Consider the following 72,089-nt stretch of genomic DNA (forward strand, 5'->3'; position numbering starts at 1 on the left):
TAGTTGATTCTAAAGCATCTGAAATGTTTGTTTTTCTTTAATATTGGATATAACCCATCTTATAAGTATGTTTTCTTGAAAAGGGTTTTGAGCTGTACTGATTTTCATGGTCTATGCTTTCACTGAGTGTTCTGTGATTTCAAAATTTGAGTAACAAATGCAAATACCTGAGTTAGCATTATTCTCTAGCACACTGTATATTGACTATGTAATATATAATCAATATTAATTGTTACTAATGTAAAGAATAAAATTGTTCATCCCTATGTGCATGACAATAGCCTAAAGAGAATGACAATTTAAATTACATAATCTAATTTGCAAAAGGAACTCACATATATAGCTCCCAAAATCAATTTTCTAAGAAAAGGAGCTCAAGATTGGTTTTTTTTTTTTTTTTTTTTTTTTACTTTTATTGAATGTCTATGATTTGTACTTCACGCACCAAAATTTCTCTCCTCCCCCCAGTAAAATAAAACAAAAAAATCTTGTCACAGAAGTTGTAGTGTATCACACATTATAACCTTTTGTCCACATATGTTTACTTTCAAATGTTCATTGTTACAAGTCATGGGTCTGGTTTGAAGACTACACTATCATTAATGGATCTTCACCGGGACTGCTGTCAGATACCCCATTGTTGCAGCATGTCTAGGAGATTCTTCATCTTTGAATCTACTGGTTCTGCCCCTTCATGTGTCCCAGAAGGTCATACATGGGATAGATGTTGGGGTGAGGTCGACTCAGAGGCCTGGATCAGGGCCCGCTCCCTTGTCCTTAGGGCAGGGCCCACTCTCCCACTCCCGTGTCCTTGGGACAGGGGCAGCTGTCCTGCTCCCATGTCCTCAGGGCAGGGCCTGCTCTCTTGCTCCCATGTCATGTCATCATGGCAGGGCCACCTGTTATCATGGCAGGCCCACTCTCCTGCTCCCATGTCCTCAGGGTAGGGCTCACTCTCCGACTCTCATGTCATCAGGGCAGGGCCAGCTCACCTGCTCCAGAGTTCAAGATTTTTGATGCATGAGTACAGATCAGTAAAGAAATGCTCTAAGAAAATGTGTTGGTTCTTATATAAGAAGCCAAGGTTTTCTTGAAAGGGTTCATGGAATCAGATTAAGAAAATATGGAAAACAAATTATACAGCTTGTGCTGTGTTGATATGTGTTTCTATTGCTGTGATGAAACACTATGACCAAAAGGCAAGTTGGAAAAAAAATAGGGCTTACTTGGCTTACACTTCCATATTGCTATTCATCACCAAAGAAAGTCAGGACTGGGACTCAAACAGGGCAAGAATCTGGAAGCACAAGCTGATGCGGGAGCCATGGAGGGGTGCTACTTGTTTCAACATGGTTTTCTCAACCTGTTTTCTTATAGAACCCAGAACTACCAGCCTAGGGATGGCAACACACAATGGGATTGGCCCTCTGCCACCGATCACTAATTGAGAAAATGCCTTACAGCTGGATCTCATGGAGGAATTTCCTCAACTGAGGCTTTCTCTCTGATGAGTCAAGTTGATACATGAAATCAGCTGATACAATGGGCATCACACATGCCATGGTGTTTGTGAGTAACACAAAGATACTGAGTTTATTGTGGTTCTGAGTCTAAGGTGTGAAAAAAGATACATACTCACATTGTAGAACTCAACAGAATGACTCCATCACTGTGACATCTATCTAGATGAAATGTATAATACAGTTACAATTAGCTATCATTTTTTAAACTTTTACAAATATGATCTATTGTATGCTTCTGAGTCTTTAACATTCAGAAGAGATCATACATTTTTAGCAGTGTTGATTAGTAATGTGCTAAACAGAAACTTAATTTGCATAAAGTGTTTAGAGACAAAGAAGACATGAGTGGGACAGCCCACTGTAGAAATTATGAAAAAGAATTACAAGAAATGAGGCTTAAAGTGTTTCTTCAGTCTGGCACGAAGCCGACCCCAATAGCTCCTGGGACTGGGAGCAAGCCAGAGACTAGAAGGACCTCTCCTGGGACTGGGGGCACTGGGTGGGAGTGAGCCCAAGACAGACAGCCCTGCATGAAGGCACTTATGTGAGCCAAGCAAGGAGTGAAGGTGCCACACAAGCCTTGGGGGTCAGACCATGCTCAAAATGACCCCTGCCCAGTGCCATAATGCACATGTGGGGTGTAGCACTCCTGAGAGCACTCCTGAGATGACTCCAGACACTCAGAGACCCCAGGCACTACTAAGAAGAGCAACTAAGTGGTGGAGAAGTAGGAGAAATACAGAAACAGAAAGATGTGGATGTTGCAGTTAATTTGCCAGTATGGCCTAATAATGTTTATTATCAGGCCTATAACTATTATTACAGCAGTATTTTCTAACCCTCTAGCAATCAATCAAGACACAGACACCTGTTATATTTTAAAATATCCTTAATTAACCTGGGGCAGGGCAGATATTAATCCCCTAAACTACTTACCATAGTGGGGAAGGTATGGAATACCTGTCCCAATCCCATGCCATCTGATTCTAATAATTTCTGTCAAGCTACTTCCCATCCATAATCCATGTACTTGCTAATGTTCTTCATCTGCGCCAAATCTTCCATCCATGCTGGCCATGTGCTTCTCCTCCACCTAACCCATGGTGGCCTTCTTTCTTCCTCCTCCACGCCCCTCCCCATCTCCTTTCTCCCAAGATTCTGTCTCCCCTCCTGGGAACCTTAGCCATTCTTATCCCGTTTTCCCTGGCCAGGTGGAGCAGAGACAGCAATCAGTAGCTAGCATCAAAATACATCAGACCAACCTCAAACATGTGGGCACAGTGAAGAGGCAGAACTGGAGATTCAAGGGTACTAAGGAACAGCCTGATGTCAGTAGCCAGTGATGCCACCTGGGACCATAGTGAGGTATAGAAGGAATCTCTTATGTATTGTATGGATGCAACACCTGTCAATTAAACAACCTATGGCCTATAACTTAGGCAGGAAGTAGGAGTAGAACATCTGGTAGGCAGGATTCTGGGATAGAGCCAGGCATGGGGTATTCAGCCAGCAGAATGTGAGAAAGATGGACACATGGTTCCTGAGCTCAGGTAGCTAGCCACTCAGTAAAATGGGTTATTTTAAGTTATGAGCTAGCCTAGCTACTATGACCTTAGGTAGTTATATATTTAATGAGTCTCATGAGTAATTATTCCAGGAGTTTAAGGGATGGGAGGAAAAATTATCTACTATAGAGATGCCCTGCACCTCACCTGGGCATCACAGTAGAGCTGGATGTGGTAGTTTGGCGTGAGCTGGCCCCAGGACAAGAGGGTGAGGGAGCTGGCCCTGCCTCTTGTCTGCCAGGTGGTGGCATGAATGAGGGAGAAGCACCCTTCTCCCCTCCGTTGTCCCTTGCCATGTGTGGCAGATTGGAGATTGACCTTGGGGTCATGAAAATGGGAGAACTGGTCATGTCCTCACCAGCTATAACAGCATGAGAGTGGGAGAGCAGACAGGCTAAACATTTCAGATACCTCTCATGCCCAGATCCAGGGCTTTGAATTGGTCCATCCCATTATCTACCCTATCGATCAACTGCTGGAGTACATAAAGTGGCTGGTCCTACAGATTCAAAACTACAGGATCTCCATGACACAGGCCAACAACAGGATATCTGAAAGAAGTCACAGTGAGGTTTCAGCGTTGATAGAGTAGAAGCCAGAGGCCTTGTACCAGACCAAAGAGTCATTGCAATGAGCATTTGCAAGCAAAGAAGTGTGAACAAAGGGGAATACTGTGGGAAACATTGTGACACACTACAACTTCCACAACGAGATTTGTTTCTCCATTGTTGGGGGAGGTTTGCAAGGGTGGAGGAGGGTGGATATGAGGGGTGGGGAAGATGAGCAGGGTTCTAATGCATGATATAAAATTCACAAAGACCAATAAAAATTTTTTATTACTGAAAAGTACTAATGTTTTAAAATTTTTATATTTGCAAAATGTATAAGAATCTGACCTATTGTAATAGCAGCCTAGACTCTTTTTTGAAACATGCACTCAAAAGCCTCCTTAGATTTCAGTATTAAATATCTAAAAGACTTTTAGTCTGACTGCATTTGTATTTTTAGATCTAAATCCTATTCAGATAGGTCTTGTAACTACATACACCCTTAGAAACAAGAAAAAGCATCAGAACATTGCTGCTAAAGGGAAAAGGCAAAGAGACGTGAAGTAGAACTTGGGCCGCTATTGCTGGCTCAGAAGGGAAGCTGAGAACTACTATCCACTAATGGTGAATGAAGAAGCAATGCCCTCTGTCCTACACCTACAAAGAAGGAACTTCACCGGCAACCAGATAAGCCTGGAATAACATTATTTTGTGGAGACTCCTAGAAAGCTCAGGGTTTCTTATACTCTTGCTTTTGTGGTACCCACTGACCTAAATTATTTCTTTGGCTTTCTTATCTCTAGAACTCGTAAATTACAAATGTATGTGTTAAAGTTCACTAACAAGAAACAAATACACTACCTTAGTACTAAATGTTATTGTTTAAGAACTCCATGCTGGAGGTTCATAACAAACTTTTTTCTTTCTGAAATTCTTCTAATATTCAGCAAGTCAAGACCTCTGTTTAATTAGGTATTTTTAGAGGCGAGGATGTGGAGGAATGCCTTGCATGTGTGCAGCAGTTGTCAATAAAGAGCTTTTTGGCCAATCAGCTGGGCAGAAGGACAGGAAGTGGAAGGGAGGCATTTCCAAGGGAAGAAGCACTAGGAGGATGGCAGAGCAGGTGGCTGAAGGAAAGAGAATCCACCCAGGGAGTCATCAGACTGGCAAGGTATTGGTTTATATGTGGGTTTTAAGGATAGTAGGATTAGAGTAGCTCAGATTCAGCCCATCATAGTGCTTGCAGCTTAAAAATAAACCATAGTTTCTGTGTCTGTCCTTTGGGAAGTAGCTGGGTAAAGAAAACTACTACCTTAATAATTTGCTGTTGACTAATGTAGGAAGAATAAAAGATACATCAACACTAGGACGTTTAAGAGAATCATGTTTCACTCAAGATTTTAGTGGGCAATCTGAAAAGTTCCTCTTTTTTTTTTTTTTCTTTTCTGTATTTTCTATTTGAAGTAAAAATTTCCACACCATTCTTGCACTTTAATTTTTACCCACTCTTCCTCCTGCTTATGCTCCTTTCTGATCATCCTCTTCCTTCTGTAAAACTGTAACTTTTTCATTATCTTGAAATCTGATATGTATATCCTATCTCCTGTGCCCTCTTCTAATCAAAATAACAAAATATACATGGGGTCAGAATGGGGGGATGTCTTGCATCCAAAATCCAATCATTACTCTGAATTTATTTCATTGCCATACTATGTCATACTTTCAGTCCAGTACATTCTGCATGGGAATAATTTTTTAATAACTATTTGAATAACAAGGAAGGCAGCATAGGTCAGTCACCCCTCTATATCGCCTGCCTAGTCCATTCTATTCAATATGTAATTCTCATTGGACCATGCACAAAGTTAGCAGCCAATGGAGGGCATAACATGGTGCACAGTTACATATCCACTCATTTATCAGGGCTCAACACAGATATAAAACACTGATTTAAACTTCTCAGGAGTAAGCTGAGTGTGGTGGTGCACGCCTTTAATCCCAGCATTGGGAGGCAGAGGCAGGTGGATCACTGTGAGTTTGAGGCCAGCCTGGTCTACAAAGCGAGTCCAGGACAGCCAAGGCTACACAGAGAAACCCTGTCTCGAAAAACAAAACAATAAATAATAAATAAATAATAAACTTCTCAGAAGTTATTTTAGAAGAAGTTCATAAACACAATGTTTGTAGCATTTTGCAAAATGCCTTCAATAGAATAATCCCTTCGTGTCTTTCTTTGGCAACTTCTCACACATGGATGGTCTGCATTGCAGTGTAACAGTGTTAGCTGCCTCATCAAAAGCTGGTATAGAGGTCTCTTTGGTTGGGGTTCCAGTTGAGAGTTGGAGACTGCAAGCCTCAACCAAGAGAGCCTGAACTTACTTCAACTCCTGATAATTCTGCAAGCAGTAACTCAAAATTGAATTAACTTGCCTTCAATTTTCACATTGCTAAATTAAGCTCAACTGATGGGGAGTCTGAACTGAATTTAACTTATGTCAGTGCTGAAAGGAGCAACTGTATATTTCATAAGCTGAGTATCAGCTTGCACTTTCCTCTAGCTCCTGGAGTTCTTCATCAAACTAAAAAATCTCTTATCTGTAGAGGACTTCAAAATATGTGCTATTCTAAACCACACAGGTAGGCAACCACTACTGCACAAGCATTTTACTTTTATCTAGTTTATCAGCATGGTGGTCTCTGCTTATATTAACTCCCTGAAATTTTCATACAACGTATTTTTATCTTATTCAGTTCATCCTTTCGGGAGCAGAGGAATCCCTGAATGAGTGAAGTCCTGAGGAAATGTGTAATTTGACATGATGACAGCCCTTTGAGGGCTCTAAAACTAATAGGCTCATGGTAGATTCTCAAGGCTCTTACCCAAATGGGTCAGGCTCAAGAGAAATGTCAACACTTTTCTCAGCAGCTATCACTTCCAAATATCTCAACTAGGGGTGGGGCATCATGCTCACTTCTCCAATCCATGTTGGAATTTTCTCTGGAATGTTTGTGGAAGTTTTGTGCATGCTGTCATAATATCTGTGACTTCACAGTGAAACTGTTCTGTAGAGGAATTTTAATCCAGCAATATGGCTGCTCATGTAGTGGATGTAAACATGTTTGTTATTGTCTTAATCCCAAGTGTGGGATGTGAAACAGACTTGTGTGAGGGTGTAGGGTGTTTTTCCACTGGAAACAGACTTACAAGAGAACTGTTGTTTATGCACTAGAAGGGGAGCTGCCTCTTGTGGGGGCATGGTCTTTGCTACCTGATAAACATCCTAGTATGGACTCTGAGAGGAGATAGATATTTGAGCCCAAAACAAGAGGCAGGGTTTTGTTGTTGTTGTTGTTGTTGTTGTTGTTGTTGTTGTTTTTGGCTTTTTTATATTGGCTGTTCATTGTTCCACTTCGAGTTGCTCATAGAACTGTTCCAGTGAATGCTTCAAGGTTCCAGCTGCTGCTCCAGGTTCTGCTTGCCGCAGTTGCAGTCACCTTTGCTGAATTGCTGGTTTGCTGTTTAATGGGTCTGCTGGAATCCTGACAACTATGCCAGTGGAATCGCTCCAAAGAACTGAGTCTAAAAAGGTCTACTTCTCCTGTTCACATTAACCTCTTTTTTCTCCTATCTAGGGTAGGTAGATTGGAAGGGAGGTAAAGCATTAAAGAACCCCAAATAAAGTAGGTTTGAAAAAGTTCAAAGCCTACATGCTCTGGCAAGGAATAACATCCAAAGACCTTCCAGGTCTGTGTGATCTGGCTGGAATGATACACTTTTAATCTCTCTGGAATATAGACATGCCCTTAGTACACACCTTTCATCTCAACAATGCCATCTAATTGAAGGACAAACAAAGTGACAAATCAGAGAAAGTACTTGACAGATATGCCCAACTCTCACAGGAACAGACAAAAATAGAGGCTACTTAAGAGCAGTGCAGAAAGAGTAGAGAGAAGGAGAGGGAAGCTCAGTGAGCTCAGTTCAGTTGAGTTCAGGCAACGCAGTGGAGTTCAGCTGAGTTCATTTTGGTGCAGTTCAGCTAAGTGCAGTTTAACTCAGTTGAGTTCGTGTGGTTCTATTCACTTCATTGCAGTCAGTGCAATCTGTTAAGGTAGTCTTTTACTCTCCTGAAGAAACTGATGTCTCCAAAGCTTATTGCCTCTGTCTGCTAATGTAGGCCTAGTGTTTGAAGCTTCTAGCCTCTGTACAATTTTATCTACATCTAGAATGTTTTCAGCCTGTGAGATTTACCGCTGAATATACTCACCCACTATTGGTCTTTCTGAACTCTTGCTGGCAGGTTCAACTTAGCTGTTGTTGCTCAAATTCCTCTCCAAGATGACTTATTCAACCTGGCTTCTCTCTCAGTCTCTGACTGAATTGCTCTGCTTGGCCTCAAACTAACTCTAGCAATCTGTCCTAATCTTCTGACTCCTCCTCATTCTCTGGCTCATTCTGTCTTAACCTGTGTCTAGCTTGTTCTATCTTCAAGCCCTGTCTGTAAATCTCTCGTAGTAAAACAATTTCTGAATTCCACAAACTGAACTGCCACGAACTCAACTCCACTGCCTCTCAACTCATAACTCAACTGAATTGACTAGAACTCAGAGATCTACATACCTATCTCCTGAGTGCTGGGATTAAAGGGAGTACCACCATGCCAGGACCTAAGCTTTTCTTTACCTTAATATAAGGCTGGCCTTGAACTCAGAGGCTTGCCTCTGTCTCCTCAGATTTAAGGTGTCTGTATGCCAGCCAGAGCAACCTTGTTGCTGGATTAAAATTCTTCTACAGCACTCTATGTAGTTCAGTTTGTGGAATTCAGAGGCAGTTTTTCCAAGCAGAGCAATTCAGTGAGAAGCTGAAAGAAGTCAGTTTGAATCAGTCAACTTCCAGCCAGCCATAGTTCAGAAAGAACTAGAAAGGTTGAGCTTATTAAGCAGTAAGCCTGTGAGAAGACAATTACATCAGGCAAATAAAAGTTACATTTACACTGCCCTGTCTTGTTTGGGAAACACTGTTTCCTTGCAGTTATCCACCACTTTTGGCTCTTGCAATCTTTTCTCCTCCACCTTTGTAATAATTCCCAAGGACTGGAAGAAGTGTGATATAAATCTCCCATTTAGAGATGAGCATTGAATAGTCTTACTCTCTGCACCTTGATCAGTTGTAGATCTCCATGTGTCTTAGTTATTATTACATCACTATGAAGAGACACCAACACCATTAGGTATTAGATACCATGTCTAATGGGGACTTACAATTTCGGAGGGTAAGTCCATTACAATAATGGTGGGGAACATGGCGGCAATAAGTCCTGATGCTAGAGCAGTAGCTAAGAGTTTATATCTGAACCACAAGCATGAGGAAGAGTGCTAACTGGGAATGGTGTTTGCTTTTGAAACCTCAAAGCCTACCCTTAGTGACACGGGTCCTTCAACATGCCATACCTCCTAACCCTTCCCAAACAATCCTACCAGCTAGAGATCAAACTGTCAGACATATGAGCCGATGGTCTTTCCTTAAGAACATCATTTCCATTCTTAAGTGAATTCTCTGTATTTCTTTCTCACATTTGCTTATCTGGGTTTTGTATCAACTTTCTACTTGCCTTGTTAAACGAACTGGTGAATAATGTCTACTGTTCCTATTCTTGGTAAGTTTAAAACGACAATTTGATAGGAATTTTTATGTACCTAATTAATGCATTAAAGGATTTTTAGATAGGTAGTGAGATATTATTCTGAGTGTGCCTGTGAAATTTTTTCTGGAAGAGTTCAATGACTGATTAAGAAACTTAGAAAAGTAGGCAGTCTTCTTCAGTGTGGGTGGGGATCACTCATATCCATCTTGGATAGAACAAGTGATGAGAAGGCAAATCCACACTGAACTGGGACATTCATGTGTTGCTACTGCCTGCTCTGAGCGCCTTTTTTTTTTTTTTTTTTTTTTTTTTTTTTTTTTTTTTTAAGACAGGGTTACTGTGTAGCTTTGGCTCTCCTGGACTCACTCTGTAGACCAGGCTGGCATCAAAATCATGGAAATCCAACTGCCTCTGCCTCCTAAAGTGTTAGGTTCACAGGCATGTCTACCACCATGACCAGCTGCTGCCCTGAGTTCTTAGGCTTCAGAATTTTATCACTGGTTTACACCTTCAGATCATGGGTCTTATTTATCTTGTGAACCACACCCAATAAATCTTTTTCTACTGTTCTTGTTTTGCTGGAAAAGTATTGGTAATAACTGCTTTTTAATAAAAATAGATAGCATATCAGCACATTTTAGAAACTGATTCTACTGCTTTCTTTATGGAATTATTTAAAATCTAAATTAATTTATCTAAAGGCTAATTCTAAAATTGATTTCATTCTTGAATGTGTTTTCTTTATTTTTAATGTTTGAGCTTTAACTTTTTATATATTTACAAAGTTGTTCGTTCTGCTAATTTTTGCTGTATGTACAGCTGTATTGGTTACTTTTCTCATAGCTGTGATAAAATACTTGAAAGAAGTAATTGGATTTTTTTTAAAAAATTGGTTTCAGAGGGTTTAGTGCAACATGACTGGGGAAGGTGCTGAGGCAGAGGTGGGTATAGGGCAACTGGTCACATTGCACTGGCAGTGAAGGAGCAGAGAGCCCAGGTGGTGTGAAACATATAAGTCCTGATCCTAAGGCTCTGTTTCATCCAGCTAGGCACCATGTCCAACCAAATATTAGAACTTCCCTAAAGAGCACTACCAGCTGAGGAATAACTAATACACGAACCTGTGAGGGACTTTTCTCACATATTACTTTTCCCCTTTCTCCTTCCTCTACTCCTCTGCCTTTGTATGCTCTGTTTTCATAACATAAATTCTAAGAACTAATGTAATCCAAATCCTCTGGCACTTCACTCCCATTAAAAAAAAATTTTTTTTTTCATCAAAGTCAGTGACTGCCACAGGGACCGACTTACAAGTGTATTGTTTTCATAAACGTGTTGTAATAAAGTATGAAGGATGCTACAAACATTTTATCCTAAGGATTCCGGTCTACAGATAATCAGGAAACAGTAAAAACATAACCAAGAAGATATTATAATTAACTTTTTTTAAATTTCAGAAGAAGCAATTCTCTTTTTGTTCTTTCACATTTTTAAAAGTATTTATGATGAACTTGGATCAGTGTGTGCGTGCGTGCGTGCGTGTGTGTGTGTGTGTGTGTGTGTGTGTGTAAAATGCACTGAGTTTCACTGCCGCTGCTTGCATAAGCATAACAACCTGCCACTTAAGAAAATGACACATACAACACCGGGGCAACCATTAACTGTTCATTGTTCTCCCATCCATAATGGCATAGTAATTAACCGATTTATAAGATTCTAAATAAGTATTTACACAAAGGGTGTCCAAGCTCAGCAATCAAGTCCTCTATTTTTAAAGCACGATTTCCACCTATCAGTGTACCATCTCGGTGAACAAGTGAGTTCACTGGACTTAGTAGCAAGTTTAAAACATGAGACAAAACTCAAGCTTACAGTGCATGTTGGACCCTACCTCACCTACAGCATTAACTTCACCCGACAATGCCGTATGTACATTCTGAGGAGAGTCTCATGGCACACTCGCACCGTCACAGGAAGAACCCCATGCTGATTCCCATGCTCTACAGAGCTCTGAGGTAGAAAGGGCTCCGTGGGAACTCGAATGCGCCTGCGCAGTGTTCAGGCGCATGCGTCGCATCCTGCGCATGCTCAGCGGCTAAGACCTCCGGACTACCGGGACCCTGAAGGGTACCAGCCCGCCCTGCCCCGCCCCGCCCCGCCCCGCCCCGGCGTTGTCTACCTCCCAGGTCTCCCTTGCATTCTTTTCCGGGCAGGCGGCCTTGGCTCCGGGGTTTTTATGTCTCCGGGCGCGCTCATCGCGGGGTCCACGCCACGCTCCATGGCGAGTGCTGCGGAGCGCAGGAGCTGGGCCGCCCTCTGGCTCTGCGCAGTGGGTGAGGAGCGCGCGGGGCGGTGGGGAACGGGGGGAGGTTGGGCCAGGTCGGGGTCGCGCCGCGGGGTACTCATCCGACCGCCTACGTGGGTCGCGCTTCCTCAGCGGGACTCTGCACTCGCAGACGCCCCGAGAGTACTGCTACCTTCTCTGCGACCAGGAAGTTTCCTTGACTCCATTGATAGACGGACAGGGAATGTCGCGCCCCAATTAACCATAGGTTACAGGGGCTTGTTACAGTAAAAGGCTTTCCTTGCCCAAGCTAAAGAAGAGGATGATGCCTAAGGGCAGATCCTAGTCAGATATCCTAAACTGTGGTATGAAGAGAAACCATGCATCTTTTAAGCTCTCAGCCCTCAGCTGTCACGGATATTTGGGTTTTCTGTGGTTCGCCCCTTGATTCAGCCACCTATTAAAAACCCTCAGTGAGCCAGGCACTGCCCTGTAATAAGTGTTAGAGGTGAGTCTTTTTTCTACCTATTTTGGTGAATTGTATTTGGACTTTATATCGAAGGGATAAATGCTACTAGAGAAAGGGGAAATTATTTTAATGTCTAGGGCAGAAAATTAGCTTAGCGAAAAGGAAAAATAAAACGAGAGTGGAAATATGTAGAACAAACAACTATGTATTATATGTACTTTCATAGTGCTTGTCCCTTGCAATATGATTGCATGCAGAGTAAATTTTTACTGATTGGATGAACTAATTATGCTTTTGTGTCACTTAAATCTTGTAATGGATCATTGGTGAGGTTTTTTTGTTTGTTTGTTTTTTTGTTTTCTTTGATAGTAAAAAAAAAATTCAAACATTGAATAGGCAATTTAGACTTAAGGTGAAAACAAAGTAATGAGTCATTTATCTTCTACATTTTGTCCTTTCCAGTTATTTTACTTGACCTGGCTGTCTGTAAAGGATTTGTAGAAGACCTAAATGAATCGTGAGTACACATATATGTGTAAAATACTATTAAACACTGTTTAACTTTGCCTGACTCAGATGCCAGCTAAATATCCACACATGAATCTAATCTTTTAATAATAGCTGCTGTGGTGACTGATATTAACATTGTCAGTTTTGTTTCAGGAGTTGTATAAAGTGCCTGCCATTTACATGCAAAATGGAAGAGTGCTGCAGAGAGTTCTGCTAATAGTTATAGAGTGAAAACCCAGCAAAAGTCTCTTTATTGTTTCTTTTGGTTTAATCATACAAAGTTAGCGCTGGAATTCCGTACTTAATCTATAGTATAACAGGTTTATTCGCAAGATCTTCCTCACAATAGGTGGGAAAACTAGCTTCATTGCAAAATTCAAGGTCAGTATTTCTGCCTTGACTGCAGCTGACAACAATCTCTTCCTTGGCAGGCCACATGGGTGACTCTCCCAAACCAGATTTGGTGTGCAATCAGTCTCTGGAGGGACTTGTAGCCAAGGACTCAAGCTTCCCATGCCAACCAGGCTCAGAAGTATACCAGCATTCCTAGCCTACTTGTTGGTACATTTTTTGGCTTTTTTTTTTCATATACTTTGCTACTAAAATGTTCTTTTTGAAGTCTTTAACTTAGTTACTTTTCTACTTATAGAGAGGCAGAAATCTTTTCTCCTGTGTTCCTCATCAGTGAGATAGATTTCCCTGTCTGTATTTCATCTGCATGATGCTTGTATGGTACTATTTCATGATGGAAACAAACACCACCTACCAAGGAGCTACTATGCTTTTTATCTTATATCTTTCATTGTTAACAGTAGATGAATCAGTACTTATTATTTCCAGTTTTGCTTTTCTGTGTGAAATGTGGGTGTGGGCGTGTGTTTGTAGTTTGTATATGTGAGCACAGCCTTCGTATGCTTGTGCAGAGGATAGACGAATACTCTGGTAGTCCTGTTCTACTGCTTTATGTCTTTGAGACAGGGTCTTTCCATTAACCTGGTGCTGGCCAGTATCTAGTAGGCCCCAACACTCTTCCTGTCGCTACCCTGTAACACTGAGGATCCAGGCATGGTGTTAGCTTTTTTTGTGGGTGCTAGAATCTAAACCCTGATCCTGCTTGCACAACAAACTTTCTTACTCATGGAACAATTTCTTCAGACAATTTCAGTTTGTTCCTTGTCCCCATTATCCACCTTGGCACCCAACTCTGTAATAGAATGGCTGTAGTGAGTAGTATGGTCATTTGAATACAGGTACTTATGGATTACAAAGAAGTATGAACATCCCATGGGCATTGTGGGCATCCCATGGCCTAGTGATGGGCATTGAAGTTGTGTTTGAAGATTGTTTATAGAAACTATATGTTTAAGGAAAATTCTTTGATAGCAAGAACTCAATGGTATCTTGTGGGGCATTTCACTATCAACCACTTTTTCACACTACTCTTTTTTTTTTTTTTTTTTTTTTTTTTTGCTTTTTGAGACGGGGTTTCTCTGTGTAACAGCGCTGGCTGACCTGGACTCCTTTTGTAGACTAGGCTGGCCTCAAACTCACAGTGATCTGCCTGCCTCTGCCTCCCGAATGTTGGGATTACAGGTGTGTACCACCACACCTGGCTTCACACTGCTCTTATAATGGTAACTGCCTGAGCAGGGGAGGTTTCACTTTTGGTAATCATTTTGCTCCTGAAGTGGATGCTCACCTGAAGGCTCTTTCATTACAAAAGTAGAGTACCTTGCTTGATGCCTGAATGTGAAAACTGAACTGTATCTTGTCATAGTGCCAGCCAGTGTTTTCACTCAGATATACAAGACAGTGCCCCATGAAAGGGGAATCCAACTGTGAAAAGACACCAAAACAGTATGGAGGGGTACTGTCACATCCTGGTGAAAGCTAAATATCCTGTGTAGGGAGACTTCTGAAGCCTAAAGTCATGCCATCCTCACCAGATGAAGCATGTTGAACCCCTTATATTGTCTGTAATATTACTCTAGACCTAAATGTAGTAATGTGTCTGTGGATGTGCATTGACATCCTCATGCTTCCTGCCGCCTTGCTAGGTCCTCTGCTGTATTTGCTTCCTGCTCAGACTTTCTGAGAGCATTGCATCTGATGGTAGCCCTAGAGTTTTGAGTTAACTGATGGAATTTTACAAGTTCATTATAGCCTGGAATGTGAATCTCAGACATGTGATCCCAATGCAGCAATTCTGGATTTGTTGCTTTTCACCAATATTTTATGAGAGCTGCATCCTTTACCAAAAAATGATGGGATTCCTCCTAAAATCCAAGTTCTTAATAAAAATAAGGGGCCAATCTTTTTTTTAAATATATTTTATTAATTTATTCATATTACATCTCAATTGTTATCCCATCCCTTGTATCCTCCCATTCCTCCCTCCCTCCCGCTTTCCCCCTACTCCCCTCCCCTATGACTGTGACTGAGGGGGACCTCCTCCCCCTGTATATGCTCATGGAGTATCAAGTCTCTTCTTGGTAGCCTGCTATCCTTCCTCTGAGTGCCACCAGGCCTCCCCATTCAGGGGACGTGGTCAAATATGAGGCACCAGAATTCGTGTGAAAGTCAGTCCCCACTCTCCACTCAACTGTGGAGAATGTCCTGTGAAGGGGCCAATCTTATTAGCAGTGTTTTCTAAGTATAACCTTAGGCCACTGCATTAAATTTTCTGCACAGGCTCAAAATAGAATAGAAGAGTGAAGAGCTTACACAAACATTGTCATCCCTCAAAACTCCTGGAGATTAGTTTCGGGATTTTAACAAAGTCTGGATGTTCAACTACATTATATAAATTTATGATATGCTATATATGATAACTTATTTACATGTGTCTTTACACATATTATATATATATAACTTATTTGCATGCCTCTTGCACACATCTTCCTTTGTATTTTAATATATTCCTAGAGTTCATGTAAAACCTAGCAAAGTATAATGTAAATAGTTTTGCTGTATTGTTAATGGAATAAAGACAAGAAGTGAAAACTAATACTTGTTCAGTTTAGAGGAGCCCTTGTTCCAAATGGAATACCAGATTAAGGAAACAGACTGCATTTGTGGTTTTCCCAAAAAGTTCTTTCTTCTTTATAGTTTTTCGATTTTTTTTTTTTGTCAGTTTTCAATTTTAATTTTTAAAATCTTTACTGGATAGGATAAGATTTAATAGTCACTGAGTAAAAATTTTATGTGAAACTTTTATTCAAAGATTTTGTTCTGTAATGATTAGTTCAATATTTTTACTTAAGTTGCAGATTTATAAATTATACTAATTGTAGAGAGTCTGGAGAGATGGCTCAGAGGTTAAGGGCACTGACTGCTCTTCCAAAGGTCCTGAGTACAATTCCCAGCAACCACCTGGTGACTCACAACCATCCATAGTGTGATCTGATGCCCTCTTCTGGCCTGTAGGTATACATGCAGGCAGAGCACTGTACATATAATAAATAAATCTTTAAAAAATAAATAAACAAATTATACAATTGCAATAATAAATACTATTGGCAGGGATAGTGTTTGTAAACAGAAATATAAAATCAGATTTATTTTTCCTTTTGTTTTCAGATTTAAAGATAATCGAAAAGATGACATATGGCTTGTTGATGTGAGTATGTAAATTTAAGTATCAATTTTGCTCTCTTCTATGCAAAGAGAACAAATTTGTTTTCTCAGATACTGCTACTTGTATTCCCCCATATGTATGTGGGTGTACATGTATGCATGCATATTTGTGAGTGTGCATTCACTTGTGTGTGTTAGGGTACATGGTGTATGTCTGTGCCTATGAAGGGCCAAGGTTGACGCTGTGACTTCTTCAGTTGCTCAGCATCTTGTATAATGTAAGACAGACTCTTTCACTGATGGAACTCAAGATTTTTTTCTATTTTGGTTAGGTTATCTCCTCATCTTTCTCCTGTGTACTTAGATTTTTGTATTTAAATGACCCTGAGAATTTTCAAGTGCCTGGCACAGAAATTTATTTTTGATAAAATGCTGAGAATAGGGTTATTCTGTGGGAAGCTGTGACCTTTTCTTATAATGAGGTGTTGTAGATTATATTTTAAGGAGATTATGTTATGATTTCAGGGTAGACTTAATTCATCTCTTAATTCTTTTGAGAACTTGAGTCATATTAATATAACAATAATATCGAACGTACTTTCATCCCAATACTGAGCAAAGCTAAATTTGGGGGTTTGCTCTAACAAATATCATGGCAGGGGGTGGGGGAGTACGATCCATGACATAGAACAAGATAGCAGAGTTGGTGACTGTTAAGGGTAGAAGATAGAACCTGAGAATCTACTGCTTAATTCTTTCTTCTTTTATTTCAGTGTGAACATTCCATACTATCAACTCTAAAAATAAGCCTTATTTCATGAAAATAAATAAATGCTGTGTTAATATCATATAACCCAGGGATCTAATTAAATCTGATGGTTCTGTGATATGAAGGGCTATGGTTCTGATCAACCTGACTTGTCCCTGTGCCACATTTCTCAGTGATCACCTCTACTCTGCTAGTGAAAACAATAGAACTAAGGAAATTCACCTACCTCTTAACTTTTTGTACTAAGAACATATTTTTCTATGAACACAGATTGTATGTGGTATGGTGCATACATGGTTACTTAGTGTTTTTCTATAAGCATGGACACATTGGCACAGAATTAGAGACTCTGAGTCAGTCACATTTCTATTCTAAATAGATATTGATAGTCAATTAAAATAAAGTTAAAATACTAGTTTTGAGGTGTCTGTCTATATTTATCTGTTTTGTTATATTGCTTGGATAAATTCTTTGAATATTATGGTTGATCCTCATAGTGATGCAGCTTCTTAGTGTGTTTTCTTTCTTTTTGTATAGTTTTATGCACCCTGGTGTGGCCATTGTAAAAAACTAGAACCGATTTGGAATGAAGTTGGGCTTGAAATGAAAAGCATTGGTTCTCCAGTTAAAGTTGGAAAGATGGATGCTACCTCCTATTCTAGTAAGCTCATAGTTAATTATTTTATGGTTCTAATAATAGAAATATTTTAATTAAAACAGTTTTCAGGGTGAGTAGAAGAGATGTTTGTTTTATCATGTAAAATTATCTTAATAACGTTAATAACTTAATAATTTAAGGTTATATACTTTGAGTTAAATGAATTAGCTATTACAATTTTAATAAATAATGTGAGCTAATCTTATATTTTGGTTGTGAGCCTAGCCTTTAATGGCTGAGCCATCTCTCCAGCCCATGTGAGCTAATCTTAATCATAGTGTAGACATGCAAGCCATTGTTTGTTCCTAATTGAGTCCACATTGATCATAATATAGTATAGGAGACTACTATAGAAAAGTTGATTTTGTAAGTGCAAGCTGAGGAAAAAAGATAGGGAAATAAGTAGAAGTTTAAAAGATGGACTGAGTTAGAAAAAATAAGTGAGGGTTAGGAAGGTATTGAAAGTAGAAAATGAGATTAATAAATGGATGCAGGAACTGAATGAAGCTGAGACAAGTACAAGTACAATAAGCCAAATCTGCCCTGCTGCCTATTTTTGTAAATAGAATTATTCGATGCCACAGTCATTTGTGTATTGTTATGTAGACTATTTTCATGCTCCATTGTCAAAACTGAGTTGTGACAGAAACTACATGCCCCATAACATAATCTTCATTAAGAAGTGTCTTAAGGGAAATAATAAAAGAAGAAATTAAGCTTAGAGAAGTGTGGGGTATCAGAGCAATTTGGAAAGAGCTTCAGAGATAGTAAGGTTGGTACTGCCTGTTGCTTTTGTGTGTGATACTGGGAAGGCTTCTGAAGATCCTAAGCTTTGGCTTTATCAGTAAACATTTAATTGTGATATTTCTTTACTGGCTGTTTTGAAGCTTGAATGATGTGATACATGTAAAATCCTTTGTGTTCAATAAAATTAGTTCCCTTCTCTTTTACTTAGGAAAGAATTGTGTTATGTGGCAATATGTATGCTTGCTCTCTTTAAAATAAAACAAAAATGAGACAGGCTCTTTCCCTGTAGTTCAGACTGGCCTGGAACATTCTATGATGTCCTTGGACTCATATCACTCCTCTTCCTCAGTCTCCCAAGTACTAGCATTGCAAGTATGAAGCAACACACCCAGCTATTTACTGTCCTTTTTTTTTTTTTTTTTTTTTTTTTTTTTTTTAGGACAGTAAGTTTATGTTCTAGACTGTACTTTGGGTCAAGACAGGCCCATGTTTTTAATCTCAACTCTTATATCCTATTTTGTGGCTATGAAAGAGGCACTTAACCTAATTTTTGTTTTGTTTTGTTTTTTTGATCTATCAGGGAGCAGTAATCTTTAGGATGGTGAACATTGCATAATGTTTCATACTTATAACCCGTTGGTGTAGTAGATAGTGCATCTGATGATACAGAAGGAGCCATATTAAGAGCTTCCTACATCAGGCAATGTTTTACAGTTTATCATTTGTCAATAGGGAGAGAACTCATTTGAGGGAAAGCAAATGACTTGATAAAAGAAATGTTTTGGGCAGAAACTTGTAAGATGAAAGAAAAGATCAATACGTACAGAAGGATAATCTATATGAAGTGTTATAAGTACTCTGTGTAGGGTCCTGGAGGCTTAAGCTTGGATGGAAACAGCAGAGCAGTAAAAATAATGTTCATAGCTATTTGCAAGGCTGAGGTTATAGATGGGATAGACTGGCACTGTAATCCTAGGTGTACTGCTGTATTGCAAAGCATGACATTTTGTTTTTTGTGTATGTTCGAGCTGTCAGCTAGTTGGAGTTGGCAGTTTTTAGTTTACTGATATTAGTGAACTAGTGATCTGGGATGTAGGTGAGTTGTCAGAGCTGGAATTACTAAATCAAATAAATGAATTTTTGAATACTAGAAGGAGATAAAATGACTGGCAGACCTTTGTTGTAGAGAGGAAGGATTATATGCTTGGATTGGTATATTTGAATTAGTTTTTGACCATATTAGAAGAGTCTGGAAAGATGGCTCTGTAGTTAAGAGCACTTTACTGTTGGAGAGGACCTACCTAGGTTTGGTTCCTAGCACCCAGTGGGTGACTCATAACCACATTTAATTTCAGCTTCGGAGGAGCTCACACATATTTACTTATGGTGCAATCATTCACTTGTCCACTCAGTCAGATTATACTTCTTAACTATTTATGAGCCTCCATTCCCATCTTTAGAGATTGTTTAAAGGCCAAACAAGTTCCATTAGGCCAAGAAATGCTTATAACCTATTAGAGAATGAGAAATAAACTAGTAAGTGCCAAAAAGTCTGGAAAATGGCAGATTAATTGATCATTTGAATCATTTATTGGAAAATACAATGGACATATAAAGAAAAGTCATTAGAAAAAATACATATAATACATGTAATGCATTTAAGTTGTAAATATCTTAAAGATAAACTGTGTGATGCCTCAGAGATATTACATTAACTCAAAACACTTATATTATCTGATATTTCAAATTTAGTATTCATTAACTGACCCTTTTAAAGTGGCTCTATGATTAGGAAAATTAGCCAAGTGAGAGATAGAATTCCTTGATGGTAGAACACTCCCTTGGCATGTATAAAGCTAGTAAATTTTGTTTGGTAGTTCAGGTGAGAAAGTGTTTTAAATGCTATGAATTCGTTTATAATTTTCTTTTTAGCACTCTAATTGGGACTTTTGCCCCTCCCCTCACTTTGTTGTTTTGTTTTGTTTTGCTTTGTTGTTTTTCGAGACAAGGTTTCTCTATGTAATATCCCAGGCTATCCTGGAACTCTTTTTGTAGACCAGGCTGGCCTTGAACTCACAATGATCCACCTGCCTCTGCCTCTCGAGTACTGGAATTAAAGATGTATGCCTCCATGCCCAGTGGGACATTTTAATTTCATAGGTGTGATTATTACAGCTTATATTGCTCGTTCACAAAGCATTGTTATATAGAGTGGCCATACAGGAAATATGCATTTAACACATCTTGTGCAAACTGTATAACTTTGGGAAAGGGGAAAGAGAAACTCATACATATGGAACACTGTCACCTGCCAAGTGTTTCACCTCGTGTGATACACTCTGTGAATATAGACCAGTGAAACTCGTCTACTTCCCCTTCCAACTTACAGCCCAGCCAGAGCAGTAATACGTTCTTTCATGTTGTTGTTAAGATGTTTTTACTAATTATTTACTGTTACAGTATTTTGTATCCTTTCGGCCTACAAAGCAAATAACTGACACAGGGAGACTGAAACTTTAAAGCTGCCAGCACTTTGCCGGGCAGAATCTGAACTGATTCTAATCTGCTCATAAACTAATCAAACTATTCTAAACCTTGTAACATACATATATTCCAAGCACTTGCCACTATGACCCTTTCCTCCTCCAACTGTCAAAAAACCTCTCCTCACTCCAGCCTTCAAACTTTCCCCTCCCCCTCCAGGAAGCCCCGCCTCTCACTTCCTGTTTTTCTGCCCAGCTGATTGGCTAAACAGCGCTTTATTGATGGCTGATACAATTACTCACTCAGCACTCCTCCACAACGTACACAATGTTTTGTCTGCATGTACACCAGAAGAGGGCACTAGATCTCATTATAGATGGTTGTGAGGCACCATGTGGTTGCCAGGAATTGAATTCAGGACCTTTGGAAGAGCAAGCAGTGCTCTTAGTTCTTAGGAATCTTGTCACTAATTGAATAGGCCAAACATGGTCTATTACAAAAGTCATTCTTAAAGCCGGGCGTGGTGGCGCATGCCTTTAATCCCAGCACTCGGGAGGCAGAGGCAGGCGGATCGCTGTGAGTTCGAGGCCAGCCTGGTCTACAAAGTGAGTCCAGGATGGCCAAGGCTACATAGAGAAACTCTGTCTCGAAAAACCAAAAAAAAAAAAACCAAAAAAACAAAAGTCATTCTTTCATAGAAAAGCTGTAAAGTCAATATTCATTTACCTAGAAGACAACTTAATGAGTTCCTTCTATGATGGTATATACCAGTTGCAGAATCATTTCCCTATAAGCCAGCACATGCCAGACACATTCTAGACATTGGTAATACACCATTGAACAAAGGGAAACTGGGTTCTTACGGTACATAAACTAGAAAAGAAACAATATCCAATAAACATAAATAAGTTATTTGTTCTTTATCATTGAATATACCGTCTCCAATGCACAGAAAAAGAATGTACTTTTTAGTATGTTGATAAACATTGATAAGTATTCATAAACTGCTGTCTAGAGATCACATAGTTTTTTCTTATAATTCTCAATGCTTCCTTAAATACCACAGAACTTTAAATACAGACATTTTGATGCAATTGAGAGTTAAATTGATAAAGGACTGATTTTTTTTTTTAAGCCACCTGTCCTTGTTATTCTTTGTTGTCTGTAGAGTTATAAAATTTTGGCTATTTCATAGATACCTCTCCTGTGCATTTTGGACATTGTGTTTCTCAATATTTGGTCTGTCTACCTGTGTTAAGATTACCTGAGTACTCGCTGTTAGTTTAGAGTCCAGCGACCCACACTGCCATATCATTTGAAAATATTTCAGATTAGGTTATGAGAATAGTTTTGAAGGCATTTTGAATACTTCTACTGCAGAACTTAAGTTGAAGAACCATAAAGTAGAATATTGGTATGTAGTTACATGATTTGGGTTTGGTTTGAAAGAGGGCTATTCAAAGCAGTCATGTGAAAATAAGATTATTTGACAGTAGCTTATTCTCAGTTGTATAATTGTGACTGAAACAAATAGACACAATGAAACAAATCCCAGTGTATAGAACTTTTGAACTGGAACTTTGAATTAGTATGATTTATTTTTCTTTGTTTCAAATAGTGATAAATTTTTTACCAGTTTTAATTAGTAATTAATCTAGCATGTCTTATAACATCTACACATATACAAATATCTACTCTTCCAGGAATCAGTGCTGAAAGTATTTCTCATATAGACGTTAAATTGTATAGTTTCCTCAAATGTTTCTTTCTATTGTGGAGCCCCTAAAACCCTGCTTACTCTCCAGCCTACATATAGGCTTTACAGTAAGGATTATGTCAGCCTCACTTGCACTGGTACTATTCCTATTCCTTGTTCTTGTTAAAGGATTATGTTTGCAAATTTCCTTTCTAGACTGCAAAACATTTTAGTCTGTGACTATAATTATAAGAAAATGTCATGGTTTTCTTCTTTGTGAAATTTAATACTTAAAAACAATCAAGTTTATATAGATATACTTTTTTCTGAATAAAAGGCTCATATTACCTAGTTTTCTCAGTTTAAAAGGAACTTAGAAATATTTATTCTTTTTCTTATCAAGGCATTGCTTCAGAGTTTGGAGTTCGAGGTTATCCAACAATTAAGCTGTAAGTTGAGTGTTGTATGTTTGTCTGTATGGTTTTAATAGTTCACTCTGCTTACATTTTACTTACTTTCTTTGGAGGGCAAAGGTTTGGGTTCAGCCATTGTTTTTAAGCTAAGAGTACGATCAAAGATGAGAAACTTCACCTCTATACATCTTCATATTTAAGTGTGTGATCTACAGCTAATTCAGTAAATGTGTTCTGGATGTTTACTGTGTAGCATGCACTTACACTTACACTTAAGATGTACATCATAAATTATGAAAGGTCTCTTGAGGAGCCCCAGTATGTTTCTGCTTTGCCACTGCAAGTCACATCTAACAGATTTCATTCTTGTATAATTAATGACACTAACTTCATTAGAGAAAAATGATAAATACTCATTTTAATCTATGTGTACTAGAGAAATTAAGTTGGAAAACAATGTGCTGAGTTGGAGAAAATGTTTTAAAATGATTCTGCTGAATTTTCCTGTTATTTACATTAATCTTATTTTCATGCTATGAGGAGCTAAGCCATTTTTTTTTTCAGTTTTTTTATTTTAAGTAAACTAACTTTACCCCAATATTTTAAAACCCCAAATTTTACCATCTTGACTAATTATATTAGTCTGGGTTTTTTTAATTGACATTTTTCCTTTGTTTTTAGTTTTGTTTTGTTGAAAATGTTATTCTATTACAGTGTATGTTAATGGTTCTTTCTCTTTGTTATTAAGAGCTCTGTTTTTGCCTATTAATTGCTCTTTTGTATCTGTACAGTTGGTTAGATATAAATTTATTCATTGACAGGTCTTTTGGAAGATAATCTGTGTTTTAGGAAAACGATTTTTATGCCTAATTCATGATGCATGTTGGGGGTTTTGCTACCACCAAAACAATCTAGTCCCTAGTCATTTTATTTTCCGCTTGATAGAGAATAATTAAAATTACTCTGATTTAAGCTCTTGACTGTAAATGTACAAATTACTCACTTTTCCGAAGGTTCATATTATAACTCTACACTACAGATTAAAATGTATCTCTGATGTGTATGTGGCACGTTGCCTTTTTCTATGCATCTTAAGTTGCTGGTTCTCAGGGGACTCTGCACACTGTGCTTTACACAAGTGCGCTGCTCTTAAAGCTTCTTATTATTTAGTGTTTTATGCATTTTAAGCTTATACTTAATAGCTTAATAGAGGAGGATTGAGAGTAAATATGAGGACGATTAATTTCCAATTCTTATCTTTTATTTTTAAGATTAAAGGGAGACTTGGCATATAATTACAGAGGACCACGGACTAAAGATGATATAATTGAGTTTGCTCACAGAGTGTCTGGGTAAGTTGAAAAAGCCTTTACTATATGATTTTAGTATTTGAAAGAAATGCATTTTAGTAGATTGTATTGAACATACATATTTTAGATATTAAATGTGTTGTATACATTTATGAAAATATAAGGTTATATAGCATATGCAGTGAAGTTCTGTAAAGATAGATGATATAGTTTATGTTAATTTTTTCTTTAAGGCTATTTTATGTTTATTTTTTTTCTCCAATGAATTCTAATATATTTTCAAATTTTTTATTACAGATACAACAGTCTGTCCTATATATTAAGGACATCTTAAGCCCCCACCTCAACTCCTCCTAGGGATGCTTGAGACTGCCTAGTATCAGATCATATGAATGTGCTTTTTTTCTTTCTTTCTTTCAAAATATCTTGTACTTCTAGCTTTTCACTTAAAGGAAGCACTTGATTTCCTTTCTTTAGTATCTGGATTTCCAATATCACTAACTTCTGCACTTTGTATCCATTGATAAACAAAAGATTACTTGCACACAGCCCTGCGTGATTTACTGATTTTCTCTGTACTCTTTGAAGGAAAGCAGTATACAGTGGGGCTTCCTGTTATTCAGAACAGTGCACAATTTAACTTATGGACTGGTTCCTGTGGAAGTTTCTACTTAGTATTATCAGACCATAGTTGTTATGAGTAATTGGAAACATGGTAAATGAAATTAGGAGTATCTGTTAGCAACTTCATGAATCTTATTTTTTAGAAATAGTTCTTATGTTGTAATGCCGTATATCAACTTACATTGCTTCTTCTCTAATTGCAGATTCTTAAAAGAAGCCCAGAATGTTATTGCTCTTAGAGACTTGGGGTTTCATTTCTAGTTTGTGGTGCTGAAAATATTTTTTTAAATATATCTAAATTAATTTTCTTTACCATCACATTTTTTTTCAATGCTACCTGCAAAGTATTCTGGCAGTATTTGCTTAGCTAGTGACATAGTTAAAACCCAGTGAGCCATTTGCACTGAACTACCAATCTTTGACTTATTGCTGATCAGGAAGTAGATCCTTCACAAGCAGTTCTTGCTGATTTGAATGTGATTTTTCAAAAACAAGATATCTACATCTTGCTAATGTGTAAAGAATATTAGTGTTTATAATTATATTTATAATATGCTTATGTGTATCTTTGTGAAGAGCACTTGTCAAGATCAATTTATATTGACTTTAAAGTTCTAAACACTTTATTAGCTTAACAGGATATATTGGTAATTATAAATAGCTTGAGGTTAAAACAGGATAGGTTTGTGGTATAAAATTAAGCCTCAAAATATTTGTGTAAATGCACAGATTTAGGAATGATCTTTTGTTAACAGTTTGTGACTCTTATATGTAATTTCAATTGTATTTTCTCATTTTGATTGTATATTTCTCTTCATTTACTGTGTGAACAAGTAAATTTTGAAACACGTTTATTTGAGGTAAATGAGGCTAGTGGTATACACTTGACTCTCCTGTGGCTTCAGGTCGTTTTATGTTTGGCAGTTATTGATTGCATTTTTCTTTAACTATAAGAAGAGATTCTCCTGATGTGAGAGTCCTCTGGAGTAGGGGAGATTTCATGACTCAGTTTAGAGTTGCATCACTTGCTGGTTAATTATGAAGGGTTGAAGCAGAGGCCCGGGAGAATGATGCAATGACCTTAAGAACTGTGTGTTTTGAAAGCGTTCACTTCGCAAAATAGGTTCTGTTTATTTTATAAGTTTTGTTGACTAAAAGTATGATAATGTATACCATATTTTTAAAAGAAAGCATTTATTTTATCTCTTAACTTTATAAGTGATATGTTTTATAGTAACCTTTATTGTCATTCATTTATCCATTTGTTTTAAAAATGACTATTTATTAATTTTTGTGGGAAAGCTTTCTCTTAGTGCTTCCATTTTATTTTTCTGAAAATAAATAGTAATATAAATTAGAAGCTTGGGACTTTGACCTCTATAGGGTACTTAAGAAGTATGTAGTATTTAAATTGACACATATTATATAAATATTAACTCTTGTTGACTCCTGGGATACTATTTCTGTACATATGCTTTTAAAAAGGAAAGAATTCTCAGGTGAATTGTCTTAGCCAAGGACTGTAAATGGATGGTCATTCTATACCTCACCAATTTAAAATAGTGTTGATGATGTCTGAATGATTGGAAGCTGTCAGATTTAATGTTGCATACTACATAGAATGTTACTATGTAGTACACAAGTACCATAGGCTGAAATTTTACTCGGGTGGGTTTGGTGATATACATAAATGCAGATAATACATTGCTAAAACATGTACCATAAGAATGAGTTGTGCTCTGTCTTTCGTTTTGTTTTCACACAGGGCTCTGATTCGACCTCTTCCAAGTCAACAAATGTTCGACCATGTACGGAAGAGGCACCGTGTGTTTTTTGTTTATATTGGTGGAGAATCACCCTTAAAAGTATGACATTATCTTTTTCTTCCACATGAACAGACATGTTGTAATTTTGTATTTGCTATGCAGCTATGATTCTTCCAAAACTTTGAAGCAAAATATTTTAGCTTATCTATTTTTCATAATGAAAACACTTTCATTAATCTCTCTTACTAAATTTACAATTATGAAATTATCAAATTGAAATTAAGTAAAATTTGGATAAAGCTTGCCTGCCCTAGTATTTTTTATGTTACTGACCAGTTTATTTAATTTTGCATCACTTTTTCTTTAAGTAAAAGACTGAAAACTGTTGTTCAGATGTTACCTTTTTAAAGCAAAGCACTGTGCTTAAGTTTACTTAATGTATATGTGAATTTGTGTATACCTTTCTTACTGTCATCACCATCATCATTAATCATCATTGCTAATCTCTGTTAATAAACCTGAGTCGACTTTGTGTTATAATTCATCAACTATTTTTGAAGGGGAGGGTAGGATCACTTAGTTGCAGTGGTGGTTTGCCTTCACAACAGTGCATTTCTTTTAGTTATAGTGTCTTATTTCACTGAAAGGTAACATGGTAGGAAATCTTTATAGTATATTATAGTTAATTTGATTACTAAATAAGGAATAAATTTTTATCTTTGATGTTTAAGATATCCTTTTTCTGTTTGAATTATAGGAGAAATACATAGATGCTGCTTCAGAGTTAATTGTGTATACATACTTCTTTTCTGCCTCAGAAGATGTGGTTCCTGAGGTAATATTTAATATTTGATTTAGTGAATTTTGATTTGGTTTTACATATCAGATTTATTTGTAATGTATGAAAAGTTTTTTACTACTGATGTCAGACTGTTTATAATTCATGAACTAATGTTTCCACGATCATGGCACTTAGAGATTTTGTTTACATTACATTGGTGACCTTTTTTCTTTATGAAATAATACTGGTAAACAGTGATATATATCAAACCCCAAAGGTGCTTTTAAGTAATAAATTATGTATTGCTGCAAATGCAGTCTACTCCTGGCCCCTCAAACCCAGTAGTAAATAAATACTACAAAAACAAGATTCCAGAGATGCTACCAAAAGTAAATGGACAGTGTGAGAGCTGGGATATGTAGGGATGGACAGCTGTTTAATTTTTTTGATCCAAAAAGGTAAGGAAAGAGGGAGGTCTGAGTAGAAAATATTTGAACTGAAGCCGGCTTGATGTGAAAGAGCCTCACACAGGTCTATGGATAGAATATCAGAAAAGAGGAGATAATTCAAATGCCCAAGACAAGAGCATAACTTGCATATTTGAACAACAACACAGTAGCCAGTCTTCCTGTACCACTGTGAGAAGGGGATAGAAGCAAGCAGAAGACAGTTCTTGTATATTTTACAGCATGTATAATGAAAGTGAAGTTCATAAGGAACTCAAGTCGGTTCATTTGAAAGTGCTAAGAGCACAATGCTGTGAAAGTAGATTCACAGATCAGTTAACCTTTGAACTTGGGAGTCAATAAGCAGGAGAATATGAAATAACTTAGAGTGTACTCTAGCACACTAGTTCTCAACCATCCTAATGCTACGATGCTTTAATACAGTTTCTCATGTTTTGGTAACCCAACCATAAAATGATTTTCATTGCTACTTCATAACTATAATTTTTGCTATTGTTATGAACCTTAAAATGTAAATGTCTGATATGCAGAATGTGTGATATTCAATCCCTGTGAAATGGTAGTTTGACCCCAAAGAGGTCACAACCACAGCTTGAGAACCACTGCTTTAGTACATACATAGGTTTTTATGTTACAATGGAGATTCTGAAGTGTTTTCAACGTGTTAAAGAGCCTCTACTTTTGCCAATCTAAATCCACTCCAGTTTACCTATTTTGGTATAAGACATTATTTTTTCAGAGCACATAATGTTCATACCCTTAATTTGTCATTTCTCCTTTTTTTAGATCTAAGTATTAATTTTTATATTTTACAGTCAGATCCTTCCATTTTTGGCAATGTGTAACCACTATCTCTTTGAAACTAAAGAGTTAGCTGGACATGATATTTATTATACAACTGGAAATAGAGGCAGGAGCTCAAGGCCAGCCTGGGCTACAATGAGACTTTATATTTTAAAAACAAAGAAAAAACTAAAACAATAGCAAACAGACCCAGCACCTCCTGTAATGTCAACACCGTGGAATGTAAGAAAGAGATATGGAAATGGGTTATCTGCTGTAAGTCCTTCCAAGAAAGGCCACTTCATGGCTTTGCAATGCCTCATGCTAAAACAGAAACCTCCTAACATTTTTTTTTTTTTTTTTTTGGTTTTTCGAGACAGGGTCTCTCTGTGTAGCCTTGGCCATCCTGGACTCACTTTGTAGACCAGGCTGGCCTCGAACTCACAGCGATTCGCCTGCCTCTGCCTCCCGAGTGCTGGGATTACCTCCTAACATTTTTGTGGGTGAGTGGCCTCTTGGCAAATCTAGTCATGATTGAGAGCTTTTCTACTACCTGATATTATGATAGTTTTATGTAATTTTTAGTTACACTGTAGCAGACCATTTATCATGTTGCCTCTGTGCTGAGATGTACCTGAATCTATTCACTGTTATTTTTGCGGTACATATACTCAGGGTAATTGCCTAGCCTAATTTTTCATAATTTTACCTGTTTGAAATACATACAAAATAGAAGGAGGTACTTTTAGATGATCCCTTATGAATGGCAATGGTATTTAAAAAGTAGTTTGGCGAGTACTTGTTGCCTAAGGTCATCCATAATTTTCCTGGGAGGTAGATGTTGTCATTGGTTTTAAGTTTCTAGGCTGAGGCAGTTGAATCTAGATGAAGTGACTGACTATCACATAGCTGATGAGTACTGGGGAGTGATACCCTTAGGTAGACTGTTAAAGCATTGGTCCTACTGCTCTGTGCTCCAGAATTCCTCCATCTTTTCCTACTCAAAATATTATCCATGGTCTTATAGAAACTCTTTAAGAGTGGTCCTTGTCTTTTCTTATGTCAGGCAGCATGCTTCCAGGGAGGTATCTGAAAACATTCAGATATAAAATTTAGCTAAATTTAAGATTGTACTCTTTCTAGTCTTCAGTAGTGTGGGGGAGGGGTTATTTCCTAGTTTTTTCAATGCTTTTGAAATTGATTGTAGGTACTTATTGTAGAAAATAAAAATGGTTAATGTTTATTATTAAAAGCCTGTAATTATTATGGTGGTATTATTCTCTAACCTGATAGATTTTAGATAAGCCTTATTTTACCTAGGGCTGGGCAAATATTTCCCCTCTAAACTACCCTTTATCTCCCAGTCCCATATCCTATGCCAATTGCTCTAATAATTCCTATCTGGGCTACTTCCTATCCGTAAATCATAAATACTTGCATGTGTTTCTCATCTGGGCTGCTTTACTCCATCCATCATTAGAGCTGCTCCTCCAAGCCATTTGCTTCTGTTCCTGTCTCCTCCCCATGAACCTTACCTCCACCTCTCACTTGTGCCCCGCCCAGGCTTCAGCATTTTGTTTTGGTTTTTGATTTTTGGTTTGTTTGCTTTGTTTGTTTGGTTTTTTTTTGTTTTGGTTATTTGTTTGTTTGTTTGTTTTGGTTTTTCAAGACAGGATTTCTCTGTGTAGTCTTAGCTGTCCTGGACTTACTTTGTAGACTAGGCTGGCCTTGAACTCACAGCGATCCAATCTGCCTGCCTCTGCCTCCCAAGTGCTGGGATTAAAGACGTGTGCCACCACACCAGCGTTTTTTATTAACCAATCAACTTTAAATTAGGTAGAGCAAGATTTACACAGTAAGGGAAGATGTACCTGAGAATGTGCTTGTAAGAGAAAGCAAGCAGATCTCTGGAACAAAATAATTCACAATCAAATACAAAGCACCAAATCATGCTATTACAGGTACTAATTGAATTATTAGCATTAAAATTTCAAACTTCTGATGTTTTTTTGCAGTATGTGACACTGAAAGAGATTCCTGCTGTGCTTGTTTTCAAGGACAACACTTACTTTGTTTATGATGGTAAGTTCCAAAGCTTTAACTCACATAAGGCCTTTCATAATTAAAACATTGTTATAAACAGGCATTTCTAAAATATTGTGTAAGTGCTGCCACTTACAAAGTATCACATTTGATAGAATCATCTTTTAATCCTTCAGTAGATTTCCAACAATGTCCTTCATTCTTAGTTGCTTCCATTGATGTGTGTGTGTGTTTGTGTGTGTGTGTAATTATTTGCCACTTTAAGAAATAATCTGTATTCAATTTCTATACATTAAAATGTTCAGACTTAATTTTAGGAGGATAGTTAACTTTCATCACACACAGATAAAATAAAATATCCTCAGCAGAATGAAACTCTTTTACCTTCTTTAGGTATTTCTCCCCCTCTGTCAGAAAACACTTTATGTAAATTTTATTTTTATATCATCCATACATCATAAAAAGAAAGATATAATAAAACCCGCATACTCATAAATGGTTAACAGGACCTTACTGTAGTTGTTTCAGTTTTATTGTTTCTCTTTTGAAGTAATTCAAAGCAAATCCTAATGACATTTTTTCACTGTGTTTCATTATCCTTCTTTTTAAAAATGGGAGTTTTTTTTTTTTTTAGGTAACCACTTGGTTGTTGGACCATGAAGAAAAAAATTATTTTCCTTGTTTTCTTAAAGGAACATGTTTTGATATTTTCTTATATTTTATATCTTGATAACGACAGAGAAAACTACACATCTCTATTTTTTTTCATTGTGTTCAATTGAACTAACTTGATATATAATTATCACTAGTGCTATACATTAGATGTCCTGAGTTACCTACCTAATGTTGCATAGTTATTTCTGTCCTTTAACTTATACAGTGGATAGTATGGCAGATACTTGACTGTCCTACATCATTAGAGTATTAGATAAGGTGATCTATACAGTGAAACATCAAGGTGCATTCATTCAGGAGATAGTTTTTGAATGTTTACAATCATCACCAGTCAAATGAACTTGAGAAGAACTTGCATACATGAAAACAGGAGAAAGGAAAGAACCCATATATTTGTCTGTACCTACCTTCTTTTTGGTTAAGAAACTGCTACTAGAAGTGTTCAATGTATACTTGACCATTGTTACTATTTTATGTATTTTTAAAGAAGAGTGTTTTCTTTTTTCTCCCAAGTTAAAATGTCTAGCAGTATCTAGACTCAGCCTTCAAATTTCTTATTCTAAACCTGCTAAGAGGCCCTTAATTCAGGCAGCTATAAACTACCTAAGAACCAGCTTAAGGTTTTATAATTATAATACTGTTTTAGATACGTTATCACTTTAAGACGTTACAGCTGCCTTGTACTCTGATGTATTTCCTTTGCTTTGTTTCAAGAGTACGAAGATGGCGATCTGTCCACATGGATCAGCAGGGAGAGGTTTCAGAACTACCTTACCATGGATGGCTTCCTTTTGTATGAACTTGGTGACACAGGTAACAAGCATATGGCCATTCCTGTTTCATTACAGAATTTTCCTTTAATTGAGTGCTTATTTACTGGTTCTTTTAAAGCTGCACTTCCTAATTAAAGTACATTTATGTTTGCTAGTTCTGCTTTCTAAGAATTGAGACTTAAAGTACCACGGATATATACTTTCATATGGGGATCAGTGTAGCCAAAGAGGTTTACTAACACTTGATGGTGATGAGAAAGACAAGGAGCCTGAATGATTCAAGAATAAGGGGGAAAAAAACAAAAACAAACAAACAAAAACCATGAAGCTACAAGTTAAAGTGAAGCCTTCTCACTGTCTCCTAAGGTCTGCTGTTACTTGTGAGTGGGAATCAGTCATACTGTTCATTTCTTAAGGTCATATGATAGAAAATGACAAAGAAAGAAAAATACATAGAAATATAAGAGTTAGCCACACAAAGAAAGTTTAAAAATTATAGGAAGCTTACTTTATTAGGAGAGTATTGTATAGGCTTAGACCCCACTAAAGGTGGGACATCTATATGTTGTTACCACATGTGTTCCCTCTCACAGTTTCATGATCATGAAATGAAAATACAGCAAAAGGGAAGAAACATTTGAAAATTAGACACAATACAAATTAAGCACTGAAGCCAGGTGCAGTAGCACACATCTGTAATCCCAGCATTCAGAAGGCAGAGAGGTAGATGGATATTTGTGAGTTCGAGCCAGCCTGATCTACAGAGAGAGTCCAGGACAGCCAGTACTCTATTACACAGAGAAACCCTGTCTTGGGGGGAAAGAAGAAAAAGAAAAAAACAAAATGAAAAATTAAGCACTGAATAGTACATGAAATATTTCAAGAAATGAAATGATTCCTATAGACTGTTTTCAACAAAAAGCTAACAGTGTATCAAGATTATGTAGATGTATTAGAGATCTATTATGCAGGGTGAGATTAGGAAAAGCATGAAAATAATGTAAATGATGCTAATTTTTTGGTTTTGGGATTTTGGGGGGCGGGGATTTTGGTTTGGTTAGTTTGGTTTGGTTTGGTTTTTAACTTTTTCCTACATTTCTGTTTCTACCTCGAGTGAAATTATACTCAAGTATGTTTATGTATATAAATTCATTTAATTTTTCCTCATAAGTCAGAAAAACTTGCTTTCCTAAAATAAATGGGAGTTTCCTTAAGTTGAGTTACATAAGTAGTAGAGAGTGGTAGCTCACCTTTGTTCTCCCTGCTTGGTACACTGCTGAGAACATAACCCACGACAGCATCCCGAACACTACTGTTATTACATTGTTCTACCCTCCTGAACCTTGTCAGTGGGCATATACTTTACTGTTTTACTTATACTTCAAAAACAGTGTCACTCAATTTGATTCTATATGCCATTACTGGTGAAATTGTAACAGAGGAAATGGCTATGCAAAAATAATTTCCTTAGTGTTATAAACTACTAGAGCTTATTAGCAATTTTTAGTAAATGTTTTTAAATCAATGTCTTTGTTGTTGTTGCTGCTGCTGCTGCTGCTTTTTCAAAACAGTGTTTCCCTGTGTAGCCTTAGCTATCCTGGAATCACATTGTAGACCAGGCTGGCCTCTAACATTGATCCATTTGCCTCTGCCTTCCTGAGTGCTGGGATAAAGGCATGTACCACCACATCTAGCAATGTCTTCTTTATGGTGTAGCTTTGGACAAAATATTTCATTACGTTGTTGGTTGCATAAAATAATTTTAGAGAAATTAAAATAAAATCATTATTATTGCCGGGCGTGGTGGCGCACGCCTTTAATCCCAGCACTCGGGAGGCAGAGGCAGGCGGATCGCTGTGAGTTCGAGGCTAGCCTGGTCTACAAAGTGAGTCCAGGACAGCCAAGGCTACACAGAGAGACCCTGTCTCGAAAAACCAAAAAAAAAAAATCATTATTATTTACCTCCTAGAGGTAGAAGAAATATATCATTTGAAGTTGACTAATTTACTGGTCTGGGCTGCAAATATTGTACCATAATATGTTGGTTTAATTTTATGTAATGTGTAAATAATGGTTGGCAAGTGAGCATTCTACCACTGAACCACCAATGTGTAAATGATGATTGGAATCTAGAAACACAGTCTGGTATCAGAAGTAATATTTGACAAGTATGGGATATGTGAGTTATGTCTTTCTCAATTCAAGGAAATGAAAGATACTATTCTTAATTTCAGGAAAGCTTGTGGCTATTGCAGTTATTGATGAGAAAAACACATCACTTGAGCATACCAGGTATAGTTGCTTTGAAACAGATTTAAGCTTCAAATGCCATGCCAGCTTTGTGTAGTCTACATAGAGTGTCTTGCAACAGATGTTGCAATGGGATAGTTAAACCTTTTAATTGGAGAGGTGACATATTTATGTATTTATTCTTCTACAGATTAAAGTCAATTGTTCAAGAAGTTGCTAGAGATTTCAGAGACCACTTCCATAGGTATGTGCATGTTTTCTGAAAAGTTGATTTTGTTTGAAAGTTTGTCACTGTTTACTTTGGTTTATCAGTGAAATAAATTAAAAGTAGTTAAGATCCCTAATCTCAAAATTTTAAGTCTGGCATCTTAGATGCTCTAAGGTCTAAATGCATGGGCTCTGACACAGCACTAAGTGAAAAATTCCACACCTGCCTTCCCATGATAGTGGTCAGAACACAAAGTCATGTTAAAGAAGTGTGATATTTCCTTCAAGGTATGTATATAAGGTATATATGAGGGGGAAAAATGAGTTCTGTATTTTTTTTTTAATTCACTTTATATCCTGGTCATAGCCCCATCCCTCCTCTCCTCACAGGCCCACGCTCCCTCCCCCTCTTCCCTCCCCCATCCCCTCTTCCTCAAAAAAGGGGAACCTCCTTCCCTCCCAGCTCATCAAATCGCATCAGGACTAAGTGTGTCTTCTTCCCCTGTGGCCTGCTAAGGTTGTCCCACCAGGGAGAAATGATCACAAAACAGGCAACAGAGTCCATGTCAGAGAGAGCCCCCACTCCTCTTACTAGTGGACCCACAGAAAGCCTGAGCTGCCCATCAGCTACATCCGTGTAGGGAGAGATGTGCAAGGGTAAAGATAGAGCAGAGATTGAAGGAATGTCCAACCAGTGCTTGGCTCAACCTGAGACCCACCCATGGGAGAGAGCCAACCCCTGACACTATTAAAGATATTCATATCTAAAGATTTGCTTGCAGGCAGGAGCCTAGCATAGTTGTCTTCTAAGAGGCTCCACCCAGTAGTGGTTAGAAACAGTCACAGCCAAACATAAGGCAGTGCACAGGGATTCTTGTGAAAAAGGGGGAAGGAGAAAAGGACCTGGAGGTGACAGGAGCACCCCTAGAAGACCAACAGAGCCAACTAACAGCGCTCAGTGGGGCTTGCGGAGACAGAAGCACCAACCAAAGACCCTGCATGAGTTCTGTACTTAACATTTGGGTCTCTGCCCTAGGGGGTTCATTGTATGCAAATCCAAACCATGAAAACTCAGAAATGTCAAACACTTCTGGGCCCCAGCATTTCAGATAAGAGGGATCATATCTCATACTTTGACAGGTAAATCAAGAATTAATTGACCTAGAGCTTCCAGTCAGCATGAGGACATATCTATGCCACATCTTAAAAGTTGGAGAAGCTGCTGCACCCAGTCATTTATAATTCATCCCATTCCTACTTCCTGAGAGTGTTTGACACATGTTTTATGGTAGAAAAATATTCACATAAATTTGCAAATTTGAAACAATTTAAATGAACACTCACATGCCAGGAAAGTGATTGTAAAAAAAAAAAAATCTCAAAATTCTAATGAAATGTAAAAATTTACTTAGGAATAAGAATTTTTGCTGTATTTCATTTTTTATGTTTGTTGCTGCTATCAAAGACAGCAAGAGAAACTTCGAGGATTCATTATTTTCTTTGTATAAAATCTACTGAAAGTTCATTGTGCAATTCTCATGGTACATGGTAGCTGACCTCTTCTGAGTGATCCTATTTCACAGTAAATCCACTTTCTTTTTCTTTTCTTTTTTGGTTTTTTAAGACAAGGTTTCTTTGTGTAATGGTCCTTGCTGTCCTGCAACTCTCTTTGTAGACCAGGCTTGCCTTGAACTCACAGAGATCCACCTGCCTCTGCCTCCCTGAGTGCTAGGATTAAAGGCGTGTGCCGCCACACCTAGCTCACTTTCTTTAAATGTATTTTATTTGCAGCCCATTTCTTTCCCTGTCTTTTAAACATGTATAATGAGGTGAAATGTCCAGTTTGTTGGTTGTGTATTTACTTATCAAAACTGAGTAGAAAACACTCTTGTGTAAATGTCATAGGAATTCCATGTTCAGTATTGAAAGTTTATGTGCTTACAAGTTCTAGTTTGTGTTGTATACCTTTTTTCTTTTAATCCAATATTGCGCTCTTTCTCTTCTTTCTCTTTGTTGTTGCTTGTGTCTTACAGAGATTTTCAGTTTGGCCATATGGATGGAAATGACTATATAAACACCTTGCTGATGGAGTAAGTAAAGTATTGGTGGTTTTTCCACTTTGATATTACTAATTTTGAGAGATGGAGAGCGACTTAATTAGCTGGAAAAAACATACCAAAAAGCACTTGTCATTTTCTGATGCTGACATCCCCCCCATTAAATGTCTGATTTTATTTTATAAATCCTGTATTTTAAATTTATTAAGATTTAATTTTATTCTTTACTATAGAAGATTGTCTCCCACTTCAACATAATAACATAACATTTTCAAATCATTCTATAATATGTAAATTTATAGTTTTTTATAATACATATTTTAATAAGTTATTGTGGGCTGGTAAGGTTGTTCACTGGGTAGAGCCACTTCCTCACAGGCCTGACAACTTCAGTTTGATCCCCATATGCCACAAGGTGGCAGAAGAGGCCCAATCCTGAGAGTTGTCTGACTTCCACATGCAATAATTGAAGATGCTTGAAGTAATTGACATTAGTAGTTTTTCTTTGTTCTTTTTTTTTTTTTCTTAATTTTCTTTACATCCCATTTCAATCCACTGCTCAGTGGAGCCTCTCAGAGGACAGCTATGCTAGGCTTCTGTCTGCAAACATAGCAAAATATTGTTAATAGTGTCAGGGGTTGGCTCTCTCCCATGGGGTTGTGCCAGGGTATAGTTGGACTTTCCTTCAGTGTCTGCTCTGTCTTTATCCCTGCACATCTTGTAAGCAGGGTAAATTTGGGGTCAAAGTTTTTATGGGTGGGCTGGTGTTCCCATCCCTCCACTATGAGTCCTATCTAGTTAGAGGGTATTCTTTAAATTTTAAAATTTCGTGCCAGCTGTGGTAGTGCACGCCTTTAATCCCAGCACTTGGGAGGCAGAGGCAGGTGGATCGCTGTGAGTTCAAAGCCAGCCTGGTCTACAAAGTAAGTCTAAGCTACATAGAGAAACCATCTTGAGAAACTAAATAAATAAATAAAATTTCACTGACAGATTCATGAAAGTATAGAATAAATTTTAGATATTTTAAAGCCATCTTTCCCTCCCTTTCTCCCCCACATCTCCCTCTGAAACACTTCTGCCCAATAAGTCTGAGTTGTTTTCATAAGTGTGTGATAGGTTATTGACTGCAATATTGGTAACTTCACTGAAGAAAATTATAACTTTCTGACCCGAAAGCTACTAACTACCAGTAATCACACAGGAAGAGACAGGACCTCATAGGCCCCTTCCTTGTGCATGATGAAATGCTGACAGACCCAGTCTCATGCAGGGCTTATGCAGAGAGCCGCCTCTGCAGTGAGTTCATAGTTGCAGCAGCTGTGTTATGTACAGCACTCATCTTTTTGCAGCACAACTCCCCATTCTTTAGAGTTTATATTTTTTCCCATTTCCACTTCCATTCCTCTTCCACATTGTTTCTCAAATGGCACTAAAGTTTTAATAATGTTAAAAAAAAAAATAAAAGGAAAACAATTGTTTATAAATTTCCTATTGCTCATAGAACAATTATTGTGTATAGAAGTTGTAAGGTTGATCTTGTATAAACCTAAGAGGAAAGATATTCTGTATAACCCTATAATGGAAATTCATTTTTTTCAGTATATGATAGGGACTTTGATAAGACCATTTAAGTTGATAGATTCATTTTTTAAATGTTTGTAGCATTCCACAGCACTTTTGTTCCAATAACTAACATCATAATCCACGATGATAGTATCTAGCAGTAGGTAAGCATTTAATACATAGTTTAGTCTGTTGTAAGATAGAAGATCTTAGCTCAAATTACAGTCAAAACATCATAGTCAGCTTAAGTTGTTAGGTTTGAAGGGTGTGTTTTAGGGTTTTTTGTTGTTGTTGTTGTTTTTGGGTTTTTGTTTGTTTGTTTGTTTGTTTGTCTGTTTGGTTTTTTGTTTTTGACAAATACCTGAGGGAAACATTTTAAAGGAGGTAAAATTTATTTTGGTATTTAGGTCTCAGTCAATGTTGGTGGGTTCTACTGCTTTCAGTCTAAATGAGGCAGATCATCATGGCAGCAGGAATTGTATGGCTGATATTCCTCACCTTAGGTGACTAAGAAGTAAAAGTAGAGGAAGAGAAAAGGAAGCAGGAGAAACCTTCAAGGGCATGTTACCAGTGTCTTGGTATATCTAGCCAGCTTAACTGTTGAAGATTCCTCTGCCTACAAAGATAATATCACCAGCTGGGGACCAGGCCTTCACACATGAGCCTTTCCAGGACATTTCATATTCAAGCTATAACAACAGGGCTTATGTGCCAAGGTATGATCTGCTGGATGAATGTTTAAGTATATTGGAAAACACATGTATCCTCTTGTTGGGTAAAGTGACAGGAGACTACAGAGAATTCACAATAGTGTTTATTCAACATGTATGTTTACTCAGTGTATACAAGGAACCGTTCTGAAGGTTTAGCTTGAATTTTCTCATGTAATTGTGTAGCAAGTTAGGTACTATTGGTTTCCATATTTTATAAGAAAAAAGCTTTACATGTAAGAAGCTAAAGTTCTTGACTAACATGCTGCAGTGTTAAGAGAAAGCTCCAGATTCAAACAGTGTGGTTTCAGAGACCACCCTCTTGCCTGTTGGGGTTTCTGAATATCATCTGAGGTAGAGTTAAATGTTATTAGTATTCTTTATAGTACTGTGCAGAAATGTATACTTTGCACAACACTTTTAATCACTTAGGTGTTGGTTTTTAGAATATTTTCATGCAATCTTGATTAATGGTAAAGTTTATACAAACTTTGAAAGGTTCCTGTAAACCACAGAGGTAAAGATATTAAAAATCTCTTTTCTTCTCTAACTATAGCTACTTAGATGTAATTGAGCGCTAGAGTATTTATTATTGCTGTGCTTAATATAAATTTTTATTTCTTTTTTTTTTTCTAGTGAGTTGACAGTCCCAACCATAGTTGTACTGAATACTTCTAACCAACAGTACTTTTTGCTAGATCGACATATTAAGGATGCCAGTGACATGGTCCAGTTCATTAACAGCATTTTGGATGGTACAGTACCAGTAAGTGTTTCAGATCCATTTCAGAGGGATGAAGGGAAAGAAGCACAAGCAGTTCTTTACCTTAGATCCTGAAAAGAATAGGTATTCATTTCCTGGAGAGAAGAGGGAATCAGCTTCCACCCACTGCTTTCTCCTGTCTCATTCAGTCAGCCTATTAGAGGCTCACAGGGGCAAATGTCCCTCAGAGAGTTATTTGGGACACTTTTGCTTGTCACAGTGATGGGGAAAGTATTCTTGGCCTCTAGTGCTGGTAGAGATATTAGGAGGTTTGTGACCCGGAATAATGCTTTTTTAGAGAATTTTCTTGTCATGAATACCCTTTGGAGTCAGTTGAATTAAGGACAACTGAATTAAGTTAGCCAGACTATGAAAACCACCATTTTTTTAAACCATCAAGAAATGTATTGAGAATCAGAGCTCCAGCAAAGAGTTCTAAAAATAATCATGTGAAAGAATTGTCATAAAGACTATGTGATCTTATTTTTTTTTTTTCTTTTTCTATTCTTTTTGTTACTGTAATTCTTATTGTAGTATTTCTCAAACTAGGCTGCAACTCTTTGAACAGTCATGAAAACCAGCTTGGGTGGAGATAAGGTGTGACCAGCACATATCTTAATTCAGTAATTAAAAAAAAAAAATCAGAATGAGTCTTTGTGGCTTCAATGATAATTTAATTATTGTTTAGTTTTTTACATGTTTTTTTCAGTTTTACACAAATTTGGGAAGCTCCTTGAGTCACATAGTAGCAATATGTTATTGTGTTGAAGTGTTGTTTTGATTGAAAGAAACTGAGTTATAGTAGTGAGAGCCCTTTTGTTTGTGAGTTAGTGAAACCTGACCAGACTCTTATAACAGATATGTCCTTGGTCCTATAGCTTAGCAATTCAAAGAATGGGCCAGACTTCTGGGGTAGCTAGATGGCAAGGTTTGATATCCCCAGGAACTTTTCTCTGCACTCATCTCAGCACTATTTGTTGAGCTCCATCTGCATGAGGATGTTCCTACTTAGTAAGAAAGTCTTCGGCCACACTGTAGCTGAGCAGCCAGAGAAACTCAGAGCTTGTGCAAGCCTAGGGAGGGTGGGCCACCTTCCAACAAGCCACAAGGATTATAAGTAAAGGCAGAATGAATTGTTTAGAGTATGTTAACATGATAAGTAGGAATATATATATTTAACATGAATATATAAATGGTATAAATATTTAACATGAATTTTGGGGACTAGGGTATATTTTTTGAATCAATATTTTTACTTCTAGCTATATTTTTATGTATGTAACATAAAAACGAACTACTAGTGTGTGTATAACGTGTCTTATTCTTATTAAATTAAAGGCCCAAGGAGGTGATAGCATTTTGCAGCGATTGAAAAGAATAGTATTTGATGCCAAATCTACAATTGTGGTAAGTTCTGACAGTTAATTTAGTGTCTTCAATAACTGAAAATTTTGGCGTTGTCAGTCTGCTGTTTCTTTTCAACTTGCCTTCTTTCTTTAATACTTTATTTCTTTATATGGCAGGCTTAAATTGTAGAATTAAAATGTGAAGTAATTCTCTAACAGTTCATTTGTTCATTCCAACTGTCTTGCTCCATGCCACTTTTCATTTGTTGAGCCAAAGGCCACCATGAAAATGTATCTAGCCTTCTTTATTGGTAAGAAATAAATTTGGGTAATCTGAATTATCCATACATAACATCCTTCTGTTTATCACTATCCTGTTTCCACCAAAATGGTTTGTCCTCTTTGTATTTTGTCTGGCATCTGCCCTCACTTTCACTCAGGACCTCACTTCCTCTCAGTCCACTACACAGTGTCACAACACCACCAGTCCCGAGCACTTCCTTCCCCTTTTCCAGTGATACTCACCAGAAGACCTCACCCATCTGAAGTACTTTCCTTACTGGCTTTTAAATATTGCTGAGGCTTTCTAGGGCTAGAGTCAGTAGTCACACATTGTCATGTTCTGCTTCTTTCTCACTCATCCTCAAATTTCCACCTCTTATTCTGTGAATCAACCAAAATTACCTTTTGTTCTCTGTATTCTTTTAGAGTAACAGACCCCCAACCCATGAAATAAATCTTAGTGGTAAAACCAATTCACTAAAATTATTTTTCTGAGAACTGAGGAAATAGCACATAACATAAGAGGAAGTAGTAAATTAATATAGCTTTACTAACAACCAGATGACTCAGATATTAAAATGTCATGTGAAGAGAGTATGTATAGGGCTATAAATAGATGGCTCTGTAGTTAAGAGCTGGTACTTTTTACAAAGGACCTAAGTTCAGTTCCCAGCTCATAACCTCCTATAACTCCAGTTACAGGAGATCTTATACCTCTGGCCTCCAGGCACCTACACACACAGACACACACATATAAATCTTTAAATATGTGTGTGTGTGTGTGTGTGTGTGTGTGTGTGTGTGTGTGTGTGTGTGTGTTTGTGTGCATGAATATTAACTCTTTACCAGAAAGAACCCACAAGCAACTTCCTAGAGTTTAACACATAGATAGTAATCATCTAAGAGATATTTATAGGCGATAAGAGAAAAAGAAGGGTCTTGATAATCAGACTATTTGATTACTTATCCTGTTGCCTGTAGCCAGTTCTGCACACATGCACAGTTACATGTGCATGTATGAGCACAGAATTTTTGTTTATGGAGTCTTTCTGTTTGTTTTTGTTTTTCGAGTCAAGATTTCACTTGTAGTCCCCCCTGTCTTGGACTCTTCTTTGTAGACCTGGCTGGCCTCGAACTCACAGAGATCCACCTGCCTCTGCCTCCTGAGTGTTGGGACTAAAGATGTGAACCACCACATCGGGCTTTATTTATTGAGCCTTTAACATAGTAGATACTGCTCAGATATTGACAGTTATTCATCGGAACTGAGTTCAGTAACAGTGAGAGGAAATCTGTGTGGCTTTAAATTTACATCATATTTTTTATGTCAGAATTCCATTCAAGTGCAACTGAATTCTCTCCCCACAGTCTATATTCAAGAGCTCTCCACTTATGGGCTGCTTTCTCTTTGGCCTGCCGCTGGGTGTCATCAGTATCATGTGCTATGGAATCTATACAGCTGACACAGATGGAGGCTATATAGAAGAGCGATATGAAGTGTCCAAAAGCGAAATGGAAAACCAAGAACAGATAGAAGAGAACCAAGAGCCAGAGTGCAGCAGTGGAGGATCTGTCGTGCCTGCAGGGCAAGAGCCCAAGGACGCGTTAGAGAAGAAGAGAGACTGAGACGTCACAGAAAGAAAATACTAGATAAGATTCCAAATTATTAAAGAGTATTTATTGAATTTAGATATTTAATCATGATCTATTTACAGAAGAGAACATGTTCTTTGTATTTTGCTAACAACTGCATGAATTAAAGTAATCCTTCCATAAATGGAAGCTATTTGGAGCAAAGAGATGAAGAGTTTGTCCAGAACAAAGTCAAATCATTCTGTCAACTACTGTTCAGATGCCCAGCGTCGGTGCACCCGTCTGTGTACATGTTCTATGGCAAAGTTAATAACTTGGGCAGAATTTTAACTTGACCATTAAGGTGGAAGATGTGTGTTTTGCAAAAAGAAATAATACTTTCACCTACTATACCAATTCTCCTATATTTTGGATAAAGTTTATATAAACAGATGAAATCTTTAAAATTTAGACATTTTAAGAGAAACTGGTAATTTTTCCATCTATCAAATTTAAAGTTCTAAGTTTAAAAGTAGTGATTTTATATATAGCATAGTGATTTTATTTTACTAGTTGTTTTTAAAGGAGAAATGTTACTTTTTTACTTAAACTCCATTGCATTATTACGATATGGGCATATGGTGCCATGAAGTGGGAGAAGGATCTTGTAATTGACCTTTACAAAATGACCAAGATATGTGGGGAGTGTTGGCTTCAGCCCCTGCCCTGTGCTGTTTAGCAGAGCACACTGTCCACTACTGCAGGAAAGAAAGGCCCTCTTAGGACATCTCACTTTTAGCCAGAGCAGCCTAGTATTTTGTTTTATTTCATTTTTATTTTATAGCTTGACATTACTTACAATATTTCTGTTAATTAAGAATGTTTTCATAAGGAATACAAATTACATTTTATGATATGTAAACTAATAATTTAAAATTTACTGCCACACCTCTATTGTGGGAGACTATAACATATGTGATATAATCAACATGTTAAACTCAGATATCATGGATAGAGAGAGTTCCCTTCTCTAGCCCCTCACCTTTGCCTCCATGACAGTCACGACCTCTTATGTTTTATCAGAATGCAGTCATGCCTAACAGTAGGTATTTTGTGATAATATGTTTACTACAGATCAGTTTGTTAATTTTGAGGCCTTCATTTTAGCTAATTTCAGATGTTTTATTAGCTAATGTTTAGATTCTGTTCTTTGACTACTTTAGGGTTTGTTAAAAGGATCCGCTGTGCATTTACAGACATGGTGTGTAGTTCCAACAGTGACATTTCTTGGGGCTTCTGCTTTGGTTGCCAGGGGAGCTTCTGATCTCTGATGGGATATTAATCAGCACTGAACTTAAATGCGTGTGTCTGGAGCTAGGGAATTGCTAATCATAGTCTGTGTCCAAGTGTTCCTTTTCATAGTCAAAAGCATCCATTTTTAACATTTAAGCATCATTAACTTTATTGATAATGTTATAAATATGTAATCACAGGGAATTTTTAGGAAATAAAAGAATATTCTCTAATGGAACCTGGAGATACGCACTGTTAAAAGTTACTGTGAGCTGTGCATGGTGGTGCACGCCTTTAATCCCGGCACCTGGGCGGCAGAGGGAGGAGGATCGCTGAGTTCGAAGCCAGCCTGGTCTCCAAAGGAGTCCAGCACAGCCAAGGCTACACAGAGAAACCCTGGCTCAAAAAAAAAAGTTACTGTGAAAAGTAAGCTCCTCCAAAGAATAAAGATGATTCTTTAGGAAGGTTCATGGCAGTGGGCCCAATGGTCAAGCCTTTTTATAGGAGAAAAGACCTGAAGTGCATACAGAGCCCTCATTTGTGACCCTGTATGGTAAGGAGAGAGACATGGGAAGTCCCACCAGTATATTTTAGTATTGTTCATCACTATCAACTATATATGTATTTTGTCTTGTCAGTCATCCCTTGTAAATAAGTTCTTAGTAAGAAAAAAAGAGTAACTAAAGCACAGCTTTGCATCAATGAACAGAAGTGCAAAGATAATTCTTTGTATTCTGCAATACTTCTCTTTACGAATGAGTCCTTTGGTTCTCTGCTGCAAAACAACTTTATACTGATCCTCATAGTCTATTTATACTTTTAAAGTGTGCATCGGATAAAACAAAATGTGTATGTGGATTGTAAGTAAAAATTTTTTGTATTAAACTTTTTTTTACTTGTTTATTCTTAAGGACATTTTTATTTGCATTGTCAGGTTGCTCGCATAAAAACAAAACAAAACTAAGATTTGTTCATTCATGTGCTTTTCTCTTGAGTGTGTTATCACTCTGAATACTGTTTGCTTATCAGGAGAACATACTTTAGAATCAAGGCCTCTCTCTTCATAAGCTAGTAAATGATTGATACTCTAATTCCCATGGCTAAAAACCAAGAACAGAATCCTTTCAGGAAAGTGGGATTCTGCCCTTTTTTTCATGTGTAAAGATCTGATTTCTGAAATTCAAAATCGAAGCTCATTGGTGCTCAACAACATTTAAGAGTATTTCAGAGAATGTGCGTGTTTAGCCCAGCAACCTCAGCACCTCTGCCCTGAAATTCCTCTTTGTTGTGTTTACCAATATTTTTGTAGTTTTTATTGTTTGAAATTTGTTTGAGATTTACTAGGTCTAGAGGTTTTGATTTCTTCCTTACTCAGAGGACTTTTGGAACCTGGTTTAGAACTAATGTAAAAGATGCCAAATGAGTAAAAGTGATGGAAAAGTCTCTTGAAGAGCTGAAGCAATTGTGTATGTTGTTTGTTTTTACTCAGTTCTATTGCTCATGATGTTTCTAATATTTTGACTTGGTAGCTCTTTATTTTAAGAAAATAATATTTTCCAGCACTCGGGAAGCAGAGTCAGGCCAATACATGTAAGTTCAAGGTCTTCGGAGTGAGGCCACACAGAGAAACCCTATTTTGAGGGAGAAAAGAAAAGTAATAATATTTTCATCAGTGTTTCATGATGAGATGAACGGGGGGAAGGGAGAAACCACTCACCTATTCTTACACAGAAATTGTTAAGTGTGGACTGTTAAGACTTAAGTGGCAGGACTGAGTTTGCCATTTTATTTTTATAAATATATATTTTTTCTGAATGTGCCTGAGCCCCAAGAATGAGAAAAAACAATGATTAATTGTAGAAATAATAAATTTTCTAGTTTGGACTAAGCTATAAAGGTTTTTGAAAGTGTGTATTACTGTTAACTTGAATTGTGATACTCTGCCTTATGGCATCAATTGGAAACCTTTGTTTTTCTAAAATAAAGTAATTAAAAACATCATTGCATAACTGCTACCTTTAATACGTGTTTTTCAGAAGTTTGCCATTTGACTAGTTGTCTAAACAAAATAAGAAGCTATAACTAATATTCCATGCAATACTTTCATTTTATTAAGACATAGCTTATTAATAATCACAGAAATTTTAGATTTAAGCAGGCTTAGAAGTGAATTATATCCAAAACCCCAACACCCCTTTATCTACTTTTAATTTTATAAAACCTAATTTCTACAAAATTCAAAGTTAAAACTGGATTTGAACTTTGAATTAATAAATTAACGATTCTGAATACCATACTGTCCTGACCTCTCACTTTTATTATCAATGAACAGGCAATTTAAAGCCTTGGAGGGGTGGCTATTTGTGTTTGATTTTTTTTTTTTTCAACATTAAAACACATACACTATGAATACATAAGTTTTATACAAATGTTAATTTTAAATTTCTGACATCAAAGAGATATGTTTTCATGAGGTGTTGAGACCAAGAATAACTGAGCCCAAAATATGAATTTGAACTTGATTTGCAGTTTATGAGCAGAGACAGACAGCTCAGCTATGTGTGAAGGAGGTGCCCTGTGTTATAAGTGGGTGGGGCACCATCTGTACGGGAGTTTGCTCCACCCTTGTGAAGTTAGAAAAGCCAGTTAACCTTTCCCACTTCTGAATTACCTGTGGCTTCAGGATAATGCTACCTATCTGTGTATTTTTTAAAGTTAGATGACTCCATGACTGACAGAGCCACAACTCATTAATTGAGGATTACTGTTTGAATTTAATTGACTTCTCATTTAGAATTCTATCATTGACCTCAGGGAGAGGAAGGATCCAAGTACAAATATTTAAGTTTAGTTACCTATGAAAATCCACTGGAGCCAGGCGGTGGTGGCACACACCTTTAATCCCAGCACTTGGGAGGCAGAAGCAGGCGGATCTCTGTGAGTTGGAGGCCAGCCTGGTCTACAAAGCAAGTCCAGAACAGCCCAGGCTACACAGAGAAACCCTGTCTCGAAAAACGAAAAAAACAAATCCACTGGGTTTTGTGCTTTTTAAATGAAAGTGATCACACACAAGAAAATGTAACCTGCCAGTTACTAATATTTATGAATATCTTATTTAAAGTTCTGTATGATTTAGACAGAATTAGATGCAGATATGTCACCATAGGTGGAGTCTGAGGTTTCAGAAGCTGCCTGTGGATCACGATGCAGCTCTCAGGTTCTCCAGCACCATGCCCACCTGACACATGCTCCCTGTCGTGATGATGGTATCTTTGGGAACTGTAAGCAAACCCCTGACTAAATAAATGCTTTCTAAGTTGACTTGGGTGTATTGTTTTATTACAGTAAATGATAGCCCTAAGATAGTTTTCTTGTGCCTTTATCTAGGAGAATACACTGGACAGGTGAGTTGGGGAACAGAGCTGATTTCCACGCTGGAGCACAAGCAATTGGTGTGCATATGTAACTTGATATTTGAATGATTTTAGAAGACAACTTGCTGAAATAACATTTTTCTGCCTTTGTGGAATAGTAGGAAAATAGTTTGCTATGTTGGAGTGGAAAGAAATATGTAATCTAAATTGGACTGGGGACGAATGTTATAAGTGGGAGCTGGAGACATCTCTCCCTAGTTAAGAGCATTGGGAGCATACTAGGAACATACATAGTTCCAGAATATCAAGGTTCAATTCTCAACACTTACATGGTTGCTCACAATGTTCTCTAACTCCAGTGCTAGAGGATCTGATACCCTTTTCTGGTTTCTGCAGGTGCTACACAACCATGGTACACAAAGACATGTGTGGGTAGGCACTCATACATTAAATAAAATTTGTTTTTAAAAAGTAACTTTTGCTTATCAAAACAATTGGAACAAAATGTTTTACACCTTGATTGTTATGAGGCTAAGCAAGTAACTCAAGATAATTCTTACTTCCAGCAAAGGAGACAGGTATGATAACCATGCTACAAGCCACAGACCCAAAGAAGCTAAGTAACAAGGAGGACCACGGGGGATGCTTGAATCTCACTGAGCAGGGGAAATAGGGCAGCCATAGGAGTGGAGGGAGGGAACAGGGTGGGAGGAGGGGAGCAGGAGAGATAAAGTGGAGGGGCCAGAGGAGAGAGAATGGAGAGAGAACTGGAATGGGGTTTGTGGGGGGGGGGGACAAGCTAGAAACCTAGGAAAATGGAGTCTCCCAGGAATCTGTGAAGGTGATCCTGGCTAGGACTCCTAACAGTGGGGGAGATGGAGCCTGAAATGGCCATCTCCTATGACCAGAAAAGACTTCCAATGGAGTGACTGGGCCACCAACCCAACTACAAAACCTTAGACCCACAAATCCGCTAACAAGATTTGTAGGGGTAAAGATGGAAGGCTGTAGACAAAGCAGGCAGCGTGGGTGATTTAACCTCAAAAGCATGCCTCTGGCATCTTGAGCAAGGTGCCTCAACTGATGTTTTCTTGAAAAATTATACATGTACTAACATCCGTATTAATGACTTCAAAAGTCTGTTTACTTTCAGAGCAAAAAACAGGACAATTATGAAGATCGAACTTCTGCCACTGGCACTACTGCTTCTTCCCGAACTTGCATGCATATTAACAATAAATCGGCTAGCCAAAAGGATCGATCCCAAAAGGACTGGACAAAAACAGCTAGCTTTTCCAGCACTTGGCCAATATATTATTTTTCTAGGGTACCCGAAAAAGATTTTTCTCCGAAACAACATAAAGTAATTTTGAGAACACGATGCCCCCATTCCCAGTAGGTGGAGTGGGTGTTTTTGGTGGGTTACCAATGCTCATCTTTGCCTAACGGGGTTAGTTACAATTAATAAACATTCATTTGGGGGTTTCTTTCTTCTATCTTTCTTTCTCTCTTACTTTCTATCCCTTTTAATATTAAGGGAAAGGGGGGAAGGAAGGGAGGACACATGTTTGTAGACTAAAAGTAGATTATTGAATCTACTAACTTCAAAAATCTTACATTGGTATTGTAGATTGAAGAAAATTTAAGACTTTTGATTGATGGAAATTTAAGACTTCAACTTTTGCTTCATTGATAAAAATTAAATTGTATATTGTCTTTCATTTTTGCCTTATGTATTGTATGTTATATGTTGACAAAATATTATATATTGTATGTTAGAAACTTAAGTTCGTTTTATTCAATGTTTATTTAATGTATTATTCATGTACCACTAATGTCTTAGGAAAAACTGTTCAGGAAGATTGGGGATAAAAGTTGATATTTAGTTACAAAGAAATCCTACTAGATACTAACTTACTTTGTCATAGAACAGGTTTGTTTAATTTCTTGTATATGTCTCCAAAGGAATAGTAGCTAACTGTAGGAATAGATAGAGTTGGTTTTCAAACTCTTCAGAGATCCACAGAATATGGCATTTAAGGATGAGGGCTTTCCTGACAGAGAGAGACATCCACTCCTGGCCGCTTCTCCATTTGCATCACTGAAGATGGGGGCTTCAAGAGACGCAGGTGACAGAATGGTCACTGGACAGAGAAAATGCTCTTATCTCTACTGCTGATGACAGGCTGACTGGCTGCAATGATCAACAGTGATGCTGGAAAGTTGACTGTCCAGCTTTGAAGAGACTAGATGGACCAGACTGTCGGATTTCCTGCTTCAAAAAGCAGTTTGTTGGATGTTTTGGGCCGATAAGGCTGAAGACTGATTGCCCCAATGAAGGAGAGACTTCGGTGAATATCCAGGCGGTCTGCTCTCTCTGTCCTATGCAACTTGGAAGTTGCCTGCCAGCACGTTCTTTATTAGATAGATTTTCCTTCTTGGATCTCTGATGGGATTGAAGACTAGATAGCCACGGTGTTACTAGAAGCTTTAGTTTAAGAATTAAAAACACCTTTATAGATGGATAATTGCAATTTCTCATGAAAAAAAAAAAAGGACTCTCTTTGGTAGGATAGTGGAATATTTTTTCTCAGGTTAACAAGTATAAAAGGACTTGGTTATGTACTTGATACCTGATGATTATGTATATATGTATATGTGTGTTTATAGTTCTTAATTTTTTTTTAAAGAGAAGGGGGATGTGTGGAAAGGAGTAAGCTTTGTCACAGGTGGGAGGAGTCTTGGCGGGCTTTACCCTTGGGGCACCCCATGAATACCTTGTGACAGACTGAGTGGAGCCATCCTGGGTCTGGAATTCAGGAAGCAGATCTGGGAACCCCACCTGGACTATTGTCTTTCTAATGGACCCTCACCGGGAGAAGGAGCCGGTCCTTCCCACGTGATTGAAGGAGTTGGGGAAGAGAGAATAACAAAGTCGGGGGCAGAGAGAGCGTGCAGGAGCAGCAGACAAGCTGGATCAGCAGGCCGGCTAGAGAGACACCTAAGGATCCGTCCCATGGAACGGCTACCGGAAGGTTCACTCTTTTGTCCCTTTAACCTTTTTCCTTCTTGTATAAGCTAGTTGGGTTGTATAATAAAGTTTAATTGCTAAGAAACAGAGTCAACAGAGCAGAGATTAAAGTAACAGCCAACCAATGACTGGCCAAACTTGAGGCCCATGCTGTAAGAGCAAGACCACTCCTGACATTATTAATGATATTCCAGAAAGGTGCCTGGCATGGCTGCAGAGACCCACAGTCAAACATTGGGCAAAGCTTGGGGGAATTCTATGGAAGAGGGGTACAAAGCATTGAAGGAGCCAGAGAGGTCAAGAACACCACAAGAAAACATACAGAATCAATTAATCTGGGCCCATAGGGACCCAAAAGACTAAATCACATAATAGCATACACGAGACCCTAGCAGTGAAAGCTAGGAGCTGTATCTGACTCTGTTACCTGCCTTTGGATCTTGTTCCCCTACCTGGACTTCTTGGCTAGCCACTGTGGGAAAGGATATGCCTAGTCCTACTGCAACTTCATATACTAGGTTGGATTGCTATCCATGAGAGGCCTCCCTTTCTCAGAGTCTTTTCTGAGGAGATGGGGAGGATTGTATGGGGTGGGGGGCATGGGGGGAACAGACTGAAAGAGGATGCTTCGATCCGAATGTAAATAAATTAAAATTTTTTTTCTTTTAGTGTGGTCCTTCTGACTTAGTTGTCTTTGTGTTTATAATGCAGATATAGTATGTGATTATGGGACTATTAACAGTCCCTGACCTAAAATAACTATTTACAATAAAAATGAGCCAATGTCTTAGCGAGAAATGAATGCAGATGTTGAGTGTGAGAATTAAATAGAAAAGGTCGTATTGCTCTGGGCCAAAGTGGGGAATGCCTTGCAAACACAAATCAGATACCTGATATTGAGGTACATGGTTTTGTGAGAATTTAATAATTATCAGTACACTTAAAGCAGTGCTTGTTTACACCATTGCTTTTCTCTAAAACTTTCAGGACATACTACAATTTCTTCATAAGCATTTTCTTACCAGCTTGCAGATGAAAATTACCTTCATATCTTCTAGAACTCTGAGAATGTTCTTCAAAATTATGGTATTCCCAATTGTAGCCTAAAATATAGTACCAGAAAATATATGATTTATTATTGGAAATAAGGCAAATTTTAACTTACTATCTTCAGTGAACCTGATTTATTCACCTCATTCTTCCTTGTCCTCAATTAAAATTCCAGAAGAGCATCAATAACAAAGAAACAGTTGTCTCTTTGTTTTAAAAAGTCTTACCTATAACAGTGAGGTTCCTGTGGGTCTCCAGCATCACATCTTTGTAGAGACTCTTCTGGGAAAGATCCAGCAAAGCCCACTCTTCCTGAGTGAAGTTCACATGCACATCATCATAGGTCACTGTAACCTAAAATATCCCATACATGGTATAACAGAAAGCATCAAACTTGTAATGCTGTAAATGTATATTCATTTACAATATATTCATATAATTCTAGTGCTTCCATGACTTATTTCCTGACACAGAAGTTCTAATGTAATCACCAAGTCATTTTAGAAGGAAACTGAATAATGAGGTTCACCTCTATCGTTTCTGAGCCCTTTGAATAGGATAGAGCCTTGCAAGACAAATGCCAATTCAAAGAGAAGGGGGTGGGGGGTGGGGAGAGAGAAACACATCAGAGAAACTGTATGAACAATTACTAATAACAAAAAATGATGAGCAAGCTTGGTGTATCCACTCATTCCCTTAATCCCAGCACTCAGGAGGCAGAGGCAGGTTTATTTCATTGAGCTTGGTGCCAGCCTAGTCTACACAATGAGTTTCAGAACAGCAAGAGCTACATATTAAGAGTCTGACTCCCCTGCAAAAATCAAACAGAAAAGAGAACTCTTTACTGAAGTTCCTACGAAGAATTATACATTCACTCCAGTTCTGTATTCATCCTATAAACCTGAAGTGCCCCAGATTAAACTGTAACACTAGTAAGATCTTACTAAAAGAAAATGCATGTTTTAAACAGCTACAAATAGATGAAAATATTAGCAATATGTTGATCATAAATAAGCAGCATAGGGCAGGAGAGATGTCTCACCAGTTAAGAGCTCTTGCTGCTCTTGCAAATAATTGGGGTCAATTGCTAGTCTTTACATGGGGCTCACAATTATCCTCAAAGTTTCAGAGTTCTGAGGCCATCTTCTGACTACCGTGAAGAGGAGACACACATGATATACATATTTATGCATACAGGTAAAATACTCATCTTCATTCAAAAATTCTTAACAGATTAAGAACACTGACTATTCTTCCAAGGTCTTGAGTTCAATTCTTAGCAACCACATGGTGACTCATAATCACCTATGTGATCTGATATCTTCTTCTGGCCTGCGGGTATACATGCAGGCAGAGCACTGTATACATGATAAATTAAATCTTTAAAAAAATTTTCAAAACAAACACAACAGATAGGAAGAATGTCACAAACCTGCAACCCAATGATTCAGAAGGCCCAGGTGGAAATAGAATATACTTTCTGCAAAATTTCAAAATTCAAGATGTAGATGAAGCCCAGCATATGGTTGGCATGTACAAAAACATATATTCTACATATATCAGCTAATAATAAAACAAGCCAGGCATGCTGACCCGCATCTAATCCCAGTACTCTGGAGCAGAGTCAGGTGGATCTCTAAGATGTCTGGTGTACATATCAGGGCTACACAGAGAAACTTTGTCTTTAAAATCAAAACCAGAAACAACAAAGTTAAAAATATAAATATACCAAGCTAGCAAAATAGCTTAGCATTGAATAGCACTTGCTACTAATGTATCTTATACGATTTAGGAGTAATGGTGAGAGCACAGGAAGGAAGCTGACTGGTCAATTTCAAACACAATACAGTAGATACAAAGAACAGGGAACGGGTTGAATCTATAGGCACTCAAATCCCACCTCAGTAAGGAATCTAGAAAGGCTCCCCCTACAAAAGCTCCCAAAAGCTCATCAAAGAAAACCACAGATGGGAAGAAATACGTAGATATATTTCTCCAAATGTTTAAAGGATGAAAAGATATTTATGTCACATGTAAGTGCTCTTTAAAAGGTGACTTCAGCTGAGGAAGAACTCAATAATGAAATAGAATGATTCATTCTGTGACAGTCAGCCTCTCTCCCCAGCCATTCCTGTCATTTTCTAATGGGCCCATGAATAAAGTGGCCATAGTGGCAGATGTTTACATAGTACCTTTCATGTACATAATTGCTTCTGCCAAAACCACCATCCATGGATGTGCAGAGTGCCTTATCCACTGCAATAGTGTTCCACGCAGTGTTGCTTCTGACCAAGGAACTCGCTTCAAAACAGAGAAATGAGGCAGTGGGACCACTACCATGGATTCCACTGGTATTGCTATGTTCCTTGTCATCCTGAATCAGCTGACCTGATAGAAAGATGGAATGTTCTTTTGAAGATACCATTGCAGAGCAAATTAGGTGACAGGCAGCTGGAGAGCTGGAGCAGGGTCCTCCAGAAGGCTGTGTATCCTTTGAGTCAGCATCCAATATAGGGAATGGTTTATCTCATAACCAGGATCCATGGGGTGGAAAAGGGAATTGTTCCAATCACTATACCACTGGTGACCCCTTAGGGAATGCTTTGCTCTCTCTTTCTGTGACCTTAAGTTCTGCTGGCCAGCAAGTTATAGTTCCAGAGAGGTGAGTGCTCCAACCGGGAACTAAAACAAGCAGTCCATTGAACAAGAACCTCAGGTTGTGGTGATCCTCAAGCATAAAATCATTTTCACTGCTACTTCATAAGTGCAATATTGCTACTGTTATGATTTGTCATGTAAATATCTGGTATGCAGATGGTCTTAGGTGGGATGACAAAGGGCACAGACCTCTCAGGAATGAACATACAACTCACTCCTCTAGTAAAAGCACTGAGATCTGCTGAGGTATGGCCAAAGGTGGAGGAAATACAGAAAGGATATTAGGGGAAGGTAGTTATAGATACCAGCTAAAGCTATATGACCAGTTGCAGAAAGAAGTTTTATAAGTGATATGAGTGTTCCTGTTATATTTTGTTAACAATATATACAATGTGTTTGTACAGATATTTGTGCTTTCTTTCCTTAATTTCTTCTTTATGTGATGTAAATCAAGTAAGAGAATATTAATGGTTATTATATTTAAATTTGAGATACCAAAATAATGTCCCTCAAGGACATTGCAACCTATTCTAACATTATAATGGGCTTACCATTGTACAAAAGATACTTATATCACATTAGCCATAATTAGGGTCTGGTTTGGTATATAATGTGTTTTCTTTGGACTTGGAATAGTTAGTTACATCATAGACATTATTATGACCTGGTTATTGTTTTCATTTGTGAAATTAATCATGGCATAAAAAGATAGACTGTGTGTCAAACTGACCTGGGATGGAATTGTGATAGTGTGATGGCTCTTTTTGTTTGTCAACGTTATTACATCTGGAATTAAGTATAACCCAAAAATGGAGGAACACACTTGAGAGGGCTTTTTCCCTCCCTTAATTAGAAGTGGGAAGATCTACATGTAATCCAGAACTTGGAGGTAGAAAGAAATGCCCTTAATCTGGATCTTGATGGGGGCAGACACACCTTTAATCCAGTTGTTTTGAAATAAAAAACCCTAATCTGGGCTACACCTTGTGATGGAAAGCCCATATAAAACATAGAAGAAGGAAGCTTTTACTCTTTCTTTGCTTGCTCTCACCTTTCTAGCAAGTCCATTCCTTCACTGGCATTAGTGCCTACTTCTTTGGGATTCCAGTCTATACTAAAGTTGCACTATGACATCGAGGCTCCTGCAGTGAGCAACTACTGGTCTCTTGGACATTGCCATCATAGATGGCCATTGTTCAACTAGCTGGTCCACAGCCTCTTTTTATAAATAGAGAAATTGATTCTATCAGTTCTGTTTTCCATAGAACCCTGACTAATAATACATCAGGTATTACATAGGTAATACATAGAATACCTTTTAGAGCCGTTTGTGCCTCATAATCATTTCAGCTCAGTTATAAATTACTTTTGATAGATTTTCATGATTGAAATGGACAATTTTAAACTAAGAATATATTGGTCTGAACTCTATATTAGCCTCACAAAAGTCTTATTGAACATTCAGGTACACCATAGGGAGAAGAGCTGCTGAAATGTCTGTGAATCTGCAATGGATGGTCCCTGGGAACTGCTCCAGTTTCCTGACCAAGAGGAATAAGCAGACGCTCATCACCAAGCCCAATAATCTGAAGCCCACAGCTCCTTCCACTACTATGGGCTGATTCACTGCCAAGACTGTGGGAGTGGAGCCCGAGGCCAATGGCAAAGGGGTCGTGGTGGTCATGAAACACAGGGCCAGGCAGTGTTGGCGCATGCCGGCAGAGGCAGGCAGATCTCTGCGAGTTACGGGCCCGCCTGGTCTACAGGGCGAGTTTAGGACAGCCAAATCAACACAAAAAAAAACCCTTGTCTAGAAAAAGAAAGAAAGAGAAAGACAGAAAGAGAAAAAGAAAAAGAAAAGAAAGGAAAAAGAAAAGCAGATCCGGTCAGTGAAAACCAGCTCTACCTGGAACCAGAGATTGAGAGAGGTCTGGGTGGGTATTCACCAGCTAAGAGAATATTAGGCCCTTGTACTTACATATTTGGATCTCAGGGTCTCTGTAGAAGTTGTTGATGCCTGGCATGTTGTGGGATTTAAGTCTTTCCAGCACACTGTTTCCTTGAGTTTTCAGCCTTATCTATGGGAGCTGTAGTAACTGTGGGATGTCATGGTTTCCTGTTTAATGTTGACTCTAGCTGTTAACTCTGCATCTCTTATTGGGAGGTCTTAGTAGGAAGTCTCTGTAGGGAAGCAGTCTCAGATTGTAAACATCTAGGAGGAGGAAGCTGTAGTCCATGTTCTCTGTCAACATTTGCACCTTGGCAAAAAGGCTTGCCTTCTCCCATGAGTCTGTGGCACAAGGGTTCTTGCCAATTCATTTAGGACGTTACCTGCTCCCCAGAAGCATCCCCAGAAGCTCTTAGCCTCTAAACCAGGGGTTCTCAACTTTCCTAATGCTGTGATCCTTTAATAACTTTCCTCATGTTATCGTGGTGACCCCTAACCAAAGTTATTTTCAAGCTGGGCGGTGGTGGTGCACGCCTTTAATCCCAGCACTTGGGAGGCAGAGGCAGGCGGATCGCTGTCAGTTTGAGGCCAGCCTTGTGTACAAAGCGAGTCCAGGACAGCTAGGGTAACACAGAGAAACCCTGTCCCAAAAAACGAAACAGAACAAACAAAAAACCAAACACAGGAATGACGTGTGTGTGTGTGTGTGTGTGTGTGTGTGTGTGTGTGTGTGTGTGTGTGTCCGTGTCCAGGGATACCGAGGGGTACGTGGGGGTGAAGCAGAACCAGCCATGGCAGTAGTGGAGGAAGAGGACCAGGCCCGGAAGGGCCAAACCGCGAGCCGTGCCGACCTTCGAATGTAATTTATGTCTGAAGACGGCTCAGCGTGGGTGGCCACCTGTATTGTTGGCCCTGTCTTCATCAGTGGCTGGAGACACGGACAGACCGGCAGGAGTGCCCGGTGTGTAAAGCTGGCATCAGCTGGGAGACCAGCTCCAGAGAGCAGAGCAGGATTCCAGCCATTCGGTGACACCGGGGACTTTCACTTCCTGTTTGGTGTTGGTGCTTTCCCCTTTGGCTTTTTCACCACCATGTTTAAGGCCCATGAACCTTTCCTAATGGGAGCAGGTCTAGAATGGGGCAGAGTCACCCGGCCTCCAGCTGGTAGGATTCCCTCTTCCTGTTTCTCACCATCTTCTTTTTCTGGCTGCTCAGTATTTGAGCTGTGTCTCCTCCCTGCCCACCTCTCGGTAGAGGAGAATCAGTACTAGGGGACCCTGCTGGCCCTTCCATGCTTTTGGACCCCCCCCCCCCACTCCCATGACCCATCTCTGTTTGCTCAGGCTTCCTTCAGGGGGCTGTAGGGAGGAGTGACCAATCTGGTTAAGATGGGAGTGCCTGCTGCTCTGTCCTTCTGGCCCAGGAGCAGGGTCACTCCCCGTTCCCCTCTCCCCACTGCCCCTGCCCCCTGCCCTGGAGGACAGACAAGTTCCAGCTCTCCTCTCTCCTCCCTCCAATCCTCTGCTCTCTCCCCAATTTCTTGATTTGATGTTTAAAGTGGGCTCTCCCCAACTCCTCCACTTGCTGATTTAATTTACTTTTTCTCTACCCACTGTCTTGAGTTCTGACTCAAGTGTCTCCTCTCCATCCCTAAATACCCTTCTTTACTACAAATTCTAATGATTAAACAAAAAGACAAAAAAAGCTATTTTCATTTATACTTCATAACTAAGCTTGGCTGTCCTGGACTCCCTTTGTAAACCAGGCTGGCCTAGAACTCTCAGCTATTCGCCTGCCTCTTCCTCCGGAGTGCTGGGATTAAAGGCGTGCGCCACCATGCCCAGCAGTTTTCTTATTCTACATTGTCCTCAGTTCCTTTGTCCATTTCATCATATTTCTATACCCATCAACCATTTCCATGTGCTTATCTTCATGACACTGTGTTTTGAATGTGGGATATTATTTAAATTGCTCTTTTTAGAGGATACATATCTGGTTGTGATTGATGTTTAGTCCTTTTTTTTTTTTTAATGTAAATAATTTATTTTGAGAATGAGACCAAAAGAAATTGGAATTAGGGTGTTGGATGTCTTTTGCCCTGCGTTTTTTTTATCCTAGGAGGCTTGTATTCCAAGCTAACAAGTTAGGCTGCCTATCTTTTATATGAAGGGTTCAGAATTCACTATAGGGCTCAGATATTCGGGTGTAGCATCCTACTAAACCCAGTTCTGGTCTAGGCTGGCAGCAAGAATGCTGGAAGGCTTGCAGAGCAGAGCCAGGGCAGCTTGACAGTTGGAGCTGTGAAGGAGAGATAAACCTGTTTTTTATGATGCCAAGTGTGGGATCAGAACAGTCTTATGAGAGAACAGGTGAGGTTAATCCACTAGAAGACAAACCTCGTGCGGGAGCTTGATTGGTGCCAGCTGAAAAGATCTCGTGAACAGATTCTGGGAGGAGATATATAAATAAGCCCAGAACTGGAGGCAGGGCTTTTGGAGACCTGGGATAGTTTTGGCTGTTCGTTTGCTAACTGCTAGGGAAGGCTTGGGGCTCCGGCTCCTGCCGAGGTTCCGGGTTCTGGTTACTCCAGGTTCCAGCAGAAGAAATCCTGCTGATTATGCCAGGAGAATCGTTCCTCGGAACTGGTATCCTTAAGGTTTTGTTATTGTGTTCTTTAGTCCTTTTTTCCCATTGTTTTGGTTAGTCGGGTTATAAGTGACGTTGGTTCAGTTAATAAGTTGTAATAAAATATATTGGTTAAGAGAACTGAGCCTACAGAGCTGTGTGGCCTGCAACTTGAGAAGGAGTGGGAGGGACCAGTCTCTGCAGGGCAGGGACAATAAAAACCAGGAGAGTTACAAGGACGAGAAAAGGTCTGGGTGGCCCTTGAAAAGGTTTGGGGAACCACGTGACTGGAACTGAAGGATAGTGGGCAGGTCTATATGAATATGCACCATTTCCTTCGGTGGATGGTGGTCATGTAGGGGCAGGTTGTTTGCAGAAACCGGACAACTCTCCTCAGCCGTAGTTTCCTGGCTGCTGGCCCGGTCAGTCACCAGTCAGCAGCACAGCGGTGAGAACAGCAGCCTAGCGGTCCTGGACCCTCCCAGGTCAGAGGGGCTGAGACATGGGAAACAGAGGGAGAGGAGCAGCGTGATTTCCTCAGCTGCTTTGCTGTTGTTGTTGTTGTTGTTGTTTTTGTTTTTTCCAAGACAGGGTTTCTCTGTGTATCTTTGGCTGTCCTAGTCTTGCTTTGTAGACCAGCCTGGCCTGGAACTCACAGTGATCTGCCTGCCTCTGCCTCCTGCCCTTAAGGATGCCACTATCACAATTCTGTTGAGGATATCTTACCATTGTTGGGTAGGGTGTTTATTGTGGGTATTTTTTTTTTAATTTTTTTATGGTTTCCAGAATAATTTTCATAAAATCATCTCATGGAGCATTTGCAGTATGTGTATTTGGACACTGGGTTCACAGCTACAGCAGTTACAGATCTCCTCGAATTCGAATTCACCCATGCTTTCTTAACTCCTCTGTTCCTCTATCTGCCTAGTCAAGAGTGTGTCCTTTGTCCTGGGGGATAGGTATCCACAGAATACATGTTGGTCATATGTGGAACCAGTGCAGATTTGATTGAATCAGAAAATATACTTTATAAAACACCATAGTTAGCCGGGCGTGGTGGTGCATGCCTTTAATCCCAGCACTCGGGAGGCAGAGGCAGGCAATTGCTGTGAGTTTGAGGCCAGCCTGGTCTACAGAGTGAGTCCAGGACAGCCAAGGTCTTGAAAAAACAAAAAAACAAAACAAAACAAAAATAAAACACCATAGTTATGGTTGGAAACATTAACGTCTTGGATGTGAGCACAGCATTCAGAAATATGTCTTTGATGCTTAGTTATTAATGGTATACCTTGGGTCTGATGAAAACTGGAGATCTGACTGAGCCAGGGTATGGTTGAGGGTTATTCTATGCTGTGATCATCCTGAGATTCCCAGGAGAAAAAACAATTTCACCACTTGAGCAGGTACTATTATAGATGGTAAACATTGACCATGAAATGGATTTTGGTCAAGAGCTACAGGGGCTTATGAATACAAACCTATATGCCACTATACTTTTCCATGTGGCTTTGTTATTTTTGAAGAACTACAACTCCCAGAATTCCAGGTAGCTAATGTGGTTCTTGGGCAGGTGATGTTTGCAGGTCAATTTTGGGCTTTACAGTATGAGGGAGAAAACAGCCATATGTATCTAGAAGGGTCCAGATAGGACTGAGAGGGGAGGAGAGACTAGGGTTTAGAGAGGAACCAGGCAACAAGAAATCACCTCTCCAAAAATGTCTCCTTTAATATGTTAATCTCAGGTAGCCCTTTGTCCTGAGTCTCTTTGAGCTCCCAGCCCACTATGCATGCTGTGAGAGCATGACATCAGGCCATACTGGAAGGGAGTAAGGGGAAAATGGGAGGGAGGGAGAAATGGGAAGATACAAGGGATGGGATAACAATTGAGATGTAATATGAATAAATTAATAAAATATATTTAAATATTTTTTTTCTCTGTCAGAGAACCATGTACTCACTGATGCATTGTGTTGAGTTAGTCCTGATTAGAGTGGAATTATTCCAGTTGTCCTTTTTTACACTGTTTGCTTTAGCTTTGTGTCTGTCTGTATTATTCTGGGGTATGTTCCTTCTGTCCTTATATCTTGAGAGGTTTTATACTGAGCAAATGTCATATTTTACCACAGGGCTTTAATGTATCTATTGACATAGCCATTTTTCTTCTCTCACTGAGTCTACATATTTGGTGTCTTACATAGATTCATTTGTAGGTGTTGAAACAGCCTTGCATTCTTGGTGTGAACTCAATTTTTCCATTTCTGTGTTATTTATAGATGATCTCTGTGTCTGTGTAGATCCTGGCAACTGCTCTATGATTTCTTTATTTTTTGTATATATTTGTTTGAGCTCACCTGCTTTGTGCTCTGAGGTAAAGCCAGCTTTGCATGAGGACTTTCTATTGCTCCTCTCTTTTTGTATTTTATGCAGTGTTCTCCTTTTGGCATTAGTATAAGGTTTGCTGCTAGAAAGGAGAATTCCATGCTAATCTGTCCAGTCCTCAGACACTGTTGGTAGAAACTCTTACTGCTTCAGTCTCAGCAGCTGCTTGCTGTGTGTTGTAGCTGTATCGTGTAGGAGGCTGATTTGGTCACTTGTTTCTAGGAACTCATGTCTTCAGTTGTGGTTTATGTGTGTAGGACTTTCCACAGCACTGCACAAGGTCCTTGTCAAATCTTGCAGGATCCCCATGTTAGCTCTACTTCTAATACATATAAATTCACTTTACCAGTTTGAATTAGGTGAACGATGTTTTGTTAGTAATTTAGTCCCTGCACCTAAACAATTCTGTTATGTTGAATCATTGTACTATCTTTGAGTCTCTATCTAGTTCATTAATTTCTGCACAGCCTTACTATTTTCTTTCTACATACTGTTTCAGATTGTTTTCATGCTTGTAAAGCCCTCAGGTGCATAACTCTGGGCAAATATCTTTCATAACCTGAGCCTCTTGCTGCCAAACTTCTTGACTTCTTTTTGTCACTTCTGTGTGATTGTCTTTCCTGAGCTGTCACTCCACTGATGCTCTAAGAAAGTGTCCTCGGTGCTCCATCATTTCTGACTCACTGTTTGTTGACTTAACTGTCCACAGTAGCTACTTAAGGAACCATTAAAGGGCAGGGGATGTGACTCAGCAGTTAAGGGCAGTGATTGTTCTTGTAGTTTCCAGGTTCAGTTTCCTGTGTCTGCCTGGGGACTTGACATCTTTCCAGAACTCAAGTTCCATAGGGTCTGTTACTCTCTTGATCTCTGTCAGCTGTCTTATTGCTCTAGCTAGAACTTCAAATAAAATATTGAATAGATATGGGGAGAATGGACATCCTTGTCTTGTTCCTGATTTTTGTAGAATTGTTTTGAGTTTCTCTCCGTTTAATTTGATGTTGCCAATAGGCTTGCTGCAGATTCCTTTTACTTTGTTTAGGTACGTGTTGGAGAAGGGTCTGGTGTATTTTGATGCTAATTACTGCTTTCCAGCTTGTATCTTGCCTAAGAAAGAGTCTAACCTGTTTGACCAATAAAAGGCCATCTCCCCTGGGCTGGGCAAATGGGATGGGCGTGGCTAAGGTTCCCAGGCTTTGGAAGACACAGAAAATCTTGGAAAGAGGAGGAGAGGAGAGGAGAGACGGAAGAAGGCTGCGCCATGGGTTGGGCAGAAGATAAGCATATGGCCAACATGGATGGAGATTCAGTTCAGATGCTGAAAATTAGCAAATATTTGGGATTATGGGTAGGAGGTAGGTTGATAGAAATTATTAGAAGCAGATGGCATAAGAAGTATTTTAGGGATTTAATATCTGGCCTGCCCAAGGTTAACTAAGGCTATTTTAAAATATAACAGGTGTCTGTGTCTTGACTGAATGCCAGCGTGTTAGAAAATAACGCTGTAATGATAATTATAGGCCTAATACTGATAAATTAACCACAACTGGTATGTCCCTTGTATTCCTAATCTCTCTAAGACTTTCATCATGAATTGGTGTTGGATTTTGTCAAAGGCTTGGTAGGTGGCAAATGAGATAGATAATCATGTGTGTTTTTCTTTTTTTTTTTTCTGTCAGTTTATTTATATGGTGATTTGTACTGATTTTTGTATGTTGAACCATTCCTGCATCTCTGGGATGAAGCCTACTTGAACATTGTTTGTGATCTTCTTGATCTGTTCTTTGATAGATATGTTATTGAGTATTTTTGGATCTATTCTATGATGGAATTTGGTCAGCAGTGCTCTTTTTTGTTGAGTAATTCTGTGCTTTGGCTATCAAGGTAACTGTGGCTTCATAAAATGAATTGGTTAATAATCCTTCTGTTTCTATTTTGCAGAATAGGTTGAGCAGTATTGGTGTTAAGTCTTCTTTGAAAGTCTGCTTGATTTCTGCATTAAAACCATCCAACCCTGGATTTTTTTGGTTGGGAGTCCTGTATTGAATTCTTCTGTTTCACTAGGGGTTATAGGTGTACTTAAGTTGTTTACCTGATCTTGGTTTAACTTTGATAATAGTTGCCTATCAATTAAATTATCCATTTCTTTTACATTTTCCAATTTGTTGGAGTACAGGTTTTTTTTTAATTTTATTCATTTATTTGTTTATTTTTAGGAGTACAGTTTTGTTTTGTTTTGTTTTGTTTTAGGAGTACAGGTTTTTAAAGTATGTCCTTATCTAGTCTCAAGATTTCCTCATTGTCTGCTTGTAAGTCCTTTTTGTTTCCTATTTTTAAAATTTGCATATCCTTCTGTGTTTTAGTTAGTTGCTATAAGGGTTAGTTTTGTTTTTTGTTTTTGTTTTTGGTTTTTTGGTTTTTTTGCTATGAATCCACTGTTTCATTGATTCTTTGTTGTTGGTTTTTTGTTTTGTTTGTATTTTTCTGGTCCAACGCTGATTAGTTTATTCAGGGTTGCGGCATCAGCCTGGACTCCTGAACGGAAGCCACACCTTGATCCTGGGAGTTTATTGCTGGGGCAGTGGGTGCTTGTGTCTTCCATGCCACAGGCTCACACTTCATAGAGCAACACGAGGGAAATCCATGTCGATTCAGGCGCCTGCGTGTAGGGGGTGGGGGGATCCAGCCTCACGATGCCCTGAGGAGTCTGATTCTTATATATCTGCCTCGGCTTGGCTCGCTTCTGTCTGTTCTTGGTGACAATTGTCTCCTCATAGAACTTGTGAGCCAGATCCCTATCTTTACCATAGAACATGGAACCGTGGCGCGTGAATACAAAAGGAGTCACCGCTTCCCTAACCCTAACCCTAACCTCCCCGCCCCGGTAGCAGAGGCAAAAGGCCAGAGCTTTGGAACTGCTGCCGCCCATGTTAGCCCCCTGGGCACTTGGCAAACCCCACAACCGCTGGGCTCTCACAGTGTGACCATGCCCTGTCCTATCCTTGACTCGCAGGTGCCACAGCTGCTGCCCGATTCTTTGTTTTCTTCTTTTGTTTATCTATTTACTTGAATTTGAGTGTTGTGAATTCCTTTAGCTTTTGTTAGTTTGGGAACTCTCTGTGGAGGAACATTTTTAGTTATCTCTTGATCCTAAAGGTTTGCCTCTCATTTCTTGGCAAGTCTGTGTTTTCCAGTTATAATCATCAATGTTTGGGTTTTTGTTACTTAAGTGATTGATATGGTTAACACATTGATTTGGAGTTTTTCAGACTTTCTCATATATTAATATCTCTGCGACCTAATTAGCTTCAGCTCTCAACATTTCAGACCCCACAGTCATGTGAGGGAGTCTCAATTGACCGCATGATCTCATCAGAATGTCTGGTTGCCATATATGTGAGAGATTATGTGACTGAAGATTGATTTGAGAAGGCTCTTCCACTGAGGCAATATCCCTAAGCAAATGGGCCTGGCCAGCTGAACATGACATGGTGACCTTGCAAGAGAGCAAGCCAGGAAATAATGTTTGTCCATGGTGTTTGCCTTGACTTTCTAGCTCAAGTTTCTATCCTGAGCTCCCAAAATGATGGACTGTGATCGGACAGAACCATCCCAAACTCCCACTTACTACCTGAGATGCTGTTGATTAGAGGGTACAGCAAGTTAAAGCATGGTACGCAAAAGTGATTCTGCTGTTGGACAGAACCTGGGAAGCTCTCTTTGGGAGGAATGTGGAAAATATCAGAAATTGAGCTTAATCGGCTGTTCCTGTAGGACCTGGAAGGTCAGAGTGTTTTGAGTAGTGCAGACAGAGAAAGTTAAGGCCATAGGAAATCAGCAAAAATCCTATGGTAGTGAGAGCATTTATTACATGCTCACATTTACGCATCGTCTTTCTATATGATGTTTTTCACATATTGAGCGAAGGGAAGAACTCAGAGCTTTACCACACTGGTGGCGTTCACAACATTTTTCTATACTGTACGTCATACCACATTTGAAAAGTTAAACCAGGACAACCAGATTTCACATTTTAGTCCTCAGAGATTTTCTGCCAGTGAGAGTTTGTGGAGGTTCACAATGATGTGTGAAAAAACCAGTTAATTGTAAAACTGTTCACATTCATAAAGTCTAATCAAAGTGGGAAACTCCTACATCTTATTCTCATGGTTCTAGAGAGAGGAAGGCGCTGCTTCTTTCAATATCCCTTGCTCACATGGCTAGTATCCATTGTTGACCTAGGATACAGCCACTAAGAATAAAAAAAAATGACAGGTTTCCACCTTGTATTCAGTTTGATTCTTGTTCCTCACAGACATGGTATGAGATGAGGGTTTCTCCACAACAACATTCATGATTACCATAAACTGCCCTCTCGCTGATCTTAGCAACAGGACTACAAGTCTATGCTCTAACACTGCTACTTGCTACTGGACTTTTGCTTATAGAAGGTTTTGCACACATACTGATCTCACATATTTCAAGGTGTATTCCTTTTGCAATATCCTAGTATGAAACTATAACCGACTGGCATCTTTACAGCACAGCTCTAATCGGGCTACGATTGAAAATAGTGACATCGGTTAAGTCACTGTTCCTTGTTTCTGTTCTGTTTAGATGAATGTCTTAAGAACATTAAATCAGGGTTGGCGAGAGTTGGCTCAGAGGTTAACGAGCCTGACTGCTCTTCCGGAGGTCCTGAGTTCAATTCCCCGCAAACACATGGTGGCTCACAGCCATCTATGTGAGATCTGGCGCCCTCTTCTGGCCTGCAGGTGTACATGCAGGCAGAAACACATAAATCGAGGAGGAAAACAAAAAAAAAAAAAAAAAAAATCAGATCCCTGACATTGAGATGCCTGGTTTTGTGAGAATGTAATAATCATCAATTAACTTAAACAGTGTGGTTTGGTTTGTTTTTGTTGTTTGTTTTTTTTGGGGGGGGGGTTATTTTTTTTTTTTTTTAGGTGTTTTTGTTCATTTGTGGTTTTTTTTTGTTGTTGTTATTGTTTGTTTGTCTGTTCTTTTGACCGATTCTGAGTTTTATAGCAAACCATATTGTACAGACTTGGGGGTATTAGGGGTCCAGACGGCGGCCTGGGTCCCTCACTTGCCCCTTGCCGCGGTGCTTTCTTCCCTCCCTTAAGCGCCACCCTGGTCAAGCCTTTCTCCAACCCCAGGCCCAACCCCTCCATCTGCTTTGGTCTGCTCAGCCCCCCCCAACCCGCGCATCTTCCGTAACCTGAGGTATGTGGATAGATTCCCCTTCCCTACACCCATGTGGTGGGATCCAGTTCCCCCTGGCCTAAATTGAGTGGGACTGGACCCAACTCCTCCCTCCGGCTCTTGAAACTCCTAACCCCAAACACTGGAAGAAGGAAAGGGGTGAGGTGCGAGGGGAGGTGCCCAGCGAGTCTGTTAACTAAGTTCCCACAGCAATGGGATACAACTGTCATGACAATGACAGAACGGGTATGAGACAAGCTGGAGGAGTCCCATCTGCTCATTCTTTAGCTGACATCCCCCATCAGGTCCAGGTGGTGGAGCTGTTGAAGACAGTAATGCAAGAGAGCTCGGGTGGTGGGGACAGCAAACGGGGTGCCCACTAGCCCAGTTTAGGTCAAGCTGGTCCCCTCACATCACGGTCCCCCCAGATCAGAGGATTCCCCTGGTTGCTCCAGATGAATGTTCAAGTTCGTGTAGAGAGCCAGGCAGGGGCTTGGGCTACCCCTCAGCACTCCCCGTGGGCCACCAGTGAACAGCAAGTGATCCCTGGCCCCAACTCCTTGTAATAGCTGCCATTTTCAGTGATGTTCACGGAGTCAGGGTCAGGGAAAGGAAATGAAAATCGGGCAGAATGAAGGGAGGGGGTAACCACACAGAGAGGGAAGGAGCCCACATATGCTCTTCTCCCAGCTCCCAGTCCTTGCACTTCCTGCTTTGTAGAGCCCCCTATCTGACTCCCGGATCCCCAACTGCTCTCTGGTTTCCCCTTTTTCTTGTGTACATTTTATAATGGAACCCAGATAATGGGGCATAATTTTGGTTTGTTTTATCGAAAAATAGAAGAAAAAAAACGACCAAAAAAAAAAAAAAACAAAAAACAAAAAACAAAAACGGCCGCGGCCGGTTGCGCACCCCTTTAATCCCAGCACTTGGCGGAGGCAGAGGCAGGCGGATCACTGTGGAGTTCGATGCCAGCCTGGTCTACAAAGTGAGTCTAGGCCAGCCAGGGCTACACAGAGAGACCCTCTGGCTCGAAAAACCAAAACCAAAACAAACCAAAACAAAACAAAACAAAGCAAAAGAAAAAATAGATAAAAATAGAGACAGGGTTTCTGTGTCAAACAGCGGCCCTGGCTGCGCGACGACATTGCGGGTGTCAACACCAAGGAAGGCTCAGGCTCTCATGTGTCCTGGGAGCCATCTCCTGGCGGGTTGGAGGCTATAGGTGCAGCAGGGCGGGGAAATGCTAGGAAAGCCTAGGTCCATGTCTCCTAAGGGCGCTTGGCCCCTCCCTCCAGCGGAGGGCGGGACAACAGGGAGTGGAGGTGGGGATCACAGGGGCCAGGCCCCCCCCCCACCCCCCACCCCGGCTGCTGCAAGGCCCTTCCAAGGGAAGGTCCTGCTCTGGGGGGCCCAGTCACTCAGCCACTCCAGGCCAACGGGGGGCTTCTTGGGCACAGGGTGCTCAGCTTCTGCCCAGGCCCCACTCAGTCCTGGTATGAGTCTCAGCTTCCCACCCCTACCTGTCCCAAAGCCCCCCCCCCACCCTTAATTGGCCCCTTCCCAGCTCCAACTGTCTAGCCGTCCAGGGAAAGGTCCAGGTCTCCCCACCATTTCCGGGGTTTCAAAACCCCTCCCACTGCTGGTTCGCGGGGTAGGGGGTCGCTTTGCAACCTGGCCACCCTCCCCTGGGTCCCCTGACCTACAGAGACAGGGCAAAGAGGGGGGTCGGTTTTTTTCGTTTTTTAACACTGTTGCTTTTCTTTAAAACTTGCAGAGCACATTATAAAATTTCTTCTGCCAAGATAATGTATCAGCCTGCACATGAAAATAACCTCCATGTCTTCTAGAACTTGGCAACGTTCTTCAATATTATGGTCTCCAAATTGTTAGCTTAAAATACAGAACCCAGAATATAGTATATATTATTGGAAATTAGAAAATGAAGTTACTTATATCCAGCGTCTCTGTAGAACCATGCCTGATTTATTCACCTCATTATTCCTCATTCTCAATTGAATTTGCCAGAAGAACACTCAGTAACAGAGAGACTTTGTCCCCTGACTTTAAAAAGCAAACATAATTCAGTCTTACCTACCAGCAGCTTGGTTCTGTAGGTCTCCAGCCTCACAGCTCTTGTAGAGACTCTTCTGGGGAAGGATCCAGCAAAGCCCACTCTTCCCGCGTGAAGTCCACATGCCATCATCACTAGGTCACTGCATCCTTAAGTGTGCGTACATGTGTACCAGAAAAGCAGGACACTGACATCACCTGTACATGTCTGCGCCATTGACAACATAGTCATGTAACTCTGTGCTTCCTCACTCATTTCCAGACACAAAAGTTTTACTGTAACCACAAAGTCATTTTAGAAGGAAACTGAATAATAATGCGGGTTCATCTCCATCAAGGGCCAGCCTTAACACACATGTTAGTATTTGCACAGGACACAGTGTTGGCAAATTCCAAAGAACCATCTGAGGCTTTATCAATTGAGCTATTTGGTTTTTCTGGCCCTTCTGCTGCCAAAGCCGCTCCTTAGCTAAGGAGTCTACTGTGTAACAGCTGAGGCTTGTGACAGTTCTCTGCTGCCAAAGACGCTCCTTAGCTAAGGAGTCTTACGTTTCAACAGCTAGCGTGCTGTGACGGGTTCCTGTGCAAACAACAGGAGGCTGTAAAAGAAAAACCTTACTCTGCTTTAGGCTCAGTGGCTGCCTTGGGCGTCCAACAGTGGCTCTGGAAGCTAGAGACCTTGAAAAACGGCCAAGGAACAGTTCTGGACTGGTTTCTTGTGGCCAGCTAGATAAGCCAGAGGGGGAAAAAAAAGAAGAAAAAAGACTTTACACATACACTCATACAAGTAAAATAAACATGGCTTTGAAAACAGATTCCCACAAGCTTTTCTGTGGTGATGGCGTTGATTTTAGCAGTCTCTTTTGCGAAGAATGCAGCAAATCCAGGCCATCCTCAGGGAACCCAACCCTGGCTGTGGCTCTTCCACTATATCAGTACACGTAAGCAATGAGACATGCAGACAGGGACACGTTCATACACACAAGGGAGTTCCCAATTTTACACACACACAAACACACACACCACCACCAACAACATGTAGACATTTAAACATGCATACACATATCTATTCAACATCTGAACAATATACACAGCACATACTAAAATGGTGTAGGACAGGCTCCAGCAAGCCCCTCTCTTTTATTCTTGTCATAAATTTTTTTCCCTCTATACAATCATTACACAGAAGGGGAATTACAGTAGGACTATTGATTTTAAGTTATTTCATTAGAACTATATCTAACTAGACATTTTTTGCTTGTTAAAGTTTAAATAGTAGTTTTATCTATAAGCTCACTGACTTCCAAGCCAAAGCTTTATCTTTTTCTTATTCATATGTACATTTGTGTTCCAAACAAGAGTTTTGGTGTCAAGGTTGTATCAAGAACAGGTGTCTGTCTTGTCTTGTATAGAAAACCATTTGTCTTTGTTTTATATTAATATGGTCTTTCTTATTGTGGTAAACACCGAGGACTCAGCATGGACTAAACCTAGAATGAATGCATTCCCTTGATCATTGATGTGTTTCAATCTTGTTTTTCTTTCAGGTGTAACTCATGTGGTTTGCAGAACTCCTAGCAGTTTTTTGCTAATTTGTAGAAGGGCTAGAAGTTACTTGAATCTATTCAGAAATCACTATGAGGAAGCATATAATCACCTTCAACATTCATACGTAGACTACGGAAATCTGCATGATGCATTATTGCAGCAGAACACACAAGAGAGAAGCATGGAAAGACAGGGTAGCAAACAGGGAAGCAGTTTTGGCAAAATCACTTAGGCTTTTCCTAAACCAGGGATACAACTGTGAAAAATGAGTGGGCTGCCTCCAGAGGCTCACAGACTTGCTTCTGCCAATCCTGCACAGCTCTTGGCATTTGTCATTTCTGTGACCTTTGAACAGGAAATAGCCTTGCAAGAGAAATGCCAATTAACAGAGAGAGCGAGGCACACAGACCACACATCAGAGAAATTGTAGCAACAATTACTAACTACAAAAATGATGGGCAAGCTGGGTGTACTTGCTCATGCCTTTAATCCCTGCACTCAGGGTTAGGGTTAGGGTTAGAGGCAGAGGCAGGTTGCCAGAGTGGTCTATGCCATGACTTCCAGGACAGCAAGAAGTACATATTAAGATCCTGATTCCCTTGGGAAAAAAAAAATTCAATCAAACAAACAAAAAAAGACAGAAAGAACTCAGAAGTCTTTACTGAAGTTCCTACAATGAATTATGATTACTCCTGTTTGTCTTACTCTTCCTTAACCTGAGGCATCCTGGTTTACACTGTAATATTGGTAAGATTTTACTAAAAGGGATGCATGTTTAAACATTTATAAATGAACAGAAGGAATTAATGCAATATAAATGTAATAATAATTAAACAGCAATATAAATAAACCAAAATGGGCAGGGAGAGATGGCTCACCAGTTAAAAGCTCTTGCTGGTATTGAAAATAATTGGGTAAGCTGGCATTGTGGTGGTGCACGCCTTTAATCCCAGCACTTGGAAGCCAGAGGCAGGCAGATCACTATGAGTTCGAGGCCAGCCCAGTCTCCAAAGTGAGTCAATGACAGCCAAGGCTACACAAGAAAGTGCTGTCTTGAAAAACCAAAAATAAAAATATTTAATAAGAAAAACAAAAGTGAAGGAAATAAATAATTGAGGTCAATTGTCATTATTTATATGGTGCTCACAACTATTCATTATTCCAAGTTCAGGAGTTCTGACAGCAGGGAAGAGGAGGCACATGTGATATACATGTTCATGCATACAGGAAAATACTCATATTCATTCAAAAATTCAGAACAAACACATGTAGGAAGAATGTCACACACCTGCAGTGCAATGACTCAGAAGGCTCAGGTCGTATTAATATCATGAATACATGCCATCCTAAAAAACAGATCACTCTCAGCCAAATTTCAAAATTCAAGATGTGGATGAAGATCAGCACAACAGCATATGCTTCCTTGTACAAAAACCTACATTCCAAGAACTTCTGCTAACTTTATTTTAAAAAACAAAAAACAAAAAACAAAAACAAACAAACAAAAGAACAGGGAGCTAGAGAGAGGGCTCAGAAGTTAAAAGCACTTACTGCTCTTCCGTTGGTCCTGATTTCAATTTCCAGCAACCATATGGTGGCTCGCAACCATCTATACTGTGATCTGATGCCCTCTTCGGGCCTGTAGATGTATATGAAGGAAGAGCACTGTATACATAATAGTAAATAATAAATCTTTTTTAAAATATAAAAAAAATAAAATACAGCCAGACATGTTGGCCCACATCTAATCCCAGCACTCTGGAGCCAGAGTCAGGTGGGTCTCTAAGTTTGATGCTTGTCTCATCTACATACTTACTTTCAGGACAGCTAGGACTATACAGAGAAACTTTGTTTTCAAAAACAGAAACAAAAACAACAAATTTAAAAATATAAAAACACCACACTAGGGCTGGAGAGATGGCTCAGAGGTTAATAGCACTGCTTGCTCTTCCAAAGGTCCCGAGTTCAATTCCCAGCAACCACATGGTGGCTCACAACCATCTGTAATGAGATTTGGTGCTCTCTTCT

The 72,089-nt window shown here is 39.1% G+C and overlaps 2 protein-coding genes and 1 pseudogene across 3 annotated transcripts; 2 read left to right on the top strand and 1 right to left on the bottom strand.

Annotated features, from left to right (window-relative positions):
- The first annotated feature begins 11,434 nt into the window (after positions 1-11,434).
- On the top strand, positions 11,435-43,158 carry Tmx3 (thioredoxin related transmembrane protein 3). Of its 2 annotated transcripts, XM_051163894.1 has the most exons (16): positions 11,435-11,614; positions 12,497-12,551; positions 16,124-16,163; positions 17,427-17,550; positions 22,878-22,923; positions 24,159-24,239; positions 26,587-26,686; positions 27,345-27,422; positions 30,634-30,700; positions 32,051-32,149; positions 34,344-34,401; positions 34,550-34,603; positions 36,600-36,656; positions 39,533-39,662; positions 40,998-41,066; positions 42,656-43,158. In XM_051163894.1, exons 1-16 carry the CDS (start codon positions 11,518-11,520, stop codon positions 42,911-42,913), a joined length of 1,413 nt encoding a protein of 470 aa, XP_051019851.1. In that variant the 5' UTR covers positions 11,435-11,517; the 3' UTR covers positions 42,914-43,158. The 2 variants fall into 2 exon arrangements, with proteins under 2 accessions (XP_051019851.1, XP_051019852.1); XM_051163895.1 differs by lacking the exons at positions 11,435-11,614; positions 12,497-12,551 and adding an exon at positions 12,882-13,105.
- Positions 43,159-55,758: 12,600 nt separating this feature from the next.
- On the top strand, positions 55,759-63,160 carry LOC127204310 (60S ribosomal protein L28-like; annotated as a pseudogene).
- Positions 63,161-63,825: 665 nt separating this feature from the next.
- LOC127204311 (tumor suppressor candidate 2-like) lies at positions 63,826-64,143 on the bottom strand. The gene has a single exon (XM_051163237.1). It carries the CDS (start codon positions 64,141-64,143, stop codon positions 63,826-63,828), a length of 318 nt encoding a protein of 105 aa, XP_051019194.1.
- Between the last annotated feature and the right edge of the window lie 7,946 nt (positions 64,144-72,089).

This window comes from Acomys russatus, chromosome 20 (genome assembly GCF_903995435.1).
Source record: "Acomys russatus chromosome 20, mAcoRus1.1, whole genome shotgun sequence".
NCBI classification, from domain to species: Eukaryota; Metazoa; Chordata; class Mammalia; order Rodentia; family Muridae; genus Acomys; species Acomys russatus.

Excerpts from the sequence above, each read along its gene's own strand:
- LOC127204311 (XM_051163237.1), bottom strand. The coding sequence starts at position 64,143 with ATGGGCGGCAGCAGTTCCAAAGCTCTGGCCTTTTGCCTCTGCTACCGG.
- Tmx3 (XM_051163894.1), top strand. The coding sequence starts at position 11,518 with ATGTCTCCGGGCGCGCTCATCGCGGGGTCCACGCCACGCTCCATGGCG. Across the intron at positions 11,615-12,496 it reads CCTCTGGCTCTGCGCAGTGG|TTATTTTACTTGACCTGGCT; the intron begins GTGAGGAGCGCG and ends TGTCCTTTCCAG. Across the intron at positions 27,423-30,633 it reads CAGAAGATGTGGTTCCTGAG|TATGTGACACTGAAAGAGAT; the intron begins GTAATATTTAAT and ends GTTTTTTTGCAG.